This window comes from Hypanus sabinus, unplaced genomic scaffold (assembly GCF_030144855.1).
Source record: "Hypanus sabinus isolate sHypSab1 unplaced genomic scaffold, sHypSab1.hap1 scaffold_1158, whole genome shotgun sequence".
NCBI classification, from domain to species: Eukaryota; Metazoa; Chordata; class Chondrichthyes; order Myliobatiformes; family Dasyatidae; genus Hypanus; species Hypanus sabinus.
The window spans coordinates 4,088-76,176 of NW_026779216.1; the positions used below are offsets into that span (position 1 = coordinate 4,088).

General features: G+C 45.4%; 2 protein-coding genes across 2 annotated transcripts; one reads left to right on the top strand and one right to left on the bottom strand.

The window, feature by feature from the left end:
• Positions 1-6,609: 6,609 nt before the first annotated feature.
• LOC132386436 (NACHT, LRR and PYD domains-containing protein 3-like) lies at positions 6,610-25,594 on the bottom strand. Its single transcript, XM_059958713.1, has 9 exons — positions 25,495-25,594; positions 20,675-20,767; positions 19,640-19,806; positions 18,552-18,723; positions 18,411-18,461; positions 10,549-12,295; positions 8,161-8,247; positions 7,831-8,001; positions 6,610-7,671 (listed from the first exon to the last, which is right to left on the bottom strand). Exons 1-9 carry the CDS (start codon positions 25,592-25,594, stop codon positions 7,500-7,502), a joined length of 2,760 nt encoding a protein of 919 aa, XP_059814696.1. The 3' UTR covers positions 6,610-7,499.
• Positions 25,595-66,208: 40,614 nt separating this feature from the next.
• On the top strand, positions 66,209-68,866 carry LOC132386435 (uncharacterized). The gene is made up of 2 exons (XM_059958712.1): positions 66,209-66,303; positions 67,488-68,866. The coding sequence occupies exons 1-2, from the start codon at positions 66,234-66,236 to the stop codon at positions 68,417-68,419; spliced, it is 1,002 nt and encodes a 333-aa protein (XP_059814695.1). The 5' UTR covers positions 66,209-66,233; the 3' UTR covers positions 68,420-68,866.
• The last annotated feature ends 3,223 nt before the right edge of the window (positions 68,867-72,089 follow it).

The window sequence follows — 72,089 nt, forward strand, 5'->3', positions numbered from 1 at the left end:
TTGGGTGTAAGGGGGGGAGGGGGGTGGCATTCGTTCCCGGAACGTCGTTCCGTTTTTTCAAACTGAGCAGAAAAGTCCTGAGAGCCGCCTTATTCCCCCGACATGACGGCAGAATCCCAATCTCTCAACTGTGTTTCGACTTCAATTGCCAGCCGTCAGCCATGATTTGTCCTCACGTAGATAGTGTTAATAACGGTGACGTCATCAATGCCCTTCGGAGATCTCAGATTTGCGTCGATGTTGATCTGTCCGCCATAGGTAGCCGCGTCTCTGAATCTGCCTCTGAACGTGTTTTCAAAACTGTCCTGAAATGCTGAGGTTCCTCCGTCTGGTCATGTCTGTATCTCCTTCTGAATTCGTTTGACTAGTTTCATCAGCGGTTGATATGCAGGAATCTGCATAACCGATAACATGTCAGAGAGGCGGACTCAGTGCCACAGACCCGGCCACTGTGACTTTTCTGTTAGGTCACCGCCCCACAACAGTGTCCAAAGTGGTGAGGGGGTCCGGCCACAGGGATACTCTGCACTGGCTCGTTAACCCCTTTCCTCTTTCTGGTGCTCACCCAGTTTCCTGTGTCCTGCACCTTGGGTGTAACTAACACTTTATTTGTCCTAGCTGCCTCCCCTCAGCCTCCCGATTTATCCGGAGTTAATCCAGTTCCAGTTCCAGCTCCGTAACGCGGTTTGTTAGAAGCTGCAGCCGGATGCACCTCCGGCAGTCGTAGTCATCAGGGACACTGGAGGTCTCCCTGCCTCCCGGCATTGGTGAAGAGGAGCATTCAACCATCCTGCCTGGACTCTCTGTTGTCCTAACTGACCAGATGTAGCTTAGCTCGAGATTCTATTTACTTATTTATCATTCTATCTATCTATCTATCCATCTACTTGTTTGCTTATTCATTTATTTATTTATTTATTTATCAATCAATCTATTGATTTATTTATTTATTTTTCTATTCATTCATTCATTCATTCATTCATTCATTCATTCATTCATTCATTTATTTATTCCTTCCTTCCTTCCTTCCTTCCTTCCTTCCTTCCTTCCTTCCTTCCTTCCTTCCTTCCTTCCTTCCTTCCTTCCTTCATTCCTTCCTTCCTTTCTTTCCTTCTTTCTTTCTTTCTTTGACTGAAGTCTTTCTTCGCTGAAGCCCCAAAAATCTAAAGCCTGAGGATCACCACTCTCACTCGTTCCACTCAGACTATGGCCACTGCGACAATACACAGACACCGAATTATTTGTACATATTGCTATAGAGTTTTATAAAACTGTAACGTAACTTCCTGGCTTTTTAATTCAGTGCCTCGAGTAATAAAGGCAACCATGCCATTTGCCTCCTTAACCACCATATCAATCTCTGTAGGTATATTCAGGGAGTTGCGAACTTGTAAATCAATATCCTTCTGCTCATCAACACAGTTCAGGGTCTTGCATTTGACTGTGTATTGTCTCTCTATATTTGACCGACCGAGGTGCCGAGGAGAGCGTCCAGAGAAGCTTCACAGGGATGATTCCAGGAATGAAAGGGTTATCCTACCTTTGATGGCTTTGCGTCTGTGCTCACTGGAATTCAGAAGGACGAGGGGGATCTCATTGACTGAATTGACACCAACGTACTGCCGTCTACTGTGCCTATTGTTTTGTTTATTATTTATTGTAATGGCTGCACTGTTTTGTGCACTTTATGCTGTCCTGGGTAGATCTGCAATCTAGTGTTTTTTTGTTTTTTTTTTGCGTTGCTTTACGTAGTTCAGTGTAGTTTTTGTATTGTTTCATGTTGCACAATGGTCCTGAAAAGTGTTGTCTCGTTTTTCCTGTGTACTGTACCAGCAGTTATGGCCAAAATGACAATAAAACGTGACTTGACATGATACCAGTCGGATGCTGAAAGGACTACAGAGAGTCGATGTGGAAAGGATGGTTCCCATGGAGGGAGAGTCCAGCACAAAAGGGCACAGACTCAGGATAGACTGGAGCCCTTTCAAAACAGAGATACTGAAAAAACTTATCTAGCCAAAGGGTGGTGATTTTGTGGAATTTCTTGCCACGGGCAGCTGTGCAAGACAGGTCGTTGGGTCTATTTACGGCAGAGGTCGATTGCTTCTTCATCGGACATGGCATCAAAAGTTACGGGGAGAAGGCTGAGAACTGGGATGGAGGAGGGGAAAGAAATGATGAGCAACGTTGAATGGTGAAACTGGCTTGATGGTCGTGTGGATTAATTCTTCTCCTCTGTCTGATGGTCTTATTATCATCACCAATCTAATTTCACTGAGATTTCTCAAATCCTCTTGAATTTATTGCGAAGTGCACAAGTACGGGAAGGTAGAGGTACAGAGAAACACTGACTTGTGGCAGCATCACAGGCAAGTACATTCAGTTAACACACGGAACACAAATTATACAATTCTCTGTTAGTGACAATACTGAAATATGTTTTACATCTTAGGAGCAGAACAACAGGGGATGAGCGGTGACACATGTCAGTAACAATATGGGAACATACGTTTTACATAATTTACAATAGATGAATATACATCTGGGTCGTAATCAATATATAATATATATTTCTGTCATGATCAATATGTTAATATGCATTTTGCGTCAATAACATAATTGGAAATGTTGAATTTGGTCCCTCAGCCAAATACTTGACACAGATTGGGAAGCCACATCTGGGGATTCGGGGTTAGAACCAACATCCACTTGGATTCCCATCTCTTCCAGGGACACCCCCCCCCCATCTACATTCGCTGCCCTCTTGGGGAACATTCCCTTCTCCTCTTCGAATCGGAGGAGTACATAGGTGCGGGATTCACCGATGGAGCGTTACTCTCCGCTTCCATCACCCCGTCAGACTGCGCACTTCCCCGATCCTCCCTCTCCACATCAGAGCAAATGGGCGTGAGCTCTGCGGTCTCGGGGGCCGACTTCTTAAAGTCGTTTGTATTTCTTCTTCGCTTTTTTGCCCAGCGCAGGTCCACCCTGTCTCTCTCCTGAACTTCCCTGCACGTAGCCTCAGGATCACTCGCCTGAACCACAGGGGTAGGAGCAGAGACTGGAACAGACGTAGGAATAGGGACAGGGGTAGAGACAGGGTCAGGGGCAGGAGCAGGGTCCGGCACAGGTGTAGGAGCAGGAATGGAATCGGGGCAGAGCTAGCGGGTGCACTGTTTCCAGAAGTGGACTCCCTAGGTTTTCGGGTGCTAGGACAGTCCCTCCGAAAGTGACCCACCTCTCCGCACGCATGGCACCGTGGGCGCTCAGAGCTCCAATACCCCTGATAATCTACCCCCTCGTACCAGACAGTAAACCGGCCCTCAACTTCGTCGCCGGAAAGAGATTACGGTCCGGAGGGTGCATCTCCTGAATTTGTGCCTGATGGCAGTTATCTCTGACCGTACTTGCCCCAGGCAGGCCAGTGCGGGAAGCAGGTCCTCGTTGGGGATGAAAGGCTTTACGTGACCGAGGACGATGCGTTGTGTGGGAGCTGTAACTAGCTCCAACTGTAAAAAGATGTTTTCCACCGTGATCCCCCTACTGAGAGCCTGATGCACCAACTCATCATTCCTCAGGTAAAACACCGCCTTCCCGAACTCTTTCTCAGTGGCCAAAACACCATCTCTCCCCAATAAGTGGTCCATAGCCTCCGCGCACTTTTCCAGGGGAGTTCCAGTTCGCAAAACACATTGCACCCCGCGTTCCACTTTCACCGACCGAAACAGGGCGTTGTCCGAGGCTGGAGAGGCAGCCGCCTTTGCATAACTCCCCGAAGGCCTGCGGCTCCATGTAGACTGGTCCGGCTCGTTACTTGTGTGTCCGAATCGAGAATGATACGGTGGTGGTGCTGCTGATAAAGTCCTGGAGCGAGTTGAGTAACTGGCCGGAAAAGTTTGTACTCGACATTACCTTGCTGGCTCAGTGCCAGAAATTCCAACGCCAGGAAAGGCTCCGTTTGTCCTGCAGAACTTCCAGGCCATGAGAGGTCGAGACGTCAGAAACGATGTTTCGGCTCCTACAGCGAACGAGAATCCCGACGATAGAGATGGAATCCTGATGTCAGTGGGGGAACAACGGCGTTTATCTCCGGTTTTTGGAGCGACCCGGCTTCCTGGCGAGTTACCAGCGGCCACAGCTGGTTGTTACGCAGTTAGCAGCCGTCAACGAACCCCTTCCAAACTGACAGAAAAACTCCAAACGAAGCCTCCACACTAAAATAGCCGTTCACTCAAATATCCGAGAGACATATCTCACGAACATAATACAGCAGTTTTCCTCGATTTCTCCCAGCTGATTCAGAACAGCCCCAAGCTGTGCTTGATCCAAGGAGTGTGTGATGGGAAGGTGTGTTATGAATTCACTCTGTGTGCTTGGATGGTGCGGAGAGAGCTTCTCTGCGGGCGGGGTTCCCTCAGTGCCCGACGCCGGGAGCCTGTGATGACATGAAGGGCGGGGGGAGCCTCACTCTCTGTGTCTGACACAAGAATTATGTGAGGGAGATATGGTCAAAGTCTGTGTGTGTGTGTGTTATGGGACAGTGCCGAGTGACGTTTTCTCTGTATCTGACTCTGGGACCGTCTGATGGGACTGTGCGGAGGGAGCCTCACATTGATTATGACAGAGTGAGTGTGTGATGGGACGGTGTATAGAGAACTTCACCTTGTGTCTTTCCCCAGGAGTGTGTGATAGGATTGTGCGGAGGCAGATTCACAGTGGGAAGTGTGTGATGGCATGGTGAGGAGGGAGAATCAACTGTGTATAATCCCCAGAGTGCGTAATTGGACAGTGCAGGAGAAGCTTCAGTCACTGTCTGACACAGGAGGTGTGTGATAGGACAATGCCGAGAGAACTTAATTCTATGTCTGATCCCGTGAGGGTGTGATGGGAGATCTGATGGGAGCGTCATTCTAGGCCTGACACGGGGAATGCTTGACGGTTTGGTGTGGAGGGAGCTTCAATTTGTGTCTGACCCTGTTAGTGTGTGATTGAACGGCTTTTAGGGAACTGCACACAGAGTCAGACCTGGGAGTGTGTAGTGGGACGGTAGGAGGAAGCTTAAACCAGTGTAGGTTTAAAATGTGTAGATGTGTAGGGAGCTTCACCCCGTTTTGATTGCTTCTGTTCCATTCTCTTGTTCGCGACCTTTGTGACTGAAGATCAGATATTATACAGTATATGAGCTTCTAATCCCTTTAATCGGTTTTATCTGTTAGTGCAAGTACAGCGAGCAGGAAGGTCGTGTTCAGGATAGTGTGCGTATCTGGGGTGCGAAGAAGCGATGGTCAGCCTAGATGGGGATGAGGAGTGAAGGGGTCTTGGAGACCAGACACTACCGGACTGATATCCCTTCAACCTGAGCCAAGATGCTGTTGTCCAGTGTGAGGAGATCAGACCCATTATTGCAGTTCACCGGGTGCGGGAGGCAGCAGTAACCACTGTTTCTCCTCTAATGAGACTCAAGTCCGACAACAAGACCAGAAGATACTAGAAGATTTATTGATTTCATCATGACAAATGTAAATTCAACAATGTGTGAGCTGCTGACGTGCAGGAATAAATAAGCTGATTCCGATTCACTCACAGTCACGCACAATTAACTGATCGGCGACCGTCAGTCTGTGTCGTGGAAACCATGATTATAAAATCTCACTTCGGGACCGTGTCCGAGATCGCTGCAGATCCAGGGTCACTCTTGAGGTATTTGTCAATTTCACATCATTTCTCGGCCCGACTTCCGATGCACTGTCCTCAGCGAAGTGAGCAAAAGGATTCTCTCCCGGGATAATCCCACCCCGGAACACTGATGTCCCAGAATGAACCCCGGCCCAGGGTCTATTCCTGTCTGTATAATTCCAGGCACACCAGTTGGGGGAGCTCCCGAACCCGGTCATGACCTGGATGCAGCGGCGCTGGACAGGAGGCAGAATTGCGTCACTGCAGGACCGCTTCCGATGTCACAGAGCGCGAGGCTGGAACCAGTTCTGTTAGAACCGTTGGGAATTAAATCTGGAGCTTCATGCTCTGGCTCACCCGGGGAGTGGGTGGAAGGAGTTTCACTCTGCGTCCGAGGCGGGGTGTGTGTGATGGTACGCTGCGGAGGGAAGCTTCACCCCGTGCGTCATCCGGGGAATGTGAGGTAGGGTGCTGCAGTGGGAGATTCACTCAATGTCTGACCCTGTGAGCGTATAATGTGAAGCTGTGGACTGTGGAGGGAGATTCACTGAGTCTGATGTGTCGAGTGTATGTTTAAACGATGCGGAAGGAGCTTCACTCTGTGTCTGATACGGGGTGTATTTGATGGGATAAAGAATATGATTCTAATCTCGTTTGTCAGTTTTTTTCTGTGGGAGCAAGCTGGGGGCTAGGGGTCCATGATAGTGCGAGTATTCTGCGAGGAAGCGATGGCCAGCCTGGATGGGGATGGGGAGATAGGATATCCTGGGGACCAGACTGATATCCCTCAGACTGGAGCCGAGACGCTGCTGTACCGGTGTGAGGAGTTCAGACCCATTATTACAGTTCACCGGCTGCGGGGAGGGGGGGGGGCAGCAGTAACACCAGGTTACTCCTCTAATGACACTCAAGTCCGACACCAAGACAGGAAGTTACAGGTTTATTGATTTCATCATGACAAATGTAAATGAAACAATGTGTGAGCTGCTGACGTGCGGGAATAAATAAACTGCTCCCGACTCACTCACAGTCACACACAATTAACTGACCGGCGACAACAAGTGACAGTTTGAATAAACATCCGGTCTCTCACCGTCACTCTGCATCGGGGAACCGAAGATTATAAAATCGCACTTCAGGGCCGTGTCCCAGATCGCTGCAGATCCAGGGTCACTCTTGTGGTATTTGTCAATTTAACATCATTTCTCGGCACGACTGTCGAATGCACCGTCCTCAACGAAGTGAGCAAAAGGATTCTCTCCGGGGATAATCCCACCCCGGGACACTGATGTCCCATACTGAACCCCGGCCTCCGGACTCTTCCTATCTGTATAATTCCCCGTGGGTCTCACGTGGGGTGTATTGAACCCGCACATCCGGCACAAGATGCTCCGCTGGACAATAGACGGATATACGTTATTGCGGGACCGCTTCCGATGTCACAGAGCGCGGGACTGGAGCCAGTTCCGTTAGGACTGTTGGGAATTAAAAGGAAGGGCGAAAGTTAAAGGGAACGGCGCGAAATCGCCAAGATGTCCGCATCCCGCGGGCGGGGATGTTCACACATTCAGATGTTCACAGATCCACTCTCAGTCCGGGTCTGACTCCCTGCAGAGATCTCATTTCCTTCCTCCCAGTCTCACTGAACCGATTCCTCCACAGTCTGAAACAGATGGGAGAATAAAGATGAAATAAACAGATTACACAACAGTGTTAGTAACAGGGGACCGGGTTTAATGTTTCAACAACACTCACAGACAAATATCACCAGAAAACCTGCGGATCCGCTGATATTTTATCACATTGAACATTAACACAAACACTCACAGGATCCGCTCCAGACTCGGGAGGGTCAGTATGAGGCGGCGGACAGCGGGGACAGATCGGTCTGTCAGAGAGTTGCAATACAGGCTCAGCCACATCAGTGATGGATTTGTACCGAGAGCAGAGGCGAGATCTTCGGTTCCAGAATCTGTGAGACCGACACTGTACAGCCTGGAGATGAGAGAGAGAGTGAGGGTGAAGGACACAGAGATAGACAGGAGATGGTACAACTCCCCCGTGTTTATCAGTAACACAATTATTGATCACGTTAATGTTCAGTGTCAGACACCCAGAAACTGTAAACACAATCTCCCACAGTCTGGTACTTACTCCAGTTTCTGTATTTTACACTCCGGGCTCCTCAGAGCCGCAGACACCAGTTTCACACCTGAATCTCCCAGGTTATTACCACCGAGGTCCAGCTCTGTCAGTGATGCGTTTGTACTGAGAGCGGAGGCAAGATCCTCGGCACCAGAATCTGTGAGATGGACACCCCTCAGCCTGGAGATGAGAGAGAGAGTGAGGGTGAAGGACACAGAGATAGACAGAAGACGGTACAACTCCCCCGTGTTTATCAGTAACACAATTATTGATCACATTAATGTTCAGTGTCAGACACCCAGTGACTGTAAACACAATCTCCCACAGTCTGGTACTTACTCCAGTTTCTGTATTTTACATTCCGCATTCTTCAGAGATGCAGACACTAGTTTCACTCCTGAATCTCCCAGCTGATTCGCCCCGAGTCTAAACAGAAACAGACAGATTGATGAATAAAGTGATTCAAACCGTGGGTCTGAGGGAATTTCTCTCACTCGGTTATTTCAGGAAACATTAAACCCTTCAGTAAATCACTGATCGGAGTTCAGACTGATCAGTGTCAACGTCCCTCACTGTCCAGCTCCAGGCGATTCACCGAATGTCAGTAGTTTATTCTGTCGGTGTGATCGTGTACACTCCACGCATTTTGTCCCATTCCCTGATGGTTATAAAAGTGTTCCTGACGTGAGACGGTCGGAAGGGGCAAGGCCGAATGGTTGAATAAAGACCCACAGTGAGGAAGATTTGTGATTGGGAAAAGTCGATTAGATTAGTTTAGATTCAACATTGCTCTTATTGTGCTGAGTACAACACAAAGCCAACGAAATGCAATTAGCATCGTAATTAGAAGTGTAAATTGTTGCAACTGCGAATAAGAAGTAAGTGCTACAGCACACAAATATAAAAGAACTGAGACAGTACAATATGGGTGCAATATTACTTAGATCTGTGCTGTGAGGTTCAACAGGGTCACAGCCTCAGGGAAGAAGCTCTTCCTGTGCCTGCTGGTGCGGGAGCGGAGGCTCCTGTAGCACCGACCGGATCGGAGGAGAGTCAAAAGTGAGATGCATCTTTGATAATGCTTTCTCCCTGCCCAGGCAGCGAAAATGGTAGAAGTTCTCAATGGTCGGCAACTGGGTGCCGATAATCCTCTGGGCCGTTTATACCACCCGCTGGATACGGGACAATTGTCATACCAGACTGAGATGCAGTTGGCGAGTATGCTCTCAATTATACAGCGGTAAAAGTCCGTCAGTATCCTGCGACAGAGGTGAGCTTTTTTGATCAGGATGGAGGAGTTCAGGGACCAGGTAAGATCCTCGGAAATGTGGACACCAAAGGAATCTGAAGCTTGATACACGCTTCACTACAGTTCTGTTGATGTAGATGGGGATGTAAGTGTGGCTCCTAGCATGCCTGAAATCGACAATAATCTCCTTGGTATTCTGGGTGTTAAGGGCCAGGTTGTTGTCAGCGCACCACGTGGCCAGGTGCTGGACCTCATCCCTGTAGGCCGTCTCTGATCAGACCAACCACCGCTGTGTGGTCTAAGAACTTGTTTATGGAGTTAGAACAATGTACAAGAATGCAGTTATAGGGAGTACGGAAGAGGGCTCAGCATACAGCCTTGAGGACCGCCGGTGTTCAAGGTGAGAATGGAGGAGGAGAGAAAGTCTAATTTGACAGATTGGGATCTGTTAGTCAAAAAGTCCAAGGTCCGATTCCAGAGCCATGAACAAGCTGGCGAAGGTTGGCAATCAGCTTGGAGGGGATCACAGTATTGAAAGCCGAACTAACGTCAATGAAAAGCACTCTGACGTAAGAATTGGGGTTGTTCAGGTGTGTCAGGGAAGAGTGAGGTGCCGTGAAGATGGTGTCCTGTGTTGACTTGTTGGTGCGATAGGCAAATTGATGGGGTTCCAGGGTAATGGGCAGACAGGAGTTCAGAAGCTGGGAGACGGTGGAAGAGACCCCACCTGAGGTAAAGGGATAGGGAGAGAAAACCTGCAGGAGGAAGAGGAACGGGGAACAGAGATTCAACAGCAGGGAGGGGGATGGGGATGAGAGGTCCCACAGGATGAAGGGAAATGGGAATAAGCAGTCCCACAGCAGTATACCGATGGGAAAAGATAATCCAATAAGATGAGATGATCCAGAAATAGATTGTACGGGAGGGGTGTGTCTGAACTGAGTTCCACAATCGGGAGAGAAGATGCACCCATTGGTTCTGGGTATCTGGTAGTGAGCACAGTCACACAGGTGGACTGATGGTGATATCACATACGGGGAAGGTCAGGAGAGGACAATCTCACAATGGTATTTCTTTCCTTCTCACTAGGACAGTCTGCTGACGGTCTCTTGTCCCTCAACAGGAAGGGGGTGTGAAGCTCTGACCCACCTGCTGCAGTCAGTGTCGGTCTGGGAGTCAGTAACAGTGAGAAGGAACATTGTCAATGGACGTGTCACAGGCAGCGAGAAACACGGCCATTCCTGTGATTTACTACCATTAAACCAATGGCTGTTGTTCATGATCTGATGAAGTCTCCAACATCCCTTCACAAGGATCCACAGAACCCTCCCGTCCTTGGGGATACACTGACTGGCGCCCTTGGATTTGTCACAATTCTTCACAATCTGATTTACTGCAGATTGTTGTCAAATTCCTTTACATTGAATCAACACAATGAGACAGTTTCACAGTTCAGAGTGAGAGATAAGTCTAATTACCTCAACGTTTGGCACTTGTGCAGCCCGGGTCCCAGTCGCTGGATTCCTTCAAACTGAATGTGGCAGTTCCACAGGTTGAGGTGTTTCATTGTATCACAGAGTCCGATGACATGAGACAGGACCGCGCAGTCAATCGGGGTCAGTGTCATTCCACTGAATGACAGTTTTTCTACAGACCCCAGTGCGGCCTGAGCCAGTCCACGATTCTGAGACTCAAACAGGTAGTGCAATGTGTTCAGGAGGCTCCTTTTACCAGCTTCACTCCCTGTGTTTCCACTCTGACGTTTAACCTCCTCCTTCACCCAGTCAATCACCCGGCAGGTTGTTTCATTGGGAAATGGACCCAGAAACTCCTCCAGGCCCCGGGCTGTCATTGGGTTGGAGAGACCAGCAACAAAACGGAGAAATACCTCAAATCGCCCATCTGTTGTGTTGTGGGCTTCAGTGAGGAATTTCAGGATAGCCCCGGGATGTGGATTGAGGAATTGTGCGACTGCAGCTGCAAACTCTTGGACGGTGAGGTGTGGGAATGTGTACACCACGCTCCGGGCAGAATCCTCTCTCTCCAAAAGCTCCATCAGGAACCCGGACAGGAACTGGGAAGGCTGCAGATCGTACTTGATCAAATCTCCATCTGTAAACACAATATTCTTCTCAGACACTCCCATGAAGGCCATCTGACCAACCCTGAGTAACACATCACGGGGGTTCTCAATCTCACGGCCGTGGTTTTTCAGGATGTTGTAAATATAGTAGGAGTACAGTTGGGTGATGGTCTTGGGAACTCGCTGCAGGTCCCTGACTCTTTGTGTGAAGAAGGGACCCAGTGCCAGAGCAAGGATCCAGCAGTAGGAGGGGTTGTAGCTCATGGTGTAGAGGATCTCGTTCTCCTTCACGTGGTTGAAAACAGCTGCTGCCACCGTCTGATCGTCAAAATGTCTGATGAAATATTCCTTCCGTTCCTCACCAACAAATCCCAGGATTTCAGCCCAGACACTGATCTCAGCCTTTTCCAATAAGTGTAACGCAGTGGGACGGGTGGTCACCAGCACTGAACACCCTGGGAGCAGCTTGCCCTGGATTAAACTGTACACAATGTCAGACACTTCACACCACCACTCGGGATCTGGGCACTGGTGCTTGGGTTCTGTATCTCTCCGACTGTCAGCAAAATCGATTCCGTGTTTGAATTCATCCAAACCATCAAATATAAACAGCAATCCCTCTGGGTTCTTCCAGACCTCTCTCAGGATATTCCCAAAGTAAGGATACTGATCCAGAATCAGTTCCCTCAGGTTTATTCTCCCCTTAATGGAGTTCATATCCCGGAACTTAAAACTGAAGACAAACTGAAATTGTTGGTATATTTTGCCTGTGGCCCAGTCGTAAACAATTTTTTGTACCATTGTTGTTTTCCCAATCCCTGGGACTCCGGTCACTGTTGCCTTACATCCGGGAATCTTTTGGCCCCGTCTGCTACGTGAGTAATTTCTCTGAAACAGATGTCTGGTGCTGATTTTCTCCAGCTCTCCGCGGAGATGTTTTTCTCTCCACTCCTCGTGGTCTCTGCCTCTTGCCAGCAGCTCATGTTCCACTAGTCTCCGATCTCGAACAGTAGAAATGACCGTGAGCTCAGCGTATCGATCAACCAGCTGGAAAACCTTCACCTTCTCCCTCATCAGGATGGTGTTCACTCTCAGTGTTTCAGTTTGTGCCCGCAGAGTCTCCTTGTGTTTCTGTTGAACATCTTCCATGGGAACAGACAGCAGACAAACTGTTAGATGCCTCAACTCAGAACTCAGTATTTAAGCACACAAGAGTTAGCTCAGAGCCCTTGCATTGATTGGATTCATCAATGGATGCTCGTACAATAAAGTAAATTTAATTAACAGACCCCTAGCTGGTCAAAAACCAGATCATCACATCTCCACATTGTGAAGGTGAGTTTTTCCCTGGTAGTTTACTGACCTCCGACTGTCCCGTACCGGACAATCTCTCACTACTGTCACAGCTGTCATTTTTTCCTGTGGAAGAAACTTTTAATCCCCAGTGTTGATGTGGCGTATCGAGATGGAGAAGAGGGTAGAGGGCATTCTGTCAAAGGAACAGGTCGGGGAATCACAGCTCCCCCTCCCCTCCCACCATCACTGATTCAAAATACTGATCAGCACGTGCACGGTGGGTGTGTGGTTGGGGTGCGTGGGATCTCAAAGTGCGTTCAAATCCTGTCTTGGGTGCGTGGGGTTTTGCACTGTGTTTGGCCTCTGCCAGGGATGTATGATGATCACACAATGTGTAAGACCCTGTCAGGGATATGTGGGGTCTCACAGTGTTTCAGGACGCTGTGTGGGATGTGTGGGATCTCACAGTTTTTCAAGACCCGGCCAGAGTTGTGTAGGGTCTCACAGCGTGGCTGGAACCTAAACAGGGGATTGTGGGATCTGACAATGTGTAAAGACCCTGCCAGTGCTGTGTTGGTTCTCACAGTGTGTCAGAACAATGTCAGGGGAGTGCGGGGTCTCAGAATATGTCACGACACGGTCAGTTTTGTTTGGAGTCTCAATGTGTGTCAGCGCCCTGACAGAGGTGTGTGGGGTACCACCGTAGGTCTGGACCCCATTAGGTGTGTGTGGTCTCTCACAGTGTGTCGGGTCCCTTTCAGGGGTGTGTGGGGTCTGACAGTGTGTCGAGTCCCTAACAGGGGAGTGCGGGGTATCACAATGTGTCAGGACCATAACAGGATTGTGTGAGGTCTCACAGTCTGTTAGGAACGTGTCAGGGTTGTGTTTGTGGAATCACAGTGTGTCAGGAAACTCCAGTTGTATGTGGTGTCCCACAGTGTGTCAGGAACGGTGAGGTGTTTGTGGGGTATCACAGTGTGACAAGACCCTTTCCAGTGTGTGTGTGGCCTCACAGTGCGTCAGGACCGTGTCAGGGGTGTATGGGATCTCACAGTCTGTCAGGACCCTGCCTGGGGTGTCTGGGGTGTCACAGTGTGTCGGGACTATGTCAGGTGTGTGTGGGCTCTGACAGTATGTCAGGACATTTTGTGGGACATGTAGGTCTCACAGGTTGTCAGGACCCTGTCGGGTGTGTGGGGTCTCACAGTGTGTCAGGACGCTGTGTGGGATGTGTGGGGTCTCACAGTTTTTCAAGACCCTCTCAGGGGTCTGTGGGGTCTCACAATGGGTAAGGACCATAACAGGGTTGTGTGAGGTCTCACAGTGTGTCATGAACCTGTCATGGTTGTGCTTGTGTAATCACAGTGTGTTAGGAAACACAAGGGGTGTGTTGTGTCTCAGTGTGCTAGGAACTGTGGGGTGTTTGTAGGGTATCACACTGTGTCAGGACCCTGTTTGGTTTGTGGGGTTTCACAGTGTGTCCGGATCTATGAGGTGTTTGTGGAGTCGTACAGTGTGTGAAGACCCTGTCAGCGGTGTGTGGTCTCACAGTGTGTCATGACCCTGTCAGGGGTGTATGGGATCTCACTGTGTCAGGACCCTATCAGGGGTGTGTGGGGTCTCACAGTGTGTCAGAGCACGGTCAGGTTTGTTTGGGATCTCACAGTGTGTCGGGACCCCGTCAGGTGTGTGTGGGATCTCAGTGTGTGTCGGGTCCCTGTCAGGGATGTCTGGGGTCTCACAGTGTATCAGGAGACTGTCATTGGCGTATGGTATCTCATAGTTTGTCACTATCCTGCCAGAGTTGTGTGGGGTCTGACAGTGTGACGGGAACCTAACAGGGGTTTGTGGAGTCTCGGAATGTGCAAAGACCCTGTCAGGGATGTGTGGGGTCTCACAGTGTTTCGCGACCATGTCAGTGGTTTGTATGGTCTGACATTGTTTCGGGACCCTGTCAGGGTTGTGTTGGGTCTCACAATGTGTCAGGACCCCATCAGGTGTGCGTGGGCTCTCACAGTGTGTCAGAACTCTGTCAGGTTTGTGTGGGGTCTGGTAGTGTGTCGAAACCCTAACAGGGAGTGCCGGGTCTCACAATGTGTCAGGACCCCGTCAGGGGTGTGTGGGGTCTCGCAGTGTTTTGGGACCATAACAGGGGAGTGCGGGATCTCACAATGTGTAAGGACCCTGCCAGGGGTGTGTGAGGTCTCACAGTAAGTCAGGAAGCTGTTTGGTGTGTGGTGTCTCACAGTGTGTCCGGATCTATGAGGTGTTTCTGGGGTCGTACAGTGTGTGAAGACCCTGTCGGGGGTGTGTGGGATCTCACAGTGTTTCAAGAAATTGCCAGGGTTGTGTGAGGTCTCATTGCATGTCAGGACCCTGTCAGGGGTGTGTGGGTTCTCACACTGTTTCAGGAACCTGCCAGGGTTGTGTGAGGTCTCATTGTATGACAGGACCCTGTTAGGGGTGTGAGGGGTCTCACATTGTGTAAGGACCTTGTCACAGGTGGAGTCTAAAACATGAAGGGTATTTAAGAGCCTCTTCGATAGGGACATGGATGAAAGAAAAATTGAAGTCTATAGGGTTGTGTGGGTTTTGTACTTTTTTAAGGGGATATAGGTTAGCACAACATGGAGGGCTGAAGGGCCTGTACTGTGCCGTAGTGTTCTGTGTTTCGATGGTTCTATGTTCTATGGTGTGTCCGGTCTCAGTGTGTCAGGACACTGTCAGGGGACTGTGTGGTCTCACCGTGTGTCAGGACCCTGTCAGCGGTGTGTGGGATCTCACAGGGTGTCAGGACCCTGTCAGCGGTGTGTGGGATCTCACAGTGTGTCAGGACCCTGTCAGGGGTGTGTGGGGTCTCACAGGTTGTCAGGGTCCTTTCGGGTGTGTGGGGTCTCAGTGTGCCAGGAACTGTGAGGTGTTTGTAGGGCATCACAGTGTGTCAGGACCCTGTCACGGTTGTGTGGGGTCTCAGTGTGTCAGGACCCTGTCAGGGGTGTGTGGGGTCTCAGTGTGTTAGCACCCTGTCAGGGGTGTGTGGGGTCTCACAGTGTGTCAGGACCCTGTCAGCAATGTGTGGGGTCTCACAGTGCGTCAGGACCCTGTCAGGGATGTGTGGGGTCTCACAGTGTGTCAGGACACTGCCAGCAGTCTGTGGAGTATCAAAGTGCTTTAGGACCTGTGAGGTGTTTGTAGGGTATCACAGCGTGTCAGGATCCTGTCGGGTGTGTGGGGTCTCACAGTGTGTCAGGACGCTGTCTGGGATGTGTGAGGTCTCACAGTTTTTCAAGAGCCTCTCAGGGGTCTGTGGGGTCTCACAATGGGTAAGGACCATAACAGGGTTGTGTGAGGTCTCACAGCGTGTAATGAACCTGTCATGGTTGTGTTTGTGCAATCACAATGAGTTTGGAAACACAAGCCGTGTGTGGTGTCTCAGTGTGCCAGGAACTGTGAGGTGTTTGTAGGGCACCACAGTGTGTCAGGACACTGTCAGGGGAGTGTGGGCTCTCACAGTGTGTCTGGTCCCTGTCAGGGGTGTGTGGGGTCTCACAGCGTGTCGGGACCATGTCAGGGCTGTGTGGGTCTCAGAGTGTGTCAGGGCCCTGTGAGGTGTATGTGGGATCTGGCAGTGTATCGGAAGCAGAACTGCGGAGTGCGCGGTCTCGCAATGTATAAGGACCATAACAGGATATTCTGAGGTATCACAGTGTGGTAGGAATGTGTCAGGGTTGTGTTTGTGGAATCACAGTGTGTCAGGAAACTCCGGGGGTAGGTGGTGTCTCGCAGTGTGTCAGGAACGTTGAGATGTTTGTGGGGTATGAGAGTGTGACAAGACCCTGTCTGGTGTGTGTGCGGCCTCAAAGTGTTTCACGACCGTGTCAGGGTTGTGTGGGGTCTCACAGTGTGTCAGGATCCTGTCAGGGGTGTGTGGGGTCTCACAGTGTTTCAGGAACCTGCCAGGGTTGTGTAAGGTCTCATTGTATGACAGGACCCTGTTAGGGGTGTGTGGGGTCTCCCAGTGTGTCAGGACCCTGTCAGGGGTGTGTGCGGTCACACAGTGGGTCAGGACCCTGTCAGGGGTGTGTGGGGTACGATCTTGTCAGGGGTGTGTGGGGTCTCACAGTGTGTCAGGACCCTGTTAGGGTTGTGTGGGGTCTCACATTGTGTCAGGACCCTGTCAGTGGTGTGTGGGGTCTCACATTGTGTCAGGACCCTGTCAGTGGTGTGAGGGGTCTCACATTGTGTAAGGACCTTGGCACAGGTGGAGGCTAAAACATTAAGGGTATTTAAGAGTCTCTTCGATAGGGACATGGATGAAAGAAAAACGAAGGGCTATAGGGTTGTGTGGGTTTTGTATTTTTTTAAGGGTGTATAGGTCAGCAAGGCTGAAGGGCCTGTATTGTGCTGTAGTGTTCTGTGTTTCGATGGTTCTATGTTCTATGGTGTGTCCGGTCTCAGTGTGCCAGGACCCTGTCTGCGGTGTGTGTGATCTCACAGTGTGTAAGGACTCTGCCAGGGGTGTGTGGGATCTCACGGTGTGTCAGGACCCTGTCAAGGGTGTGTGAGGTCTCACAGTGTGTCAGGAACCCGCCAGGGTATGAGGGCTCTCACAATGTGTCAGGACCTGGCAGTGAGTGTGTGGCACTCGGCACTCGGGTGAAACGGGGAGCTTAGGAAAACATTGCTTGTTGGAATGTTTACTTTAGAGAACGTGACAGTGGGAGAAATCATTTTCTTCAATAATCGGAGAGAGATCTGTTCTGTATTCAGAAATAGATGTGGGAATTTTCCTGCTGTGATTGTTCCCTCAGCAAACAGCATGAAGAACAGTGAAGAATAAGTTTGCAGGGGAATTGTCGAGAATTCCCAAATCGTTAGCGCAGGGGAACAGAATGGTTTTATTGTCTGAATGTAGACAGGAAAAGCATTAACACAGATGACAGAAACGAGAGCAGTTTGAAAACATCCTCCGGTGCCGTTTGAATATTAACATCTTTGGAATTTGTTCTTGGAAATGAGATAGGCCGAGTGAGGGTTGTGGTCTAGATTCTTTATATTTCTTTTCAAGGGCTTTGAAAAATCAGTTAAAACATGGGCTACTGTAAGATTAATAATTTTGACGATATCTGTTTTCAATACGCTGCCTCCTCTGGTAAATGTGCTGTTGAGTAATCCAACTCGCAATATTATTTATTGAATTTTCAGTCCTCTCCACCTTCCTTGCCGCAATCCCACAACCCTCGGTTTTTCTGTCCTAATTCCCATTTCTCACCCCTCCACAATGTCCATCACACATCACATCAATTTCAGCTTCTGTGGACTGTGCTGAGGATTTTGACCCCATCACACCCTTAGTAAAACAATCTCCTGATGGAATTCCCAGTATTACTGAGTGGGATATTAAACTGAATAACTGCAGCAGTGTTTGCAGGAAGGGGGCGCAGAGGTGAATATAGTTGTTTTCATATGGTGCTTTGGGGTTGAACAGGCGAGTTGGCGTGCTACCTGCTTTTCTCATTAAATTGTCGTTGTTATTCTGTGACGAGAACTTCAATGGACTCCCGGTTCTAAAACTGATTTCCTTTAGGATCTGAGGGAATTAAGATGAGGGCTGTATCGGGGATTGGGTGGCTGTAGGGAAATGATTTCAATTTTCAGAATAAGACATTTCCTATAATTTCGGTCCTCAGATTGCCCTCTTCTCCATTCTGACTTGGGTGGAGGGATCTGTATTTGCGGGACACAGAGAGGAGTGATCCCTTTCAGCAAAGCCCCCATCTCTCTGCTTTGTTCCACATGCTGTCCCGTGAAATCTCTCCCTCCAACCAAACATTTGTCCCTGTGTCTCACTCTGCGCTGTGTCACGGTGGAACATTTACCTGATTAAATCCCCGTGGCTCAACAACGACATGGCCCTACACAACATCAACCTTCAGTGGAAACAGCGGTTTCTTCACTTACCTTTCAGCTCACTGGGAATCTCCGGTACGGGTCGATGGACCGGTACACAACCTGTTCAGATTTAAAATAATTTCACACGTTTCAATTCCTCAAATGTCATGTCTGAATCCAAAATTAAATTATTCTCTGATACTCTCTCACCATGTTCCTGTATTTCTTTCAGTATTTTGTCAAACTTTGGGACGCCAATCCGCATTTTCACAAAGGTTTCCCACATCACCCTCCGGGCGCGGGAGCCTTTCTCCATCACCAGGCTCAGGAGGAGTTTAGAACTGTCCGCCCGCTCTCCCTTATCAGCGAGATCAGAGATTTTCTGTGAAGAGTAACAGTGAACGTATTGGGGACTGACAGATTCACACAGAGAATGAGAAGTAAATGATGTGCTCTGTAACGGGATCACACTGAGCAGTCACCCGGATGGGTGCTGATCCTGTCTGGACATGGACTGTACATTCTGAGTGCAGAGTACACGGAGGGACATTCACCGTGAACCTGGTCCACCAGTCAACGAGATCCTGGCTGGTCTGTGACCTCTTCATTGACGTGGCTCCAAATCCATAAGTAATTCCTCACCAGATCTGACCGTGTAAAGCAGAAATCAGAAAATAATGATCACAGATGAAGAAAGAAATCAGGAGGGTTTTTGCATCAGCGTGAACAGTCTCGGAGAAGTTACAGAAAAGATGATTCATCTCCTCAGTCCGCCAGTGTCCAACATGACAGCGGATTACCGGCTGACACCTGATGCCTTTCCTTTGCCTTTTCCAGTGGAGGTTTATTCAGTGATTACACATTACAACATGGCCGTATTCCCCGATCGACACTCTTTGCAGTTACAGATTGTAACACAATCATCTCCACCCAGAACAGAACACACTGGAGCTCCTGTGGCACCCACAGATGATGTCCCGGTTCTCACTGTCAACCTTCCATCACGCCGCACGGTCTTCCCTAACCGAAACCTCCTGTCATATTTCCATTTAAAACTGTAAACCCAGACAACTGTTACTTGCTCAACTCACTCTGAACATAGAGCAGCCACCCACCGGTCCGCGGGGTCTTTTCACCCCTTTCTATCACTGGTTCAGATTCACATGTTTCTGATTGCAGGTACGGTATTTATTTCCCAGTCATTCTTTTATCTAATTTAATATCCGATGAGTCAGAAATCGGACACCCATCAGTCCTGTGATGTATGAAAATTCAAACCCATTCTCCCTCCCACTCACCCGATGTTCCTCTCCGCTGAACTGATTCTCGGCCGTTAACGCCAGGCTCACTCCCTGCACCCCTCCTTCCATCGCCTGCTCCAGCCTGTCCTGGTAGAAGTCCGTCAGCTGCAGCAGCTGGAAATCGTCCCAGCTTGCCAGGAGCTCGGTGATCGCTGAGCTCGGACCTGTGAAGGAAAATGAGGAGCATTAAATAAATGGCCGGCCCCATGTTGGGCAGTAACTTTCTCTCTGGAAACTAAAGATGGTGTGGCAGGTCACCAAACACAGTGTGAAATAAGTACGGTAGGTGTAGAGAGGTCCGGAGACGGGAGTCAAATAGAGAGCGTTCAGAGATCCGGTGGTGGAGAGGGGGACGGGTGGTGAGCCGAAGGTGGGATAGAAAGAGGTTAGGGAGAGGGAGAGGGGGAGAAAGGTAGTGGAGGGGGAAGGGAGTGGTCCGAAAGACGGACAGGATAGGGGAAGGGAAGGAGGGGTGTGACGGAGAGGGGGGGAAGGGAGGAGGGAAGAGACGGAGAGGAGAGGGGGAACGGAAGGGTGGGAAGAGACGGAGAGGAGAAGGGGAAGGGAGGGGAGGGGAGAGATTGAGAGGAGAGGGAGAGGGTGGGGAGAAAGAGAGAGGGGGAAGGGATAGGTGGGGAGAGATGGAGAGGAGAGGGAGAGGGTGGGGAGAAAAAGAGAGGAGAGGGGGAAGGGAGGGGTGGGGAGTGACGGGGAGGAGAGGGGGAAGGAAGGGGTCGGGGAGAGAGGGAGAGGAGGTGGTAGGGATGTGAGGGGAGTGAGGGAGAGGAGCGGGCGAAAGGAGGGTTGGAGAGAAATGTATAGGAGAGGGGGAAAGGCAGGTTGGGGAGAGATGTATATGAGAGGGGGAAGGGAGCGGTGGGGAGAGATGGAGAGGGGATTTTACTCCATCCACGTGTGTCTGTTCCCTTAGGGATGTTAACTCCTCATCTCTCTGCTGATTTCACAAATATTTTGTGAAGTGCAGACACTGCATTAAACCCAGATACAGAGTCAAGGCAATTGCCGACATACCAGTGACCTTTCCTGATGTTGACTTCATTGGAACTCCTCCATTACCCGCCCGTTCAGCCATGTTGAGGACAGTTGTGGTGAGATTTTGCTGCGCTGTATCAAACAGAATTAACAGTAGAGCATCAGGCATTAATTGAAATATAAAGGAGAACACTGTTTCATTGTTAAGCAGAACGACACACCTCCAAACATCTTGGGCCTATCCACTGAAGACTTGATATGACCTAATGGACCTGCGCCCATCCACCCACAATCACAGAATACCCATTTCCCCTCTGTCCCTAGATTGTTCACCTTTCTGGGATTCCCTGGAGTATCTACTCGCTGTATTGCAGGCAACTCCCTTTAAAGAACCAATCTTGTGTCCTCGACTGTGAGTGATTTGTCAATGGAATGGTGAGGCAGATTGATCGGACAACACCCTCTGCTTTGGTCCTCCTACCACTGGTGGCGCTCTAGTGAGTAATGGATAGCTGTTACAGCAGTGTTCGGTGAAGCATTTCTGCTGACCAATGGGACGTCTCTTCCTCTCGTCACTGGTTTATACAGATTTCTCAGTCACACCTGATTCTCACCGTCTCCCTTCAGTTTAACATCCCCTGGCATTGACACCTATGGCAATATATGTGGATTGAGTCTACATAGAAATACCCTACATCCTGAACAATGCAGTCTTGTTCAATGAACAATGTATCCTGAACAATGCAGTCTATAATCTTTTCTAGCATCTTGTCCAGAAACCACATTTTCTCTGGCAGGATTTTAAGATCATTGTTAGCACCTAATCTCCGGTCAAGATTTATTTTTGCATTAATCTGGCTATTATCAGATAGTTACATGGCACTTTGTTAAACCCAATGCAGACCCAGCATACATCAAAAACAACAAGTTGGCAAAAACAGATTGACAATAACTAAAGCAAAATGCTGGAATTATTGAACAAGGCAGATGGTACGTTGATACTTTGAGTCAAAGACCGTGTAATCAAAGCTGAGCCTATCTGTATCAGCCATGTATCTGCTCACTGTCTGAGTTGTAAACTGTGTAGCGTATTTATTATTTTCTTATGCTGTGGGGTGGGGTAGGATGGGGTAAAAGTGAAGGGAATCAGTTGCATATCTGTGCTTTGTTCACAGCTGGGGACTGACGGATGTCATACCTTTTATTATTATCCACTCAAACACTCTGAACTTACACTCGGGTGGACTTCAGTTCCATCACTACAAGATTGTATGTTAACTGATTTATGGACAATAGACAATAGGTGCAGAAGTAGACCATTCGGCCCCTCGAGTCTGCACCGCCATTCTGAGATCATGGCTGATCATTTACTATCAATACCCACTCCCTGCTTTGTCCCCATATCCCTTGATTCCCCTATCCATCAGATATCTATATAGCTCCTTCTTGAAAGCACCCAGACAATTGGCCTCCACCGTCTTCTGAGGCAGTGCATTCCACACCTCCACAACTCTCTGGGAGAAGAAGCTCTTCCTCAACTCTGTTTTAAATAACTGACCTCTTATTCTCAATCCATGCCCTCTGTTACTGGACTCTCTCAACATCTGGAACATATTTCCTGCCTCAATCCTATCAAATCCTTTAATTATCTTAAACGTTTCAATCAGATCCCCTCTCAATCTCCTCAATTCCAGCATGTACAAGCCCAATCTCTCCAATCTCTCTGCGATTTCTAATAAAAGATCAAATACACCAACCTTTACAATCACCAACTTTTACAATCGCTATTGGAGTTGAGGACACGTCATACAACCATAACAAATCCTTGGGGGTCACGAACAATGACAAATTTGTTTGGCTACGCTCTCAACAAATGTTTCTCAATCTGATGATTATTTTAAATATAAGGCCGTAAGATCTAGGAGCAGAGGTAGGTCATTCAGCCCATCCAGTCTGCTATGCTGTTCAATCATAGACTGATCTAATTCTTCTAGTCATCCCCACTTCCTTGCTTTCACCCCATTTCCTTTGATATGCTGGTTAATCAATAACCTATATATCTCTGCATTAAATGCACCTAATGACATAACCTCCACAGCTGTTCGTGGCAACAAATTCAATAGATTTACCACCCTTTGATTAAAGTAAGTTCTTCGCATCTCTGTTCTAAATGGATGTCCTTCAATCCTGAAGTTGTGCCCTCTTGTCCTAGAATCCCTTGCCATACCTAATCTTCTCAGACCTTTTGACATTTGGATTTTTCTATGACATTCTCTCCCTCATTCTTCTGAACTCCAGGGAATATAGCCCAAGAGCAGCCAGGCGTTCAATATACGGCAACCCTTTAATTACTGGAATCATTCTGGAGAATCTTCTTTGAACCCTCTCCAATGTAGGTGTATCAGTTCTAAATTAAGGAGTCCAAAACTGCACACAATATTCCAAGTGTGTCTCACGAGTATCTTATGGAGCCCCAACAACACATCCCTGGTCTCATATTCTATACCTCTAAAAATGAATGCTAACATTGTATTTGCCTGCTTCACCACGGACTCACCCTGGAGGTTAACCTTATGGGGTATCCTGCACAAGGACTCCATGTCACTTTGCATCTCTGCATTTTGAATTCTCCCCCCCCCCCATCTAAATAACAGTCTGCCCATTGCTTCCACCAAAGTGTATGAGCATACACTTTCCAACATTGTATTTCATTTGCCACGTATTTGCCTATTCCCCTAATCTATCTAAGTCTATCTACAGACTCTCTTATTCCTCAACACTACCAGCTCCTCCACCTACATTTGTTTCATCGGCAAATTTAGCCATTAATCCATTAATCCCATAGTCCAAATCATTGACATACATCTTGAAAAGCAGCGGTCCCCACATTGACCTCTGTGGAATTCCACTGGGAACCGGCAGCCAGCCAGAATAGGATCACTTCTTTCCCACTCTCTGTTTTCTGCCGATCAGCCTGCACACTCAAATTCCAATGTGAACTCGATCATATTCTGATTATTGTTCCCTAAGTGTTCCTTAACCTTAAGCTCCCTTATCACTTCTGGATCATTGCACAACAGCCAATCCAGCACAGACAATTCCCCACTGTGCTCAACAACAAGCTGTTCTTAAAAAAAAAATCCCTTTGACATTCTACCATTTCTCTCTCTTGAGGTCCAATACTAACCTGGTTTTCCTAACTCACTTTCATGTTAAAATCCCCAATGATTATCTTGATATTACTCTTCTGACAGGCCTTTTCTATCTCCTGCTGTAAATTGTAATCCACATCGCGGCTGCTGTTTGGAGGCCTGTATACAACTGCCATTCGGGTCCTTATACACTTTCCATTTAACTCAACCCATATCGACTCTACACCTTCCAATGGTAAGTCATCCCTTTCTAATGATTTAATATTAGTTCTTATAGACAGGGCCATATCACTCCCATATCTGCCTACCAGTCTATCTTTCTGATACACAGTATATCCTTGGACATTCAGTTCCCAATGGCAGCCATTCTTTAACCAAGATTCAGAGATGGACACTACGTCATAGTTGCCAATCTGCAGCTGAATTTCAAGATCATCCATTTTATTCCTTATGCTGCGTGCATTCAAGTACAACACTCTCAGTCCAACATTTGTTGCTTCAGTTTTAATTGCACCATTACTCTATTGCCTGTAACTCATGCCACTGACTGTAAGCCTCAGCTCCTGCCTGTCATTTCTATCATCTCTAATGCAGATTATCTTCGATTTATTTCTGTTCTCCCCTTCCTCAGCCCGATCACTCCGGTTCCCACCCTCTGTCAAATAGTTTAAACCCTGCCGAACAGCACTATTAACCCTGGCTACTCAGATAATTTGACTTCAGGTGTAATGCGTCCTTTTTGTACAGGTGGTCCCTTCCCCAAAAGAGCCCACAATGACCCAGGAACCCTAAACCCTGCCCCCTACACCAGTTTCTCAGCCACGCATTAATATGCCGGATCATGACATTGTCATGGTCCGGTCCATGAAATCGGCATTCCGGTTCACCATCCTGTCCAAGTTCCTTATTCCAGGTTTTCCGGTTTCCCCCAGCATTGGGTTCTTGTGTGAGCTGACTTTGTAAACAGCTTCAGGATTCAGCCTCTGGCGGCTGGATTATTCCTGCCCAAACCCCCTGCCCCTATCCCTTCCCTTCACTTTCCTCTTAGTGCCTCGCCTTGCCTCGCTGTTCCATGCCTGGAGCCTAATTAATTAGTGAATTATTAACACTATTAATAGTAAACAGTAATAGGAGATTTTAGAACTCTATTAGGACACGATGCTGTGCCCATTTCTATTTTTAAACTTTCAATGTATGATCGAGTAGGGACAAGTTTTCAAGACGTTCCTGGACTCCTAAAATAACTTCGAAAACCACCAGATCTCACTGTTTTTAAAAGCAAACCTCACTGAAATTTGAACACCGCTTGCAAATAGAATGATCTCAGTGAACAAATATATAATCGTCCCTCACACCGCAACATCTGGAGGTGATATCCTTCTGTTTACAGTAAAACCTGTAGAATAAGGCTACTTGGCCCATCCGGTCTGATCCAACCTTATTCTCCTACATTCTTCCTTAAACCCTCAATCTCCTTACAGTCAAGAACATAAAAGTCTCAGCTGTATCACAATAACATCCTCCAGCAACCCATGTAGCAACAATTTCCACAGATTAACCATTAGCTGAAGACATTCCTCTCATCTGAGTTTTAAAGAGAAGTTTCTTTATTCTGAAGGTGATACCTCGGATTTCAGACACTCTGACCAATGGAAATATCCTCTCCATGCCCATTCTATTCAGGCTGTTCAATATTCAGAGGTTTACGTAGGATCGCTCCCAGTCCCGTCACTCTGAACTCCACTGAGCACATGCTCAGAACCATCAAACGCTCCTCATAGTTGAAGCCTGTCATTCCTGTCATCATTCTTATGAACATTGTTAGCAACACCAGTACTGAACACATTTTCAGCAATAACAGGCAAATCGGTACCAGGATAATTTACGGGAAACAAAAACGGTTATTATTTTATTGTTCTCGAAACATTCCAAAAAGAGCACCTACGTACAATTATCAGGAGATTTAAATCATTCCAGAGTGAATGTAATTAAAAAAGTAATCTGCAATTATTTGAAATGGTCAGCAGGTAAGGAACAGCTGTGGGGAGAGCAACAAAGTAACAATTCAGGTTCCAAACTTTCGTTGGAATGGCTTCAAACATTTACTGCTTGTAGTGTGGACCTCCACTTTCTCAAATCTATTTGTAACAAACTAGTGCAAGATCTTAGCGGGCCATCCCAGCTCCTAAAATGTTGACTATTTACTGTTCTTTATAAATTCTGCCTCGCCTGTTGAGTTCCTCAAGCATTTTGTGTGTGTTATCTTGAGTTTCTGTTTCATCTCCTCTTCCTGACAGACAGGTGACAGTGGGGAGAAATTTCCACATACGGTTTGAACACTGGACCGTGTCTATTTCTACTGTTATAAAAACAAAACAGCCCATTTAATCTCAGCATTTGGAACTGGAGCTTATCCTATCCTCAGAATAGCAGTCTTTGCTTCCAAAGGAACTTCAGAAACAAATATCTGAGCCCGGAAGGAAAACATCCATTCAACACCTAAGAAAACTTGGTGGCCCAACCCTCGGCTCCGTTTTACCTGGGTCAAAAACTGTGGTATCAGGATCCAGATCTGCGGTAAAACAGGAACGGGAGACAGGATCACGTGACCCATGAAGATTCACCCACCTGAACCGGTAATTTTGCTTCTCACCCCACAAGCACTACCTACCCACCGCTGCATTTTCCAAATTATTTCATATTTACACCAGCTACATTTTAATAAAAACATATTCCCTCTGTATCTTCCCCGGTCCCTTCACTCCATCACCGGGTCACAGAGTTACCGGTTCAATTCACATCCCGGTCCGACACACAATTCAGACCCAAACAGGAAATATGCAGATTTCATTTAAATCACTTCTCTGTGTACAAACACTAATTTCAATTCACATTCCTCCGGACTCACTGGACAGGAACATTGAAACATCATCAACTGAAAATCTGCAAGTGGTGGCCATTCAGCCCCTCAAACCATCAACAAGATGGCGGCTGCACTTCTATCTCAGCCACATGTTTCTGCCCGATCCTCGTTTCTTCTATCTCTTCGGTCTCCAAACATCTGCCGATCTCTGTTTTACCTGAGGATGATCACCGAGTCTTCACCATCCTCTGTGGTGGGGAATTACAGACATTCACCACCCACGGAATGGAGACATTTCCCCTCAACTCAGTCCCGGACAGTCCGCCCCTTTTTTCAGAGACTGGGATCCCTGGTTCAACCGGTAATGACTTTGTGCATTTCAATGTGTTCACCTCTCTGTCCTCGATTCTCTAAATGAAAGGGTTATCACATTTGATCTTTATTCATATGATGACCCCAGCACTCCAGCGATCAGTCTGGTGAATCACCATTGCACTCTCCATAACAAATACTCTCTAACCTCTTTGTTAATCCTCTGTGGAATTAATTTCCATCTTTTGCAGCCCCGTTTTGCCCCAACTACTCACCTCCCACCCCTGTCACTATTTCCACCTTCCCACATCCCCACTCACCTGGATCCACTTCTCACTCCCCAGCTCTTGCCCATCCCCACCCCTCACCCCTTTTCTCTGACTGTTTCCCATCCACTCTCAATCCAGAGGAAGGGTCTCAGCCCGAAATGTTGCCGGTCCATTTCCCTCCACAGATGCTGCCTGAACCTTTGAGTTCCTCCGGCAGTTTGTTCTTTGGTTATGGGGAGCAGGATTTTACACAATATTCCAAGTACAATCTCAACAAAGCCCAAATAATTGTTAAAGTCATTTCACTCTGATATCCAATAACGTTTACGATAAATTCAATGTAGTTTTGACTTCCTCCCCCAGCCACTGCACCTCAGTCCCTCGCCATTTAAACACACCCAGTGTTTCTGTTTCTCCTACAGGAGTGGGTGATCTCACATTTCCCACATTGGACCAGCCGACCTGTTGTCCCCACTCACTCCTTTTGCCTCAGTTACGCTGAAATCTCTCGACAACAGACACGGAAAATAGAACCATACAGCACAGGAATCACAGGAATAGGCCCTTCGGCCCACATTATTGTACTCAACCAATTATTTTTTTTACCGAAACGTTAACCAATCAAATCCCTTCTGCCTACAAAATGTCCACAATTCTTCTACTTTCCTCACATCCGTGTGCCTATCGAAACGTCCCTGAGAAGTCCCCAATGTATATTCCTTTACCACCCCCCCCCCCGGATAGCACATTCCAGCGACCCACCGCTCTCCCTGTAAGAAACACTTGCCCCTGACATCTCCTTTCAAACTACCCCCTTTCACCTTGAATGTATGGGCTCTGGTGTTAGACATTGCTACCATTGTAAAAAGATATTGTCTGTCTACTCTATATGTGCTTCACATAATCTTATAAACGTCCATCCATTCTCTCCCCAGCCTGTGCCGGTCAGATGAAAACAACAAAAGTTTGTCCAGCCTCTCGTTATAGCTCATGCCCTCTAATCCAGGCAGGGTCCTGGTAAACCTCATCTGCGCCCTCTCCAAAGCCCCAACATCCTTCCGAGAATGGGGTCGACCAGAACTGTATGAAACTCTCCAGATGTAGTCTAATCGAGTTTTATGAATTTTAAATGCAATATCTTGACTTATAAAGGCAAACATGACATTTGCCTTCTTCACCACCCTGTCAATCTGTTTACCTACTTTCAGGGAGCGATGAACTTGGACTCCAAGATCCCTGTGCTCATCGACATTTAAAGGGTCTTACATTTAACAGTGTCCTGTCTCTTTACATTCCACCCACAGAAATTCCAAGATGATCATCACTAATCAAATCTCCCTGAGTTTTCTAAGGTCCTGTTGAATTTATTGTCAAGTGTACAATAGAAACATAGAAAATAGGTGCAGGAATAGGCCCTTCGGCCCTTTAGCCCGCACCGCTATTCAGTATGACCATGGCTGATCATCCAACTCAAAACTCTGTACCTGCTTTCTCGACATACCCCCTGATCCCTTTAGCCACAAGGGACATATCTACCTCCCTCTTAAACAAAGCCATTGAACCGGCCTCAACCGTTTCCTATGGCAGAGAATTCCACAGATTCACCACTCTAAATTCCAGCGAGAATAAGCCGAGTCGATCCAGTCTTTTTTCATATGTAAGTCCTGCCATCCCAGGAATCAATCTGGTGAACCATCTTTGTACTCCCTCTATGGCAAGAATATCTCCTCAGTTTAGGGGACCAAAACTGCACACAATACCCCAGGTGTAGTCTCACCATGGCTATGTACAACTGCAGTAGAACCTCCCTGCTCCTGTACTCGAATACTCTTGCTATGAATGCCAACACACCATTGGCCTTTTTCACCGCCTGCTGTACCTGCATGCCCATTTTCAGTGACTGGTGTACAATAACAGCCAGGTCTCGTTGTACCTCCCATTTTCCTAATCGGCCACCATTCAGATAATCATCTGTTTCCCTGTTCTTGCCACCAAAGTGGATAACCTCACATTTATCCACATTAAATTGCATCTGCCATGAATCTGCCCACTTACCAAACCTATCCAAGTCACCATGCATCCTCTTAGCATCCTCCTCATAGCTAACACCGCCGACCAGCTTCGTGTCATCCGCAAATTTGGAGATGCTGCATTTAATTCCCTCGTCTAGATCATTAACATGTATAATAAACAACTGGGGTCCCAGCACTGAGCCTTGCGGTACCCCAGTAGTCACTGCCTGCCATTCTGAAAAGGTCCCGTTTACTCCCACTCTTTGCTTCCTGTCTGCCAACCAATTCTCTATCCACATCAATACCATACCCCCAATACCGTGTGCTTTAAGTTTTCACACTAATCTGCTGTGTGGGACCTTGTCAAAAGCCTTTTGAAAATCTAAATATACCACACCCACTGGTTCTCCCCATCCACTCTATTAGTTATATCCTTAAAAAATTCTATAAGATTCGTCAGATGTTTTCCTTTCATCAATCCATGCTGACTTTGTCCGATGATTTCACCGCTTTCCAAATGTGCTGTCATCACATCTTTGACAACCGACTCTAGCATTTTCCCCACCACCGATGTCAGACGAACCGCTCTATAATTCCTTGGTTTCGCTCTCCCTCCTTATTTAAAAGGTGGGGTTATATTAGCCACCCTCCAATCTTCAGGAACTAATCCAGAATCTAAAGAGTTTTGAAAAGTTATCAGTAATACATCCTCTATTTCTTGGGCTGCTTCCTTAAGCAGTCTGGGATGCAGACCATCTGGCCCTGGGGATTTATTTGCCTTTAATCCAATCAATTTACTTATCACCACTTCCCTACTAACATGTTTTTCCCTCAGTTCCTCCATCTCACTAGACCCTCGGTCCCTTACTATTTCCGGCCGATTATTTATGTCCTCCTTAGTGAAGACAGAACCAAAGTACTTATTCATTTGGTCTGCCATGTCCTTTTTCCCCATGATCAATTCACCTGTTTCTGTCTGTAAGAGACCTACATTTGTCTTAACCAATCTTTTTCTTTTCATATATCCATAAAAGCTTTTACAGTCAATTTTTATGTTCCCTGCTAGATTTCTCCGATAATCTTTTCTCCCTTTCCTAATTAAGCCCTTTGTCCTCCTCTGCTGGACTCTGAATTTTTCCCAGTCCTCAGGTGTGCCGCTTTTTCTGGCTAATTTGTATGTTTCTTCTTTGAAATTGATACTATCCCTAATTTCCCCTGTCTGCCACGGGTGCACTACCATCCCTGGTTTATCCTTTTGCCAAACTGAGATGAACAATTGTTGTAGTTCATCCATGCGATCTTTAAATGCTTGCCATTGCATATCCACCGTCAAGTATCATTTGCCAGACTATCTTAGCTAATTCACGTTTAATACCTTCAAAATAACCCTTCTTTAAGTACAGAACCTTTGTTTCTAACTTAACTATGTTACTCTCCATCTTAATTAAGAATTCCACCATATTATGTTCACTCTTACCGAAGGGGCCTCGCACGACAAGATCGTTGCTCAATACCCAGTCTAGAATGGCCTGATCTGTAGTTGGTTCCCCGACATGTTGGATCAGAAAACCATCCCGCATACATTCCAAGAAATCCTCTTCCTCAGCACCCTTACAAATTTGTTTCACGCAATCTATATGTGGATTGAAGTCTCCCATTATAACTGCTGTTCCTTTATTGCACGCATTTCTAATTTCCTGTTTAATGCCATCCCCAGCCTCACTACTACTGTTTGGTGGCCTGTACACAACTCCCAACAGCATTTTCTGCCCCTTAGAATTATCAAGCTCTACCCATATCGATTCCACATCCTCCAGGCTAATGTCCTTCCTTTCTATTGCGTTAATCTCCTCACTAACCAGCAATGCTACCCCAACTACTTTTCTTTCCTGTCTATCCCTCCTGAATATTGAATATCCCTAGATGTTGAATTCCCATCATTGGTTACCTTGGAACCACGTCTCTGTCATCCCAACTATATCATATTTATTATAATTATCTGCACATTCAATTCATCCACCTTGTTATGAATGCTCCTCGCAGTGACACACAAAGCCTTCAGCCTTGTTTTTACAACACTCTTAGCCCTTATACAATTATGTTGAAAAGTGGCCCTTTTTGATTTTTGCCCTGGATTTTCCTGCCTGCCACTTTTACTTTTCACCTTACTACTTTTTGCTCTACCCTCACTTTACACCCCTCTGTCTCTCTGCATTTGTTCCCATCCCCCTGTCACATTAGTTTAAATCCTCCTGAACAACAGGAGCAAATGCTCCCCAAAGAACATAGGTTATAGTCCAGTATAGGTGCAGACCGTCCTGTTTATACCAGTCCCACCTCTCTCAGAACTGGTTCTAATGCCCCGGAATTTGAATACCTCCCCCTTGCACCATTTTTGAAGCCCCATTTTCAGGAATACAGGAAGTTGCAGGTATAGAGAAACACTGACTTCTAGCAGCATCACAGGCAAGCACATCCAGATGGTACACGAACATAAATTATACAAAATCTCTGTCAGTAGCACACAAAATATCTTTTTTATGTCGTCAGCAATATATAGATTTTTGTGACGTGGCCAATTTATAAATATACAATCTGTGTCGATAACCAACTTACAAATGTTGAATTTGGTCCGTCAGTCAAATTGTTGACACAGATTGGGAACAACTGGACTGTAAGCAGCTGTCCCTACAACACCGACTGGGAGGTCCTGCAGGCCCAAGGTCAGACTGGTTATTCCTTCTCTTCAAACACACATACAACAGGAACAGGAGCAGGTCACTCAGCCGCTCCAGCCCGTCCTGTCATTCAATAAGACCCATAGGCCTGTCCATCCTTGAACCCACAACACCACTCACATCCTTACTTTGCCTGGACCATTGGCCCCACGGACAGGTCAGCAGTCTGCCAATGTTTGCCCCCCCAGTATGGTGAATCCGTCTGCTCACCACCACCATGGGATCGGACATTTCTACAGATGAGTCCCTCCTATCCCCACCGAGACAAACATCCTCTGCAACACAACTAACACCATCTTTATCCTTTCACTAAAATCCCCCCCCCCCACTTCTTTAGGCTTGTTCTCTCCCACGCCGGGGAGCCGGCATCAAACCGATCAACAAGCGGTGTCCTCCTGCCTCTCAGCCATACATCAGACACCGGCTGCAGAAGATAGTTCACAAACGCCCCCAACTTCCCTCGGAAGGAAATGGAGATAAATAAAAAAGGGGGACATTTACTTTGAGGTTTGTTCCACTTTGACGGAGAGTTTGGAATGGGAGTGGGAGACCGGTCTGTGGTGGTAATACCTTCTCGACTGGCCCGCCTCCGCTATTGGGTGTAACCAGTAATTGACATCTCTTTAAATCAATGAGAATAACGTAGTTTGTATATGCTGTGTTGACAGCGCCGGTGGGTGTGGGATGACGTGATTGGTACCTCAGCCGTTAACACATCTCAATGCCAACCGGGCAACGTTGCTGAGTAAACTCGGCCTTTTATCCTTGGAACGACGGAGGATAAGAGGCGAACTGATAGAGCTGTATAAGATAATGAGAGGCAATGATCGTGTTGATAGTCAGAGGCTTTTCCCCAGCACTCAAATGGCTACAATGAGAGGGCATAATTTTACGGTGCTTGGAAGTCGGTACAGAGAAGATGTCAGGGGTAAGTTTTTTACGCATAGAATGGTGAGTGACTGGAATGGGCTACCGGTGACGGTGGTGGAGCCGGATACGATAGGGTTGTTTCAGAGACTCCTGGATAGGTACATGGAGCTCAGAAAAATAGCGGGCTATTTGCAAAGCAAGGTAGCTCTAAGGTAAGGACACGTTCAGCACAGTTTTGTGGGCCGAAGGGCCTATATTGTGCTCTAGGCTTTCTAAGTTTCTATTAGTGTGACGTAAAGTACCGCACACGTCTCGACAGATCCTGGTGTGGGAGAGCACTTGTATTTTAAAACACACGAATGGCCGTTTATTCTGGTTTCAGAGCGACAGCAAAATCAATCCCGGGATTCGCCCGGCTGTGCCATTGTTGGAGTGGGTAACACCCTATTTGTCTGTAGTTAGGTCACAAAGTGCAGACTGATTTGGGATAACTATCGAGGCTGATCTGGTTTCGAGTAGAATAATCAATGCAGAGATTCGCTGTTCAGTATCTTGAAACAAAAACATCTGTTTTACAAATGTAAACCAGAATTGCCAGCGGGGTCCACACACAGTGTTTTAGTCAATAGAAAACCACTCGTCCCTGCAGTCATTGTCTCCTGGTAAACTCAACACCCTGACAATGTGGACCATGGGTATCCTTCCTCTAAAAGCCAGGGGATCACTCAGAGAGCTGGTCGCTGAGAGGAATTATGTTTGTTAATTGTTAAAATTCACCCAGAGTCAGATGGATGGAGTTGATGGGGAGATCGGGAGTGTCGCACAGAAAGGGCCGGACTGCTGAGCCCTCTGCATTGTCCATCCGTCTGCCGACAAATGATGGCTCCGCGGGGATCTCCGGCCAGTCGTGGCCATCCGAGGTCCCCTAACCTCTAATGTTGCCGTGGGTTCTGTGTTGGGGTCGTGGAAAGACACACGTTGTCTGCAGCAGGATTAACGTGGAATCGGGAGCTTGCCTCTCGGTCCAACACCGTGATGTCCAGCTCACAGAGTTACTCATAAATTACATCCCCTGACGTAGCTGGGGCACATACTTAAAACACAAAGTTGGATTTAAATCGTTCATCTATTTAATGCTTGTTTTCAGCTCACCATATAAATAAAACAATATCTCTCTTCGAATGCAGTCATTATACCAGGTTACAGTATTTAAATTGTCAGAGCTTTTCCAGTCAATATACCAATATCGTACGCATAACTGGACCACACATCCCTCAAAGCTGATGCTGCAGATAATGGAATAACGGCTGATCTGATCTGAAGTTTCATTCCGTTTTCCCCCATGTCCATCCCTGTAACCTACTGTTCATCAAGAATCTCGGCCTTCAACAGAATCACATGCTTTGCTTCCACTGGCCAATGAGGAGAAGAGTTCAGAACACCCTCAATCAATCAACACGTGAACAATAGATGTATCCGTCTGAAATTAGAAATTCTGAAAAGGGAACAGGTGTTTGCTGTACAGATCCCGCACCTTCGCTTTGAAGCAGGTGGCCATTGTTCTACAGCTGTTCTTAATCTTTACTAACCCTGTGGAAAATGTCAATCGTGCAAACAGGTAACATAGAAAACCTGCAGCACAATACAGGTCCTTCGGTAAACAACGTTGTGCCGAATATATCCCTATCTTAGAAATTACCAGGGTTACACATAGACCTCTATTTTTCTAAAAACATCTTAAAACAGCCCAGCGTATCCGCCTCCGCCACCGTTGCCGGCAGCCCATTTCACGCACTCACCACTTTCTGCGTAAGAAGAACTTACTCCTGACATCTGCTCTGTACCTACTCTCCAGCACCATAAACTTGTGCCCTCTCGGGGCAGCCATTCAGCCCTGGGGAAAAAGCCTCTGACTATCCACATGATCAATGCCTCTCATCAACTTATGCACCTCTATCAGGTCAACTCTTATCCTCCGTCGCACCAAGGAGGAAAGACCGAGTTCACTCAAACTGTTTTCATAAGGCATGCTCCCCAAACCAGGCAACATCCTTGAATATCTCCTCTTCACCTTTCCTATGGTTTCCATATCCTTCCTGTTGTAAGACGACCGGAACTGAGCACAGGGTCCTATATAGCTGCAACATTACCTCTTGGCTCCTAAATTCGTTTCCACGATTGATGAAGGCCAATACACCGTATGCCTTCTTAAGCACAGAGTCAACCTGCGCAGCTGCTTTGAGCGTTTTTTGGACTCGGACCAGAGATCCCCCTGATTCTCTACGCTGCGAGGAATCTTGCCATTAATACTATAGTCAGCTATCATATTTGACCTACCAAAATGAACTACTTCACGCTTATCTGGGTTGAACTCCAACTGCCACTTCTCAGCCCAGTTTTGCATCCTATCAAAGTCCCGCTGTAACCTCTGACAGACCACCACGCTATTCACAACACCGCCAACATTTGTGTCATCAGCAAACTTACTAACCCATTCCTCCACTTCCTCTTCCAGGTCAATTATAAAAATCACGAAGAGTAAGAGTCCCAGAACAGATCCCTGAGGCACACCATTGGTCATGCAGAATATGACCCGGCTACAAACAGTCTTTGCCTTCTGTGATCAAGCCAGTTCTGGATCCCCAAGGCAATGTCCCCTTGTATCCCATGCCTCCTTACTTTCTCAATAAGCCTTGTACGGCGTAACTTATCAAATGCCCTGCTGAAATCCATATACGCTACATCTACTGTTCTTCCTTCATCAATGTGTTTAGTCACATCCTCAAATAATTCTAACAGTAAGAACACAAAAAGCACAGCCGCGAGAAGTGACTGAAAAACAAAATATCTCCTGGATCTCTGATTCAATGCAGAGACAACTGGTTGTTTGGAAATAAAGATCCGAAATAAATATCAGAAGCTGAATTACTCTCAGCTCAATTCCCAAGGTTTTCTGAGAGTGTGGATACTGTGTGTCGTTTCTGGCAAATAGCCTCGCCCACTGCCCCACACGGATCTCACATAGCCATGGCAACACACAGAGTGCTGGGAGAACTCAGCAGGTTAGGCAGCACTTAAGGATGGGTGTAAACAGTCGACGTTGCGGACTGAGTCCCTTCATCAGGACTGAAATAGAAAGGGGAGGAGGGCAGATGATTGACTGATCTGGAAGGTGCGGGTTGTTGTTCTGTGAGACTCGGTGCTCAGGGTCTGCGTGCGAGCTGTCAGAACATTCCTCAGAACAGGGAGCGGCCGCTCCGCTGAAATGAAATCCAAACCGGTTCGACAAAACACTGTCATTCAAGTTTGAAGAAAGTTTAATATCGTATTTAACCCTTTCTGCTACAGGGAAGAGCAGTAGAACCAAAGGCACAATGTGAAGAACATTACTGGGATCTCGAACGTCGACTGTACTCTTCTCCATAGACGCTGCCCGGCCTGCAGAGTTCCTCCAGCATTTTGTGTCTGTTGCTCGGATTTCCAGCATTTTCCGTTTTCTCTTGTTTCAGAGAGATCGGCGACAGGGTCACTGCCCCGCGGGATATTTCACATGTTACTACCAGTGGGAAAGATTATTTTCTGCTCGCACTCAGTAGCAACCACTCTCGTTTCTCTTAATCCATTTGGACAATAATTGACTCGTTAATATGAACATGTCAGGACTCCCTTCTCAATTCTCTCCCAATCCTGACCCAAAGCTGAGCCTCGCTGTAAACGCTGAATAATTGTACAGAATCATAGACAATACTTACCTCGGATATTGTAACCGGACGGTATTCAGTGTGGTCCCGGGAAATCACTGTCTGACATCCCTGGTGAGCGACAATGCTCCTGCACCTGCTTTCTGTCCGGATTTCCGTGTAGTTCTCTTCTTTTTCTTTCATCGCAACCAGTGGGGCGGAGTTTCTATGTTTAACTCAGCGAGCCCCGGACTGCGGATTTGATCCAGCCCGGGTTCTGGGAGAATCTGAGCTCCGCCCCGTTTGTAAACTGGACTGCCTGGAGTAGGTAGAGTTTCAGTTCAAACGTCCCTTACCTGTTCAGGTACAGGGAGCTGTCTTTCTTCTGAAATTAAACCAAACACGTTCGGCTATATGTATTCATACTCAACTGGAATAAATCTGGTCAAAAATAGTCAGGAAGGAAAAGTTAATCTCCAGATATTTTGATCAAACAAGAACACACGAGGGGATGTTGGGCCTCCTAACGAGTATCAGAAATATAAGACCATAAGACATAGTAGAATTAGGCCCTTCAGTCCATCAAGTCTGCTCCGCCATTTACTCATGTCTGATCCTTTTTTTACCCCTCCTCAATCCCACTCCCTGGCCTGCTCCTCATAACTTTTGATAGGTGGACTGGTCCCCAGAGCTTTATGGGGTTTAGTCCATTTCACTGAAGGAGGTAAGAGATGAGATTGCTGGGTCCTTGCCCAGTATCTTTCTGTCCTCTCCAGCCACCGGCGAAGTCCCGGAGAACAGGCAAGCCGATAATTTTGCAACGCTCTTTATGAAAGGGGTAAGGAGAAGTCCTGGGAACTGTAGACCGATGGGTCTCACGTCAGGTGGAGTGAAGTTGCTGAAGGACATTATTCGGGTTAGGATTTTTGAGCATTGGGAAACCATGGCCTAAGTACGGAGAGCCATTTTGGCTATGTGTTTATTAGTTCGAGTCTTACCAAATTAAGCGTTTTGACAAGACAATGAGAAAGATTGATGAGGGTGAGACACTGAATGTTGTCTACATGGATATTAATAAGCCATTTGACAGTCCCTCGTGGGAGGCTAATCCAGAAGAGGAGTGTGCACGGGATCCGCATCAAGTTCGCTGTTTGAATTCAGAACTGGTTTGTGCATGGACGACAGGTGGTAGCGGCTGAAGAGACTGATTCGAGCTGGTGGTCTGTAATTAGTGGAGATCCGCATTTGAGATCTTTTTTTCTTTTTCTGCTGTATATAGGCGATCTGCATCGATTAGTACATTTGTGGATCATACTAAGGCGGGTGGAATTGTCGATCGTGTAGAAGACTGGCAATAAATACAATGTGATGCAGAACAGACGCAGATGTGGCTGAGCAATTGCAGATGGAGTTTATCCCAGATAAATATGAGGTGTTGCACGTCGGTAGGGCAAAATGCAAGGAAATAGTACACTGTCAGAATCAAGATCCTTAACAGTGTTGCTGTGCAGAGAGATCTGTGATCCAAATTCATAACTCAATGAAAGTGGCTACACTGGTCGATCAGGTGGTTAAGAAGGCTTATGGAATGCTTGCCTATATCAGTCGAGGCCTTGAGCTGAAAAGGTCGGACATTATATTGCAAATTTATAAAACTCTAGTGAGTCCGCATCTGGAGAACTGGTACATTTCTGGTCGCTCCACTGTAGAAAGGATGTCGAGGCTTGGAGAGGGTGCAGAAGAGGCTTCCAAGGATGCTGCCCTGTACAGAGGGCATGAGTTATCATGAGAAGCTGGATAAATGGGCTGTTCACTGGAGCAACAAAGTCAAGCAGAGATCTCATAGAGGGTTAAAATATTACGAGAGGCTTAAATACCAGAGTGCATGCATTGAAGGCAGGAGAAGGCAGCTTCAAAGGGGATGTGAGGGGTAAGCTTCTTTATTCAGAGTCGTGTTCAGAGAATGTTCTGCCTGGTTTGGAGGGAGAGGCAGAGATATTAGAGGTTTTTAAGAGACGTTTGGATAGGCACATTGATGTAAGGAAGTGGGGATATGGACATGGTGTTGGTGGGAGGGATTAGTGTCGGTGTGCTTTGATTTGCCTCTGAGGTGCTTCGGCACTACATTGTGGGTCACATGGTCTGTTCCTGTGCTGTACTGTTCTGTGTTCTCTCCAGTCTGTCCTGACTGAGCAATGACGTGACATTTTCCCTGACTAGTAACGCCGCAACCCCCCTTTAATCCCGCCCAGATTCTTGCATCTAAAACAACGGAACCCCGAAATTCTGAGCCGCCAGGCCTGCCGTCCTGTAAACAGGTCTAATAGCTACAGTAGCTGATCTGCCTGTCCTTCAGTGATTATTACACTGAATTATTAGTCTTATCACCATCGGGACATTATCATATCATACGTAAACTTTTGATTCCTCACTCTCTCCCCACTCCGTAATCTCTCCCCTATACCCCTATTACACCTCTCTCTCTCTTATCCCACTCACACACTCTCTACCTCTCTCACTCACTCTCTCACCATCCTTTAAACCCTTTCCCTCACAATCTCCTCCGCTAACTCACCCTCACTCCCCTCTCTGTCTTCCGCTCTCCCTCTCCTCACCTCTTCTTCTCTCCTCTCTGTCCATCTCTTTCCCTAGCTCTCTCTCGCTCCTCCTTCTCTCTTCCTCTACCTGCCCCAAACAGTGAAACACATCTTCACCTTTCCCCTCTCCAACTTCCACACCCACATCCTGCCCTTCCCCTGCCCTGCTCACCCCCTGACCATCCACATCAGCGTGTCCCTTCTCCTCTCTTTCAGCTGTGCACCAAACCCATTTACAAGTTTTCTGGTAACTCCAACTGGGACTGAACCAGATTCCAGATACTTGATAATGTTCTTTATATTGCGGAATCTCGAGGTTGGGAATGCCAAGGGTTGATTTATTTAAAGGCATCATGAAAAATAGTTTTTAAAACAGCAGCAGATTATGTGAGTCTCAGGTGAACATAAAATACTGTAAACTCGCAGAAAACGGGGCAGCAACTGTAACTGGTAACGTGGCGCGTTCACGACTGTAGGCAATTTACTATAAATCACGTTGCAGTTTTTAATCGTATTATTCTGCAGCATAAATTGTTAAATACAATATTGAAGTGACTTTTTTCACACCCGCATGAGGGTGAATTGTCAAACTGGTCCGATTTGATTTCAACAGAAAGGCCGCTCCCTGTTCTGAAGAATGCGCCCGGGCAGGAAGCTGCTTTCACACAGACCCTGAACTCAGAGTCAAACAGAACAACAACCCGCATCTTCCAAATCAATGATCTGTCCTCTTCCTCATTCCTTTCCAATTCCACTGAGGGGTCATGGTGCGAAACATCGATTAATGATTCAGTTCCACAGATGCTGCCAGACCTGCTGAGATCCTGCAGCAACTTCAGTGTTACCATGGTTACGAAAAATCGGCGAGTGGAAGCGTGTGGGCCAGTGGGCGAGGCAGTGAGAAACTACTTAAAAATACATCCATGCTGTTGGATATTTATTTGGGGGGCGAGATTAGTTGTGAATAATTCAACTTCTGATATTTATTTTGGACCACCATTGAATCAGCCCCTGGTCTGGATTACGGATCGGATATCAAGAAGTAATATAGTCACAGATAATTACTGCACAGAAATAGACCCTTCGGCAGAGGAATTTAAACTGCCTAATCTCGTTGGCCTGCGCTGGGGCAATAGTCCATCATACCCCTACCATCCGAAATATTAACCTCATCGACCTGCGCCGGGTCCATAGTCCACCATACCCCTACCATCCAAATGATTAATCCCATCGACACGCGCCGGGGCCATAGTCCACCATACCCCTACCATCCAAATGATTAATCCCATCGACCCGCGCCGGGGCCATAGCCCACCATACCCCTACCATCCAAATGATTAATCTCATCGACCCGCGCCGGGTCCATATCAGACCACACCCCTACCATAAACGATCAGTTAACAGTGAGACCGTGTCCGCATGCACTACATTTTCTGGCCGCTCATTCCATGACTCTTTGAGTGAAGAAGTTTCCGCTCAATTTCCTCTTAAACTTTTCATCTTTCACCCTTCCCCCATGCCCTCTGGTTGCTGTCCCACTCACCCTGAGTGAAAAAATCTTGCATGCACTTACCCTACCCATATGCCTCATAATCTTGTATACCTCGATCAAATCTCCTCTCAATCTTCCAACCTTATAAACCTGTCCTTATAACTCAAGTCATCCAGACCCGGCAACACCCTTCTACAATTTTTCAGTATCCTACAACCCTATTCACATCTTTACTGCAGGTCGGTGACCAATCCTTCACACTGTACTCCAAAGTTTTACACAAGTTCAACATGACATCCCATCTCCTGTACTCAATGCATAGATTTATGAAGACGAATGTTTGATAATATTTTCTTTACGACCCTATCTAACTGTCACGTTACTTTCAATGAATTATGGATCTGTCACCCCAGATCCCTTCGTTCTTCCACACTCCTCAGTACCCTACCGTTCACTGCTAAAGTCGTACCCTGGCTGTTCCTACCGAAGTGTAACACCTCGCACTTGTCCGCCTTAAATTACCTTCGACGTTTTTTAGCCCACTTTTGCAACTGGTCCATTTCCCGCTGAGAGTCATGATAACCTTCCTCGCTATCCACTACACCCCTAATCCTGGCGTTCTCTACAAATTTGCTGATCCAGTTAACGGCATTATCATGTAGATTGTTGTTGTCGATGACAAAGAACAACCGAGCAAGCGCTGATCTCTGCAGCATTTCACTAGTCACAGGGCTCCAGCCAGAGAGATAACAATCTACTTTCTGGTTTCACCCACCAGGACAATGTCTTATCCAGTGTATTGAATGCCGAGTGTCTGAACCTTCTTGACTATCCTCCCATGCCAGACCTTGGAATTCCCTTCTAATGTCCATGAAGACTATATCCACTGACTTGTCTTCATCAACTTTCGTGGTAACATCCTCAAAAATATCTATAAGATTGCTGAGACAAGACCAACTACGTACGACGCCATGCTGACTATCCATAATCAGTCAATGTCTATCAAATAATTCATATATCCTATCACTTAGAATAGCTTCCATTATCTTTCACACTACTGATATCAGACTTACCTGCCTATTACATTCTCACAGAGTGTTAGACCCTTTCTGAAACAGAGGAATAGCATTGGCAAGGAATAGCTCTGAACCACCCCACCCGTTGTTTAGGGTGATTTAATTATCTATTCCAGGCCCCTTGTAATTTCTGTCCTTGTCTCCCACATCCCGAGGAGGGGCCTTGTCAGTCCCGGGGGATTTATCCTCCCCAATTTGCTTGAAGACAACAAACACCTCCTGTCTAATCCACAGAGGATCAAGCACGTCAGTACTTATACAGACTCTCTATCCATCTCCCAAGTAAATTCAGATGCAGAAAATCCATCTCTTCCATCTCGTCATCTCCCCCATCTCCTTTGGCTCCATTTATGGATTAGAGTTCTGATTTTTCAGAGGAACTGTATTGTCCCTTGCAATCTTTTTATTACAGTGAGCGAGGCAGTGAGAATCTACTTCAAAACACATCCATGCTGTTGGATTTTATTTGGGGGGAGGATTATCTGTGAATAATTCAACTTCTGATGTTTATTTTGGACCATCATTTAATCAGCCCGTTGTCTGTATTATGGATCGGAGATCGAGGAGTAATGGAGACATAGTTAATTACAGCACAGGAACAGGTCCTTCGGTGAGGAATTTAAACTGCCTAATCTCATTGGCCTGCGCTGAGGCAATAGTCCTTCATACCCCTACCATCCGAAATATTTACCTTATCGACCCGCTCAGGGGCCATAAACCACCATACCCCTACCATCCAAATGATTAATCTCATTGACACGCGCCGGGGCCATAGTCCACCATACCCCTACCATCCAAATGATTAATCCCATCGACACGCGCCGGGGCCATAGTCCACCATACCCCTACCATCCAAATGATTAATCCCATCGACCCGCGCCGGGGCCATAGCCCACCATACCCCTACCATCCAAATGATTAATCTCATTGACACGCGCCGGGGCCATAGTCCACCATACCCCTACCATCCAAATGATTAATCCCATCGACACGCGCCGGGGCCATAGTCCACCATACCCCTACCATCCAAATGATTAATCCCATCGACCCGCGCCGGGGCCATAGCCCACCATACCCCTACCATCCAAATGATTAATCTCATTGACCCGCGCCGGGGCCATAACCCACCATACCCCTACCATCCAAATGATTAATCTCATCGACCCGCGCCGGGTCCATAGTCCACCATACCCCTACCATCCAAATGATTAATCTCATCGACCCGCGCCGGGTCCATAGTCCACCATACCCCTACCATCCAAATGATTAATCACATCGACCTGCGCCGGGGACATAGTCCACCATACCCCTACCATCCAAATGATTAATCTCATTGACCCGCGCCGGGGCCATAGTCCACCATACCCCTACCATCCAAATGATTAATCTCATTGACCTGCGCCGGGTCCATAGTCCACCATACCCCTACCATCCAAATGATTAATCTCATTGACCTGCGCTGGGGCCGTAGTCCACCATACCCCTACCATCCAAATGATTAATCTCATTGACCCGCGCCGGGTCCATAGTCCACCATACCCCTACCATCCAAATGATTAATCACATTGACCCGCGCCGGGGCCATAGTCCACCATACCCCTACCATCCAAATGATTAATCACATCGACCTGCGCCGAGGCCATAACCCACCATACCCCAGCCATCCAAACGATCAGTTAAACAGTGACATACTGCTTTCATGCACTACTCTTGCTGGCCGCTCATTCCACGACCCTCTGAGTGAAGAAGTTTCCACTCATGCTCCTCTTAAACTTTTCATCTTTCACTCTTCACCCATGACCTTTGGTTGTAGTCCCACTCACCATCAGTGGAAAAATATTGCTTACACTTACCCTATCTGTCTCAAAATCTACAATTTTTCAGTATCCTACAACCTTATTGACATCTTTACTGCAGGTCGGTGACCAATCCTTCACACTGTACTCCAAAGTCTTATACAAGTTCAACATAACATCCCATCTCCTGTACTCAATACATAGATTTATGAAGACGAATGTTTGATAATGTTTTCTTTACGACCCTATCTAACTGTCACGTTACCTTCAATGAATTACGGACCTGTCACCCCAGATCCCTTCGTTCTTCCACTCTCCTCAGTACCCTATCGTTCACTGTTTCAGTCCTACCCTGGCTGTTCCTACCGAAGTGTAACACCTCGCACTTGTCAGCGTTAAATTGCCTTTGACGTTTTTAAGCCCATTTTTGCAGCTAGTCCAATTCCCTCTGCAAGTCATGATAACCTTCCTCGCTGTCAACCATACCCCTAATCTTAGCGTTCTCTGCAAATTCTCTGATCCAGTTGACCACATTATCATGTAGATTGTTGTTTTAGATGACAAAGAACAACGCAGCCAGCACTGATCTCTGCAGCATTTCACTAGTCACAGGCCTCCAGTCAGAGAGGTATCTATCTACTGATACTTTCTGGTTTCACCCACTATGACAATGTCTTATCCAGTTTATTGAAAGCCGAGTGTCTGAACCTTCCTAACTATCCTCCTATGCCAGACCTTGGCAATTCCCTTCTGAAGACCACGAAGACTATATCCACTGCCTTGTCTTCATCAACTTTCGTGGTAACACCAGCAAAAATATCTATAAGGTTGCTGAGACAAGACCAACCACGTTCGACTCCATGTTGATTATCCATAATCAGTCAATGTCTGTCAGATAATTTATATATTGTATCCCTTAGAATAGCTCCCAATATCTTTCCCACTGTTGATATCAGACTCACCTGCCTAAAACATTCTCACAGACTTGTTGACCCTTTCTGAAACAGAGTATCCTCTCTAATCCACAGAGGATCCAGGACCTCAGTACGTATACAGACTCTGTATCCATCTCCTCAGTAAGTTCAGGTGCAGAATATCCAACTCCTCCATCTTGTCATCTCCACGTCTCCTTTGGCTCTATATATGGTTTGCTGTTCTGATCTTTCAGAGGACCAATGTTATTCCTTGCAATCCTTTTGTTCTAATCTGTATAACCCGTTAGTACCGGCCTTCACCCAAAGCATTAATTTAGCACACTTGATTTATTTCAAAGTGTTACCTTGCACTTCGTATATTCAATGATTACCGACTTGCCTTTACCTACAATGGAACTCCTTATGGAACTCCTTTTATCTCGTAACCTGAGCCTCAACATTTCTCAACAAAACAAGGATCACTAAACCAGTTATCCTTGCCTTTTATTCTGACAGGCACATACTAACTTCATACTCTCAAAATTTCACCTTGGAAGGTCTCCCGATTATTAGAAAGCCTTTGCCAGAAAACAGCCTGTCCCATTCCATAGTGGCCAGTTCATTTCTGATACTATCAAAATTGTCCTTTCCAAATTTTAATCTCAACCCATGCAGATAACCCTTTTCATATTTCCTTTGAGTCTAGTGGTATTGTGATCGTGAGATGCAAAGATTAACCCTCCACACCCCTCTGACCTTTCCGCCCACCTCACTCATTCTTCTCTCCTGTGCTTCCCGGTCTCTCGTCCATCTTACTCACTATACTTTTCTCCCACCCCTCCCACTCGCCTGCTCGTGCACACCCCTTCCTCTCTCTCAGTCAACCCTCCTCGCACCCCTCTGCATCATCGTCTCTCCCATTCTGCTGAACCCTCACCACTCTCCCCTTTTCCCCACCTTTCTCTCCTATCCTATTCCCCCTTCCTTACATGTAACTCACCCTCTCTCAAACTCTCTTCTCTCCCAGCCGCGTTTGCTACCCCTCTCATTTACCCTCTCCCGTTGCCTCACACCCTTTATCTCAAACTCTCCCTCTATCTCCGCCCTCTATCTATCCCTTCCGTTCTCTCCCCTTTTCCTCCAGCGGCTCCAGTCCCCTTTCTCTGTCGTCCCCCTCTCTCTCGCCCTCTCCATGTCTCCTATCTCTTTAACTCTCTCCCACTCTTCCTGCTCCTGACGCAATTTCATCTTCCTCCTCTCCAACTTTCACACACTTATCCTGCCCCTCCTCCGCCTGTTCACCCTTTCAACCTGCACTCTCCATCGGGCTGTCCCTCCCCCTCACCCTCGCGGTTACAGGAAACATTTAATTACTGGCAGCCGTAACTGGGAACATAGCCAAGTTAATGTTGTGGTTAAGAATGCCACGGACTGATTCTTTGAAGGAATCCTGAAAATACTTGTACAGTAATTGCAGCTGATGCGAGTCCTCGGGGAATATAAAATGTTGGAAACTCGCAGCCCTGTAACGGGTATTGTTGCGGGTTCGAGACCCCAGGTAAATTTCTTAAATACACATTAATGGTTCTATCAGTCTTCCCCGCAGCAGAAATGGTCAAATACATTATAAAAGTGAATGATTTCACACCTGAATGACAGTGAATTGTCGAACCGGTCGGATTTGATTCCAGCAGAAAGGCCGTTCCCTGTTCCGAGGAATGTGGGGTCCAGCCGATGCTTTCAGAGAGACCCTGAGCTCCGCGTTTCACAGAACAACCACCCGCATCCATGGACTGACCTCTTTACCCTTCCTTTCCAGTTCCACTGAAGGGTCTTGGCCCGAAAGCTCGACTTATTTCTCCATTCCAAAGAAGTTACCGGTCCTGCTGGGTTCCTCCAGCATTTTGTGTGTTACCATGGTTACGAAAGATCAGCGCGCGGGGCAGAGAGAAGGGGCAGCTTGAAAAGTCTTCAGAACATATCCTCCTTGTTAGAATATTCTTGGGGAATTAAGCTGTGAAAATTCTGATAATTATTTCTGATCTCTGGTTAGTTAACCCGTTGTCTCTGTTATGAATCAGAGATCACGGTGACATAGAAACTTACAGCACAAAAACAGGCCTTTCGGCTGAGCCATTTAAACTGCCTAATCCCTTCGTGCTGTACCGGGGCCAAAGCCCTTCACACCCCTCCCATCCAAACTGTCTCTTAATGGTTGAAATCGAACTCGTTTGTAACATGTGTAGCCAGCAGCACGTTCCGCACTCTCTGGCCCTTCTGAGTGAAGATGATTCCCCTCATGATCCCCTGAAACTTTTCATCTTCAACCCTTAACCAATGACCTCTGGTTGTAGCTCCACCCAACCTCAGTGGAAATCGACTGATTGTGTTTACCCTCTCAATCCCCCTCATGATTTTCTCTACCTCTGTTATACCTCCTCTCGATACTCTTCGTTCAAAGGTATAAAGTTCGAACCTACTTGATCTTTCCTTACAAACTCATTTTTCTAAAATTTGTTTTTTTATTATATTTAAAAATATTTTAAAATAATGCAGGTGACTCGAGTTTGGAGTAAAAATAAAGTGTTGGACACTCGCTGCGAACGGGGTAGAGTGACTGGTAAAGTTGCGAGTTGAAGACCCCAGACAGTTTTCTTTGAATCACGTTAAAGATCCTATCACTCTTCCCTGCAGCAGAAATGGTTAAATACAATATTAAAGTGACTTTGTTCACACCTCAGTGAGAGTGAATCGTCGAACTGGTAGGATCTAATTTCAGCAGAAAGGCCGCTCCTTATCCTGAGGAACGTGGGCGGACAGGCCGCTGCTGTCACACAGACCTGAGCCCCGAGTCTATCAGAACAACAACCCGAACCTGCCGAATCAATCAGTAATCCGGCCTCCTCCCAGACTGGCGAGAGGGAGCGTTTGGTGTCGTGGGCGGGGCAGTTTTAACTACCTGAAAAAATATCCACGAATATCGGCGAATATACTTGGTGAATTTAGGAGTGAATAATGCAACTTCTGATATTTACTTCCGATCTTTGTGTAATCAACCCGTGGACTGTTGTGAATCAGCCACCAAGGAGCCACAGAGTCACAGAGTTAACGTTTCAGGGAGAAGTACTGCACAGGAACAGGCCTATTTAAACTGCCTTCTCCCACCAACCTGCACAGGGGCGGTATCTACCATAGCCCTACCTTCTAAACTATCTCTTAAACGTTGAAATCCAGTTCGCATGCGCCACTGGTGCTGGTAGCTCGTTCCACGCTCTCAAACCTGCTGAGTGAAGAGGTTTTACCTCATGTCCCTCTTAATTTCTGCACCTTTCACCCGTCACCGGTTCTGGGAAGCACCGGTTGTGGTCCTACCAACATTGGTGGAGAAGCCTGCTTGCATTTACCTTATCTATATCTTTCATAACGTTGTTTACCACTATGAAATCTCCTCTCAATCTTCTATGTTCTAAAGGACCAGTTTTAATCTATTCAGTCTTTCCTTATAATTCACGTTTTCCAGACCCGGCCAAGTCCTTGTAAACTTCCTCTGCCCTCTTTCCACCTGACTCACGTTTTCCCTGTGGGGAGCTGACCAAAGCTGCGCTCAACCTTTCAGATTAGACACCGACAGAGTCCTGTACAACCTCAGCTTACCATCCCGTCCCGTGTACTCGGTACTTTGGCCTGTGTACCGGCAGCTTGCTTCTGATCTGTGACGTCATTTTGCCAGCTGGCCCACGTTCCGCTGCAAGCCGCTGTCGTATTCCCGCCGCCGAACGCACTTCTACGTCTGGCGTCATCCGAAAATGTCCTGATGCGTTTAACCACATAATCATTCAGATCGCTAATATCGATGAAAACAGCAGAGGACGGTCTCTAGTTTATCCCCGTAATCAAGGCAGCAAACAATCCTCTGTAATTTTCATAGTCCATGGACTTGATGCCGTTTTGCCTTACCTCTGTAGACTCTCTCCCCGTCTCCCAAGTAAATACAGATGCACATTAAATACATCTCTCTGGCCGCACACACGGTTTACCATTCTGATCTCCCAGAGGACCAAGTCAGTCTCTTGCAATCCCGTAGCTCTTAACATATCAACAGCACCCCGAGGAATCTTCTTCAGATTGTCTGCTACGGCATCATCGTGCCTTCTTTTGACTCTTCAGCTTTCTGTCGTAAGTGTAATCTTGCATTTTTTACGGTGATTAGGCATCTCGTTGCACGAAGGGTTCTCCATCTCCGAGCCTCTGACACCCTGTCCCTTGTCAGCACACCGGAGTCTCCTCCGCCCTCTGCTGGTGACTAAAACGTGTCCGGCGGTTAATCCATTCGTCAGGAGAACCAACAGGATTAGGATTACAGGGGTGAGGATGCAATTAAATAAGTTCATTGGAATCGCGAAAGATAGGGACAAATAATATATAGAATGCAAAGAAAGAAATGGAGTAAACATCATTGTACAATACTGTGAGAAAAGAAAATACCAGTAAATGTTTCTTAACCAGCTGACCACTGTCACTGTCCACAGAAGCATTGCCGTGATTTTCCTGATGCAATATTTGGTTTTAGTATTTTTTTGCAACAAATGTCCACAGATTGATCAAAAGTGAAGGAGACGATGTACCAGACCGAAAAAAAGTGGAACAGCCTGGACGTTAAACACCGGTGAACACTCAGACCAGAAGAAAATTCCGATTGGCATGTAACTATTCGGAATCCTACTCAATATCTGGTCCAGGACAACGATCAGTGGATCCGCCGCTACCAATGCAACCAGTTAGCGAGTGACAACTCCGGAGAGAATTCAAAATTCAGAGCTGCAAATGGGACTTGGGGTTGTGCAGGATAACCTAAAGTTTAATCTGCAAGGTTGGGTCGGTGGTGAAGTAGACGAATGCAACGTTGGCTTTCGTTTCTAGTGGTATTGAATCTAAGAATTCTGTTATTTCTGATAAGAGAACGAAGTTGTTCCATAGTCCAATCAGATTAAATCTTCGCCACAGAATCTCCCTCCTTATGGACTTGCACCTATTTGTTTACATACACATTACCTGCTCTGTTAATGTTACACTTTATTATCGTTATTTACTTATCCTGTTTTAACCAATAGCGGACAAGATTCGGCTGTTAATAACCGACTCCGCATTGGATAAATCCTGATAACGTCCACGCTTGAAGTTCAGCATATACAAGGCACGAGGTTGAGGCCGAGGGAACTACAGCTGGAAAAGACAAATAAAGGTGAAACAGCTGTGAAAACACCTCTTTCCTTAACCATCTGCAGGGCCTTGAAATACCCGTGCCTGTGAGACACTCCGTCACATGCAAATCCCGAGATATCCTGCCCTTGGAGTTCCCTTCAGGCCAACTTGAGGCAAAAAAAATCCTAAAGGAACTGCAACCTATATTCTGGATTGGTATTCTCATATCCACAACACGAACATCGAATTTGCAACCCGTTCATACTGAGATTGCAAGGTGCTTCTGGAATCCTTAATGCAGTCACAACGATACCCGTGACAACAGCTTGTGTCCGGTTTTCATCTGCAAATCAGTTAGCAGTCAATAACTCTGATTAAAATCACTGATGATTAGGCAATTTCGTAAGTGGTGAGGGAAAAGTGGTCTGTGGTACGTCAAATACAAACACCGCCGAACATAAATTCCATTAAATATCAGAATCACAATCCGGTTTATTATCACCGGCATGAGTCGTGCAATTTGTTAACTTAGCAGCAGCAGTTCAATGCAATAGATAATATAGAAGAAAAAGTGAAATAAAATTCAATAAATAAGTAAATCACTTACAGTATACTGGTATTGAATAGATAAAAAGTACAAAAACAGAAATAATATGTATTTTAAAAATGAGATAGTTTCATGGGCTTAATTTCCATCTCGGAATCCGACGGCAGGGTAGAAGACGTGTGATGTGTGGTTAGGGACCGAGGGAAAGAGCTCACATAGTCGAGAGCTCCCTTGTGGCCATCCCCCTCAGTAATCGTTATCTCGTTTTGGATGCAGTTGAGGGGAATGACCTGACAAAGGACGGCGATCCGGTCTCTGGCACTGAGTCTGGTTCCGTGAAGCAGAAGGGAAAGAGGAAAATGAGGAATGCGGCATTCATAGCGGATCTGCAGTCAGCGGAACAGACAGGAGGTTCTGTCAGCCTGATTAGAGAGACCCGCATGGTGTGTTGCCTCCCAGGTGCCAGGGTACGGGATGTCTCGGATCGGGTGCAGAGTATTCTGAAGGGAGAGAGTGAACAGCCAGAATTCTTGGTACACGCTGGTACTAATGACATACTCTAGGTAGAAACAGGGAGGAGGTCCTGACGAAAGAATTCAAGGAATTGGGTAGGAAGTTGAAAAGCGGGACCTTCAGGGTAGTAACCTCGAGACTGCTGCCTGTTCCTCGTGCTGACGAGCGCAAGAATAGCACGATCGGGCATATTAATGAGTATCTGCGACTGGTGTAGGGGGCAGGTCTTCGAGTTCCTGGATCATTAGGACATCTTCCAGGGAAAGTACAACCTGGACGAAAAGTACGAATTACACCTGCACCCAAAGTGGTCCAATAGCCTAGCGGGCACACTTAGTAGACACGTAAGGGAGGGTTTACACTAATTGGCAAGTAGTTGGTAACCGGAGTGATATGCATTTGGAAGGGGAAAACAGAAATAAATCACAGATAGGGTGCAGCAGATATGATAGAAAGGAAAGACAGCAGATGAGGCATAATCATAGCCAGTGGGTTGAGTTACAGGGCAATGGAGTCGTGGTGCAGTTGAAACAGAAAGCAACAAATAATAGACTGAAAGTGTTGCCGTTGAATACACGCGGAATAAGAAATAAAACGGATGATATTTAAATTCAACTACATATTGGCAAGTACGTCGTTGTGGCCATCTCTGAAACTTGTGAAAAAGATAGCTGCCATTGGGAGATGAAAGTCCCAGGATATACGATATCGGCAAGATAGTTTAGTAGGCAGAATGTTTGGTGTGGCTCTGTGTATACGAAAGGAATGACACATGATCAGAAGGTTTAGAATCTTAATGGGTTAAGTTAAGAAATGGCAATGATAAAAGTACCCTAATGGCAGTTCCATACAGGCCTCCAAACAGCAGCCGGGATGCGGAATACAACTTACAGCAGGAGATAGAAAAGGCGAGTCAGAAGGGCAATGTCATGATAATCGTTGGGGATTTTAACATGAAAGTGATTTGGAAAAACCAGGCCATCACTGGACCTCAGGAGAGAGAAACTAAAGAATGTCTAAGAGATGGCTCTTTAGAACAGCTTGTTGTTGGACCCAAAACAGGGTCGGCTGTGCTGGATTTGGTGTTGTGCAATGATGGGGAGGTGATAAAAGAGGTTAAGGAACCATTAGGGCACAGTGATCACAGTAAGATCGAGTTCACTTTGAAATTTGAGAAGCAGAAACTAAATGCCAATGTGTCGGTACTTCAGAGGAATAAATGAAATTTCAGTGGCATGAGAGGGGAACTGGCCGAGATGGACTGGAAAGGGACACTAGCAGGAAGGACAGCAGTGGAGATTCCGCGAAAAATGAGGAAAGTGTAAGTCAGATATATTCGAAATAAGAAGACATTTTCGAATGGAAGAAGGACACTACCGTGGCTGACGTAAATTCAGAGATAAAACAAAAGCAAAAGAGAGGGCATACAAGGAAGCCAAATCCAGTGGAAGATAGTCAATTGGGAACCTTTAAAACTTGTAGAAGGAAACCAAAAATGTCGTTAGGAAGGAAAAGATGAATTATGAAAGGAAGCTGGTGACTAATATCAATGAAGAGACGAAAACGTTTTTAACTATATAAAGAGGAAAAGTGAATTGAGGGCAGATAGAGGACTAATAGAACATGACGCTGGAGGTATTGTGACGAGAGACGGAGAGACGGAGAGATGGCAAAGGAACTGAATGCGAATTTTGTCTCAGTCTTCACAATGGAAGACGTATGCAGTACACCGGACATTGAATAGTATCAGGGAAGTGAAGTATGTGCAGTGGAAATTACGACAGAGAAGGTGCTCAGGGAGCATAATGTTCTGACGCTGGACAAATCTCCTGGACCTGATAGAATTCACCGTCTGGTTCTGAAGGAAATAACTGGAGAGATTGTGGACGCATTAACAATCATCTTTCAAAAATCGGATTTCTGGCAAATTGCAAATGTTACTCCGCTATTTACGAAGGGTGGGAAACTATAGACCTGTTAGCCTGACGTCAGTGTTTGGGAAGTAGTTAGAATCGATTGTTAGGGATCAGTTTACAGAATACCTGTGGGCACATGACAAGACAGGCCAAAGCCAGCATGGATTCCTGAATGGAAAATCCTACTGGACTAATCTATTACACTTTTTTGAGGAAATTACAAGCAGGGTAGACAAAGGGCATGCAGTAGATATGGTGTTCTTGGATTTTCAGAAAACCTTTTGACAAGGTGCCACACATGAGGCTGCTTAGCATGTTAAGAGCTCATGGAATTGCAGGGAAGTTACTAGCATGGGTGCAGCATTAGCTGGTTGGCAGAAAACAGAGTGTGGAAATAAAGGGATTCTATTCTGGCTGGCAGACCGTTACCAGTGGAGTTCCATAGGGGTCGGTGTTGGGACCGTTACTTTTTACTATGTATGTCAATGATTTAGACCATGGGATTAATGGATTTGTGGCTAAATTTGCGGATGATACAAAGATAGGTGGAGGTGCGTGCAGAGTTGAGGAAACGGAGAGACTGCATAGAGACTTAAATAGTTTAGGGGAATGGGCAAAGAATTGACAAATGAAATACAATTTTGGAAAATGCGTGGTCAAGCACTTTGCTGGAAGATATACATGGGCAGACTATTATTTAGATTGGGAAATAATTCAAAATGTAGAGATGCAAAGGGACATGGACGTCCTTGTGCAAGCTACTCTAAATGTTAACCTCCAGGTTGAGTCGGTTGTGAAGAAGGCGAATGCAATATATGAGGGAAGTCTGGCATATAAAGTCTCTCCCGCTTTATTCCCTGGATTTCAGGAGAATGAGGGGGATCTCATAGAAACATTCCATATCTTAATAAGGTCTGAACAGATTAGACGTGGCGAAGTTATTTCCCATGGTAGGGGAGTCTAGGAGAAGTGGGAACAACTTCCATTTAGAATGGCGTCCATTTAGAACAGAGATGCGGAAAAATCACTTTAGTCAGCGGGCGGTAAATCTGTGGAGTCCCAGTCATTGGGTGTATTTAGGGCAGAGATGATAGGTTCTTGATTAGGCAGAGCATCAGTGGGTATGGGGAGAAGGCAGGGGAGTGACGATGGCAGGAAGAATTGGATCAGCCGATGATTGAAAGGTGGAGCAGACTCGATGTTGAATGGCCTACTACTGCCCCTATAATCTTGTGCTCTTACGACTTTCTACCTCACTGTTAACAGCGCTACCAATTCAGTGCATCTGCAAAACAATTGTCATTGTTGGGACAAATGTAATGAATGCAGAAACTCTGTCAATTTAAGCAGTTACACCAATTTGAGGGTGATTGAATTATTTGCTTCATATCGGTACAAACATTGCCTGTTCCTGGTTTACCACGTGATGGTCTGCAATCAATGTTATGCTGACACAAAATATTGGAGGAATTCACCAGGTCAGGCAGCATGCATCAAAATGAATAAACAGTTGACTTTTCGGGCTGCGACCCAGTTTCGGGATGGAGTAAAAAGGGGGAAGATGCCAAAATAAGAACGTTGGGAGTAGCTGGAAAGAAAACAAGCTAGAAGCTAATAGGTGAAGCCAGATAAGTTGGATAGGGAGCGAAATGTGGCTTGGGCTGATAATGGGAAAAAACAAAGAGCTGGAGAAGAAGGAATCTGATAGGACAGAGTGGATCACGGGAGAAAGGGAAGTAGCGGGGTCCGGAGAGAGGTGACTGGCAGGTGAGGAGAAGAGCAGCAGGCCAGAGTAGTGAAATGAAGAGGGACGGGGGAGAGGGTAAACACAGGAAGTTTCAGATATCTGTGTTCATGTCATAAGATTGGAGGTTCCACAGAGAGAATATATTTGCAGGTTACTCCTCCAACCTGAGGGTGGGCTCGTGTGGCATGGGCCGACATTTCGGACTGGGGATGGGGATTAGAATTGAAATGGTTGGCCACTGGGAAATTGGGCTTTTTGTTGTTGGAGCTGAGGTCCTCGACGAAGAGTTAATTAATTTGAAGAAGGCGTCGCGGTATGAAAAGTCGACCCTTTATTCTTCTCCGTAGATGCTGCCTTATCTGTTGAGTTCTTCCAGCTTTTTGTACATGTTGTGATTATTGTGATTAACAGTTCGCGTGCGTTCCCCACCTCGAAAACCTGGATGCGATATCAGCTTATTGCTGTTCACTATATTACAGGAACGCACAGACAACATATTCTTTTGTATATTTCCTTTGAAAGATCTATAACGGAGACAATTTCCAGAGTGGAACAGAGCAACCCAGTGTCAGTATCGAATTGGTCTGCGATGACAAAGTCTATGGAGTCTGGGAATGGACAAGATCAACAAGGAGAATCATGAAACAGAGAGGCGAGCTTGAGAGTGTCTCACAACAACATTCACTGACTTCTCCAATCGTCATTTCTTCATCTGTGTGATTTTGCAATTTCCTGTGAAGCTCTCCATACCTCATCACATTTGGGATTTTATTTGAATGAAATCATGCTTATTTTTACCCCAGCTGTTGGAAAACACGTCAGCCTAGTATATTTAGCGTTCTGGAGCGGGTATAAATGAATGGCCGTGGAGATTCATTAGCTCAGAGTATCTGAAGCGTGATCGCGGGCAGCTGGAATACAGGCTGAGTCTCACACAACATGCTTGAAATTATTTACCGCGTGAGGAAGATATATTACTTGATTGTTGCCGTTATTGGTGTCCCTGGTAAGAACAGACGCGAACGAACATTTGCTGTTCAATGCGCGCGGGAAAAAAAACAACAAAAGAAAAGATTGAAACAGATGCAGAGTGTAAGATCGGGGCGATGGATATATATCGTGGGTCCATGGCAAGCTGTTTTGATTTATCAATAGAAACACGCATTCGAAGTAAACTCCGATAATTCAGCGCGCTCGGCACCTTTAAGGACTACTTGATTTTTTTCAGCATTAATAGTTCAAGATGCTTTAATTTAAAATTTAAGGGATTTGTTTGAAAAAAAATACTGCGAGTTTGAAGGGAACGCGGTAAGCGAAACCCAGGTGAGATTCACTTGTGTGTTCGATCTCGGAACATCGTGAGTTTCGAAAATTGAAATAGTGTCGGTGTGCGTTTCAATTTACAAGGGTTTGTCTCCACGCCATATTATCAGTGAAGTGGGGGTTAGCCAACCCAGAGGAGTCCGTTAGATGCCTGACGGTGTGATACATGGGATACTCCGCTCTGGAACAATGGACATCGATCCATTTGGAATAATGCTTCTGTAATTTGGAGCAGGTCAGGAAGAATATGCAAAACAAAAAAAGAAAATGGGAACTTCCAGATCCGATCCTATCAGATAGTGTGAAGGAACTGCGGCCAATGGTAGCTGCGGAATTTAACAACAGCGAGCCAGGCTGGGCCCGTGCGGACGGGTGACAAACGGGAAGTCGAGGAGGAGATGAATGCCTGCGAACAGAGGAAGTAAATATGCTTCAAACTTTGAACATTGTAAATGGATAAAGTCAGGCAGCGGGGCTGGGTGATATGCCAAGCCAGACAAAAGATAGATGATGGGATCGCGGGAATCACAATGGCCGTGAAAGTTGCCAAGGTATTCAAACTTTACATATCGGCCGAAAAGAGCCCTTTGCGATTAGTTGGCAATGCCTCCTTCCCAAATCCTGCTTCTCTTTCGGTACCGAGTGCCGTGACCTTTCTCCCTGCTTGAGGCGTCTGCAAAATCTGATTTACAACATTTAAACCCCGGTAATGAGCAGCCGCAAAGTTTGATTTTTCTCTCTTTTCAGCTTATCTCGGCACAAAGACCCAGAGAGAGTAATTCATTCAATCTTTCTGCTTTCCTTCTCCCCCACCTCCCCCCGCCCCCAGTGAATTTAGTGGCGATAGTGATTCTGTCCCGGGGAAAGTGCGGCCTATCCACCTGCACCACTCGCTACCTGGTGGCCATGGCAACGGCGGATCTACTGACCATTGTGTTTGCGGTGATATTGTGGCGGGTCAGTTATTATTACTTCCCCGGGACTTTCCTGGACATCACCCCCGTGTGCAGTACGATCTCTGTCCTGGGAGAGGCAGCCATCGACTGTTCTGTCTGGTTCACCGTCACTTTTACAATTGATCGGTTTGTCGCCATCTGTTGTCAGAAGCGGAAAGCGAAGTATTGCACCGGGAAAACTGCGTCTGTGGTTCTGACAACAACCGGTGTTGTGTTGTGTTTGAATAATGTGCCCTACTTCTTCATATTGCAACCTGTGAAAGTGATTGACAATGTACCCTGGGACTGCATTCCAAAGCCGAGCTACTTTACGGATGCCGGGTGGTTGGGATATGACTGTTTTACTACTGCTCTATCGCCATTACTCCCGTTCGTGTTAATACTCCTGCTCAACGCTCTGACAGTCAGACACATTGTCGTGACCAGTCGCGTCCGTAAGGGGCTGAGGGGTCAGAGCAAGACGGAGATCCGCAGTGACCCGGAGATGGAGAGCAGGAGGAGGTCTGTGATCTTACTTCTCACCATCTCCGGAAGCTTCATCATCCTGTGGTCGGTGAAAGTTGCCGAATTCCTTTTTGGATTGGATAACAATAATTACAATGAGTCGGATTACATTTTCAAACACACCGGATACATGCTGATGTTATTAAGTTGCTGCACAAACACGTTTATTTACGGGGTAACTCAGTCCAAGTTCAGAGAGCAGTTCATCAGCGCAGCGAAATACCCGCTCATGTCAATTATTCAACTAATCAATAAACAAAATATCTAAGCTCTTCTCAGAGCGGGTTATGGTGATTTCATCTTAACACTGCAGAACAAACATCGGAGAACATGGCAGCGGGGAGAATAAAACTGGTTCAGTGCCGAGAGAGGCACAACACGGGAAAATACACATTCACACCTTCAACCAGCGACGTCCACCTCCTGCCAATTACTGAACTCACCTTACCTTTTATGTTTATTCCCCACCATATTCCGGCTCCTGTCACCGCCACAACCCTTTCGGTAATGATGGAGCGGGAGAGGATCCGGGGGCATTCAAGTCCTAGTCGGCAAAATTGCATCTCATTTGTTACGTAAGCCTTTTGCATCAGAATGAAATGAGAAAGCGAGTCAACAGTCTGCACGAACTCACAGTAAACCTCGCACTTGTCCTTTATTTTAGATAAACCTGTCAGGGAAAAATGATTAACGCTACAGAGCTCCTGGATTTGGTCCATAATTGTGCGAATTTCCATGCAGTAACCAAACGTCTATTTTGCCTCCCTTTCTCTCAGTTAAAACGGGTAAAACGTGAGGTCTGGACATAGACAAAAATCTCATTTCTCAATTGCGACGGATTTTCGGCCTGTTCTAGCGGTGTTTATTATTGTCCTGCAGCTCTAATTGTCTAATGTTTCAGTGTACTGACTTTGGGATTATACCTGTTGTATATATTACAATTGGGACAATATCGCAGTCTTTCATTTTCCTTTTCAAGTCGGCATATTTCATATGTTATTCACACTGATGTTTGTGTGTTGTATGTGTCGGAATGACTATTCCAATCAAGTAAATTATCTTTGCATGCTTATCCTGTGATATTATATCCGGACGGTGTATCATGTACTTACTGCTTGCCAAACAATGGATCGATCATAATATAATCGTCAGATTCCGCCTTAAAACGGCATTACGCGCATACTTATACTAATCTATAGGATCTTGCCAAAATCTGCATCTTCAAGCGAGATTCTGGTGAATGATGCTTCCCACTGTGTAAGGAAACAGATTGAAGTAAATCGTTCTTGTATCATGTAATGCGTTGGATAGTTTGAAACAACATACTGTATTCTGTTTTACAACCCGAGAGAGGCACAACACAGGAAAATACACTTTGTCTTGAATTTGTCAGATTTTTTAACGAGCATTTCTGTTACCTTTTTTTCAGCTACCTGGTCCTGTATTGCCACAAGGAACAACTCAGTTTCTGGGAAGAGATCTCCAACTTTTAGCCTGGCGTCAGAAGCTTCTAGTTGACACCTGGTCTGCTCAGGTGGTGGGGATCTCATCCCAGGACAATTATGCTCATCCAGGTTAACTCTTTCTTCTACAGCAGTGCTTCCCAACCTATTCTAGACTTTTCGTGCCGCGAAACAAGTGGAAATATCGAACACCCTGGTTGCTAATTTATGCATCCCCAACAACGACTGTTAGGTTAGTAAGATTGCCGAGTGTCAGACGCGTTGTGATGACGAATGTTCAAGGCTGCAGTGCTTGGCTTCTTACCGCGTCCCAGTGCCACGTCCTTCTTTGGTTAGAGGCAGCTTACCGCCCCACCAAGAATACTGAACGCCCCCCCCCCCACCCCCGGCGAGTGTTGTTGTTTCTAAAGCCATCTGAGGACACGTTACTGCCCCCAGAGGGCATCACTGATCCATTGCGATATTTTCTTCATCTTTCTGGGTTAGGGTTTCATTTCAGTTCAAAATAGCACATGCTCGCAGTGTGTTGAATCCGGTTTTCGTTGATGGAAATACATCAACGTCAAAAGTAAATTTTTAAAAAAGTAAAATAAAGTATAAAGTAAATCCTTAGAAGAGTTTCTGTGTGGGACACAGGGAATGGAACTCCCTCAACACTGAGTGTGTGCAGCTCCCTCAAAATCCTGCACCCTCCTCTCTCCACAGTGCGCTCACATGATCTGTCACTCCCTTTCTCCCCACCCTTCACCCTCCTCACTCCTCAAAACACTGCTTCTCTTTCCTCCATCTTCTCACTCTCCCTTTCCTCCTCTCCCCTCTTATCCTAATACACCCTCTCCCACTTCCACGCCTCCCTCTCTTACTCTGCTCAACCCAACTTTCTCTCACTCTCACCTCTCTTCTCCCCTTTCTGTCTACAAACCACACCCCCACCCCGACACTGAATCTCAGCCCGTGTTCACTCCAGGATAGCATCCCGTCCGTTTCAATGTGCGACGGTGACATCGACAAGATAAGTAGCCTTGGTGTTGTTTGCACATCGGAACTTGCTGGCATTTAGAGTTGGAGGAAGCAGAGGAGGGAAAGAGACAGAAACATAGAGGAAGAGGGAGAAGGAGAGAAGGGAAGTGGGAGACAGAGGGGGTGGGAGAGAGAGACAGAGAGAGACAGGCTTTTAATGGTATTGAGAGAGACAAACTGAGTTAGAGAGAGCAACAAGAGGCTGCTGGAGTGTTAGCGAGACAGACTGAGGAGGGATAGGAGGGAAGTGGCGGAGGCAAGAAACAGAGGGGAGAGACGGGGGGCGACAATCAGTGAGGGATGGCGGAAAGGGGGATGGATGTGGGTGAGAAATAAAAGGGGAGCGAGTGAGGGGGCAGAAAGAGGCGTGGGAGAGAATAACGGAGGAGAGAGATTGGATCGAATGGGGAAGGAAGAGAGATGGGGAGTTAAACTGGGATAGAAACCAAGGATCGAGACGGGGGAGATATACGAGGGAAAGTGACAGGCTCTTTGATATCTCTGTTGATCAGTGTTACGTATTCAGGCAACAATAAATATATGAGTTCGGCAAGGGTTTCTTATAACAAACAACACGTTTATTAAACACAGAAAACAAACCCCCCAAAAGTAAACAAACACTACCGTAACCGGAAACAGCTGCTGAGCGGCTGTTCAAACAGTTCGTAAAGTGATATTCCAAAACAGTTCTTTAAATTGATATTCCAAAACAGTTCTTAAAGTGATATTGCCAAAAGTTCGATATGCTCACAGTCCACTTCAAAGGAGAGACTTTACAGGACGATTTAAGTTCTCTTTCACGTCGCTTTCTTCGATCCCCGACGTCGAAATTCCCACGAAGAATTTACGAAACAGAACGGCTTAAAGGCACTGACCTTTCCTTCTCCACTACCTTCAATCCTTTCTAGGTAAACCTAGGGATTAACACGAAGATAGTCAACGAAATCCTTCCAAATAAGGATCAAACAAAGGTCGCCCCCGTTTCACCGTAGAAAGCGATTCTCCTCGATCTTTAACTTCCAACCTTGAATCTTCACTCTCCTTTAATTCTCAAACTAACAGAATCATAAAGAACCTGCTGGCAATGACCTTTTAAACTTTAGGCATTAAATAAAAACTTCATCCTTCAACTAAACTGCGTCATCACTTCAAACATGCAGTGGCATGAAGTCAACTTGGCAAATCCAGCCACGAACTGCCCCTCCTCACAGGGTGGGGTCTACCTTTTATAACCTGTAAAAAAAACCCGTCACATGATCTCTACTGGCGGGAAAATGACGTCATTCCACCATCACAAGACCATCACCTCAAGTCCAGTACAGCTTCAACCCCAGTCACATGACAAGGGCACCACTGTCATGTGTCAAGAGTACGTAACACCTCCCTCCAAAAAAAACATTTTTGGTCTGACAAGAACAAAAATTTTTAACAATTGCTTACAAGAAAAACAAAGGTATAAATTTTATAACATATACAATACACAACACCATCATATAACAGCTTATAAGTCACAATACAGTAGGAGTGTTACAATTGAAAAAAAAACACTCCATAAAAAAAAATTACAGTGTACATTCAACATCGAGATAGACAATCAGCAACCACATTATCTTTACCTTTAATATGAGTTATCACAATATTGTACTCTTGTAACATCAAACTCCAATTTAATAACCTTCTGTTTTTGCTTTTCATCTTACTCAGAAAAACTAACGGATTATGATCAGTGTAAACAATAAGTGGTTTCTGAGTTGCACTAACATATACCTCAAAATATTCCAAAGCTAAAACAAGAGTTAACAATTCTTTCTCTATTGTCGAATAATTTCTTTGATGCTTATTAAATTTCTTAGAAAAGTAAGCTACTGGATGATCAACCTCATCACCCTCATTCCTTTGCAATAATACTGCTCCTGCAGCCTCATCACTAGCATCCACAGCCAATGAAAAAGGTTTTCCAAAGTCAGGTGCCTTAAGCACAGGTTGTTGACATATCATTGTTTTCAATTTTTCAAATGCTTCTTGACAAGGCACCGTCCATACAAACTTCTCATTCTCCCGCAGAAGGTTAGTTAATGGAAGGGCAACATTAGCAAAATTCTTACAAAATTTCCGATAATATCCTACCATTCCCAAAAACCTTCTGAGAGGTTTTTTCCCCGTTGGAGTGGGAATCTCTAAAATTGCCTGAACTTTTGCCTGAACAGGAGCTACCTTACCTTGACCCACAACATAACCAAGGTAAGTCACAGTGGCATGTCCAAATTCACTCTTAGCTAAATTAATAGTTAAGTTAGCTTTTGAAAGCCTTTCAAACAATTTCTCCATCGCAATAATGTGTGCTTCCCAAGTATCATTTCCTGTCACTAAATCATCAATATAAGCATCAGTATCTTTCAATCCCTGAATCACAAAGTTAATCATCCTCTGGAAAGTACCTGGGGCATTCTTCATCCCAAATGGAAGAACATTATATTCATATAATCCAGATGGAGTTACAAATGCAGAAATCTCTCTACCTCTGTCCGTTAATGGAACACACCAATACCCTTTCAATAAATCAATCTTTGTAAGGAACTTTGCCTTTCCAACTTTATCTACACAATCATCTACTCTAGGAATTGGATATGCATCTGTTTTCGTTACAGCATTCACCTTCCTATAATCCGTACAAAACCTAATACTACCATCTGGCTTTGGCACCATAACACATGGTGAACTCCAATTCGAGTTAGAATGTCTAATGATATTATTCTCTAACATATATTCAATTTCTTTCTCAGCAAGTTCACATTTTTCCATGTTCATCCTATATGGATGTTGTTTAATAGGTTTGGCATCCCCAACATCTACATCATGTGAAGCTATAGAAGTCCTTCTCGGAACATCTGGAAACAACTCCCTATATTTAAAAATCAACTCCTTCATCTGTTGTCTCTGCTCTAACTGTAAATGTGCTAATTTTTCATCAATATTTTCCAGAATGGTTGAATTTGGTAACCTAACAGAAACAATGTTGGATTTAGAATGAAAGTCAGATGAATCATCCATCATGTTCCTAGTTAAATCAAACTCATTCTCACTAACCACAACAGTCACAGCATCAGATTGTTTCTCAAAATATGGTTTCAACATATTTATATGGCAAAGTTGTGTTGACCTTCTACGATCTGGAGTTTTTACCACGTAATCCACATCATTAATTTTAGACACAATTTCATAAGGACCATGAAATCTAGCTTGTAAAGGATTTGTCTGCACTGGGAAAAGAACCAACACCTTATCTCCAGGCTTAAACATCCTCATCCTAGCGTCTTTATCAATTTCACTATCTAGTAAAACCTGCTCTTTTAATTTTATAATCTCAGAGTCTCTATTCTGCTCTGCTATCATCTCCTTCCTAGACAAAGATAAATCTTTATAGTCAGACTTACTCCCAGAATCTTGTTCAAACAACGAAGATAAGAAAGTCTCTGACACATCCTCAAAACTCGAATCCTGAGTTGAACAGTCCTGAATAACAACCTCATTCTGCGCATCAATCTTTTTAGCCATAGCTCTAGTCACAACACAGGAAGAATCTGTGTTAGAATTCAACTCTGGTTCCTCTGACTCCATTGTCAAATGCACTTCAGGAAAAACTTGTCCACCTGCCAAGTCATTACCTAACAATAAAGAAATACCATTCACAGGTAAGCTATGCTGTAATCCTACTTTAACAAATCCTGTAACTAACCCTGACTTTAAATTTACTTTATGTAAATGTACAGGCATAAAATCACTTCCAACACCTCTTATGTAATTTACCTCACCAGTATCAGACTCTTCATTAAACTTCAACACACTGTCTAACATCAATGATTGAGAAGCACCAGTATCCCTAAGGATTTTTATTGGCACCAGAGTAGATCCTTCCTTCAAGGATACAAACCCTTCAGTTATAAAATGATCATATCCCTTTCTAACTTGGTCAGACTCTAACAAAGCCTCATTTGTTTTTATCAAACCCTGTAACTTTACAGGTGCTTCAGTATGTTGCACACAAGCATCTGGAACTGCTTCCTTCTCTTTCTTTTTCAATTTGAAACAGTTAGCTATTACATGGCCAGGCTTCTTACAATAGTTACAAGTAAGACCAAACTGTCTTTCCTTCACTGGCTTTCCTTTCTCATCAACTTTCTCATTAACCCCCGATTTAATTTCAAATTTATCTGGAGTCTCCATGTTATTTTTCCTCTTAAAAATTCTGCCTTGAGGAAATTTGTTCTTATGGATCAAAACATACTCATCAGCTAATCTAGCACAGTCCTGCAATTTATCAGCATCCTTCTCATTTAAGTAGGTCCTTACTTCAACAGGAATGCTTCTTTTAAATTCCTCCATTAAAATCAGCTCTCTCAATGTATCATAGTCCCCATTTACATTTTTAGAAGAAACCCATCTCTCAAAACACATAGCTTTATCATAGGCAAATTCCACATAAGTTTTTTCCACAGACTTTTTCAAACTTCTGAATCTTTCCCTATATGCTTCTGGGACTAACTCATATGCGTTTAAAATATTACTCTTTACAATATCATAATCAAGAGCTTCTGCAGCTGTTAAAGCTGTGTAAACTTGTTGTGCTTTGCCTTTAATTACACTCTGTAACAACACTGACCATTTATCTTTCGGCCACTCTGACATCAGAGAAATAGTTTCAAAATGTTGAAAATACCTTTCCACTTCTGTTTCACTAAATGGAGGGACCAATTTAATTTCTTGACTAGCAACAAACGTTTTTTTAGAACCAGAAGACTGATTTCCAAACTTTAATTCCTCCATTGCATATGCAAATTCTCTCTTCTTTTGTTCTGCCTCCAATTTACACCTCTCCAAATCAGCTTTACTTTGTTCCAATTTCATTTGTTCGATTTGCAACTGCATCTCCAGTTTACATATTTGAAACGACTCTAAAATCGATTCATCAAAAACACCCGAATCCACATAGTGTGACGCGATTTTCCTCTGTATTACAGCCTTAGAAGTAGTCTGCAAAATACCTTTAAGTTGCAATCTACTAGCTAGCTCAAACACCTCAGTTTTTTTCGCCTTCGCCAACACCTCTGCAGCTAGCGAAGCCAGAAACTCATCAATATTCATTGCTGCCGAATACCACAACAAGCCAAACAAAAGAACCGAGTAATCCTCGTTTCCAAAACACCGATTTAAAAGTTAGCAAGCATGTAAACTCAAAAGATTCAATCCCGGACGAGCCCCCATATTTAATGTTACGTATTCAGGCAACAATAAATATATGAGTTCGGCAAGGGTTTCTTATAACAAACAACACGTTTATTAAACACAGAAAACAAACCCCCCAAAAGTAAACAAACACTACCGTAACCGGAAACAGCTGCTGAAAGTGATATTCCAAAACAGTTCTTAAAGTGATATTGCCCAAAGTTCGATAGGCTCACAGTCCATTTAAAAGGAGAGACTTTACAGGACGATTTAAGTTCTCTTTCACGTCGCTTGCTTCGATCCCCGACGTCGAAATTCCCACGAAGAATTTACGAAACAGAACGGCTTAAAGGCACTGACCTTTCCTTCCTCACTATCCTCAATCCTTTCTGGTAAACCCAGGGATTAACACGAAGATAGTCAACGAAATCCTTCCAAATAAGGATCAAACAAAGGTCGCCCCCGTTTCACCGTAGAAAGCGATTCTCCTCGATCTTTAACTTCCAACCTTGAATCTTCACTCTCCTCTAATTGCGAAATAACAGAATTATAAAGAACCTGTTGGCATTAACCTTTTAAACTTTAGGCATTAAATAAAAACCATCCTTCAACTAAACTGCGTCATCACTTCAAACACGCAGTGGCATGAAGTCAACTTGGCAAATCCAGCCACGAACTGCCCCTCCTCACAGGGTGGGGTCTACCTTTTATAACCTGTAAAAAAAAACCATCACATGATCTCTACTGGCGGGAAAATGACGTCATTCCACCATCACAAGACCATCACCTCAAGTCCAGTACAGCTTCAACCCCAGTCACATGACAAGGGCACCACTGTCATGTGTCACGAGTATGTAACACAATGACGTCACATTCAGGAAGGAATCACAGGAAGGAATGTTGGACAAAGACTAACGGGTTGACATCAGACTGGATCCATGATGAGAAAGGCTATTGAGTGATTATTCTGTGAAAAGAAAAGGCAAGCGCAGCATCAGTAATGTTACAGTCAGTGGGAATCAGAAGAACGCTGTGTAACAAATGCAGTTACGGACCGGAGCGGGACCCCTTCACTGAGTTACTGTGGGACAACGACATCTCTCCTGGAGAGATGCTCTCCGCGGGCGAGGGGAGCGCTGACGTCACTCCCTCGGGGGTGGGGGTGTTCTGTTGTGGAATGTGAATGAAGGAGCTTCATGATCCAGCTGCTCAGACTATCAGCTGGTGAACAGGTGGCACCGGAGCGGAACATCAACCCTTGTTTTTTCAAAAGCTGTAAGTAACGTCATTCATTGCACAACCCGCTTACCCGTGACGGAGAATTCGTGTTTCCCATAAATTAGCAGGGTATCGTGCTCCGAGTCACACGCTGATGTGAACTGCACAACGGGAGAAAATTCAAAGCGATCGAACATGAGTCGACCGGCGATCCTACAGGTGAAAGACGTTTGTTACCCTGTTCTAGCGGTGTTTGGTTTACCCGGTAAGTCGTATTAATACAGTGTGTAACAGCTATTGGCCTTCGGCAGGACATTGATATTCTTTATGAAGTATGATCCGAAGATGCGCCGCAATGTGTCCATTATACAAGATGCTCAATAGGCGCTGTATCGTTCCCTGTCCACACGGCCGGTGAGGAGACTTTCCTCTGGACACAGGAGGCCGTCTCCTCATGTCCGGTGCAAAGGGAACCGAGGGATGCCATCGCTGAAATAGCAGTAGTGTTTCGCTCAGGAGGGAATGCATTTTCCATCGTGCCTGTTGGAGAATAAAAGTGTACTTCAACACTAAAAGCGGCCATTCGGCCCGCCATGGCGACCTGAACCTCTGTGGTCCTATCTACCGGCGCCTGACTAATATTCCCCTACCTCCCTCCCACCTTGGCCCTTTACAAGCTTATCTTACGTGGTACAATAGATCCCGCAACGTCCGCACCGCAGGGAGCTGTTTCCACACGCAGCAACCTCTGAGTAAATAACCTCTCTCAGATTACCCCCGAAGCATTTCAACTTACACGCGAATCCTATGATCGTTCAAAATAGTTTCACACAATATGAGAGGAAATGGCTGAAATTCATTGACACCAATTATACCCCTAATGTATACAAAGATTTCTCATTCCCGTCAGTATCCTTGAAAATATTTTGAACTCTGTCACGAATTTTGATATAATTCCCGTAGGAAGGTGAGTAGAAATTTAACCGATGCTACGAATTCGGCTTCAATTACATATTGTACAACTTCAAATGAATAACTCCACCCCAGTGCTCAGAGTCCTGATTTGTCACGGCCGATGTGCAAAATGATCTCTGTGTTTACCCAGTGTTTTACTTTAAATGAATGATGAATCTGTATTTACAGCTCCTTTTCTTTTATGCGGAGCACCTCACAACCTACCATTCACCATGCAATGGTAACCTGGTTTACCCTCCTGCAGGGCGGCACATTACCCAGGCTCCCAGTAAATTATACGGGCTGTTTCTCAGCCCGTTTCCAGCCGGTGAAGATCACACTGTGAAGTGCCTTTCCGTCCTGCCTCTGCTCACTCTCAGACCACCGGACCAAACAGAAATACAACCGAACATATTTCAGAAATAAGTTGTCAGATTCACCAGTCTTCCTCCTTCAGGGATGTCTTTATCTGTTGTGTCTTTTTTTCTGTTGCAGCTAATTTGTTAACAATTATTATTCTGTCCCGGGGAAAATGCGGTCTTTCCAAATGCATCTCTGCCTACATGACGATGATGGCTGTGTCAGATCTATCGGTCATTCTCATCAATGTCCTTGTCTATGAGATTTTAATATTCCGCCTGTCAAGTTCATTTCTGCAGTATACGGAAGTCCTTAAAGCAACGATCTACGTGCTGGCGGTCACTCTGGAACTATCACGATGGTACACGGTGGCCTTCACCTGTGATCGATATGTTGCCATATGTTGTCAGAAGTTTAAACCAAAATACTGCAGAGTGAAGACAGCCAGAATCCTAGCACCAGTAATACTGGCGGTGCTTTGTTTGGAGAATATACCCCTCTTGTTTGCATTTCAGCCTCAACGGATAATTGGAAATATTTCGTGGGGTGTTCTCCCGAAATTGGACATCTTCAACTCGCCAACGTTCGTCGCGCTCAGCAGATTCAAATCCTTTCAAAACCTGGTGTGTGTTTTTGGTTTAATAATTCTATGTAATGGGATGACGGCCAGGCATATCTTGCTGGCCAGCAAATCCCGGAGGGGCTTCCGAACCCATAAGAGTAAGATTGAACGTGACCCGGAAATGGAAAACAGGAAAAAGGGCATCATATTACTGTTCTGTGTATCGGGCAGCTTCATGCTATTTTGGCTGCCATCGGCAGTCACCGATTTTATCGCCAGCCTAACCATGTATTTTGATCGCGACTATTACTCTGCCCGATATATCGCTGCTCAAACCGGGGTTCTGCTCACGAACATGAGTTCCTGTACAAGCACGTGTATTTATGCAACCACCCAAACTAACTTCAGGGCAGAGTTGAAAACGTTGATACTGTCTCCTTGGACGTTTATCCGGGAATTGATCAAGACAAATGTAAGATCATCTAAGGCTTTCTCCCCGAAGTAGAAAACAGTTCCAGCTCGCACACGTCTTACAACAGGCAACATTTTGTAAAGGTTCCGCGCTTTCAGTTTGATAGGAAAATAAAACATATCATTTAAAACATCCCGATGCTGATAACTGAAAGTTTATCATTCGTATATGATAAGAATTATCTCGAGGTAGGAATAAAATGTATGAATGTGTGGAATGGGCCGGATGGAACACAGTATTGAATTAGGACAAGCGTCATTTCAATGTTAAAGAAACCAGACTATTTGCACCCAACACTGGATCTCTGTAAATCAGCAGAGATCTACGGTCAATAACACCCTTATTCCATATTTCCCGATCTGTCAAGCCGTATCATCTGAATCAGTGAAAAAGAGGGGCAAAAACTTTTCGAATACGGCACAACAGCCTCCAAAAACTTCAGCAGATATTGAGAATAGAAAATATTCTTTCTCCGTAATTAGTACAAGAATACAAATTTTGGAAAGGCGTTACATAGCCTTTCAAAGATCCTGTGTTAGTTTAGCTTACGTTGTGTGGTTCCATTTATTTCGTGATCGGCAGTGCCACTCAGCTGTACCAGAACCTCCTCAATTGACCAGACACCCCTCCGCAATAGAAGACGATCTTCTATTCCCGATCCTGCAGACATTATATTCGATGTTACCCCGCGAGATGCCTGGTTACGGAAATCAGTCCTTACAGGAGTCAGAGATCTACGTCTAAATATTTGAGTACCTTCTATGAAAACTAATAAATAAGCACACGGTTTATTCCTTTTCAAATTGATTTTCTTAAATCATGTACAAATGATCCACATTCGCTTTCTAATTAAATCTGAATATGGTTCATATTTTAGGGAGGCGATACTCTCACCAACGCTCCACAGCACGCCCAGCAAACCGATCCCCAAAATGCCGGAATTCCGTGAAAACTGATTTATTCAGGTTATTAACAAGCAACACGAGAAGCTGATTCTCGAGGAGTCTCAAGATGGCGCTTATGGAGTGAAACAGTTTTAGGCTTCGCTCCAATCCTTTTACTTTTTTCTACCAATAAGCGCCCCCTAATTGACCTATACCTAATACCTATTCTAAAGGGGTTCATACTTATAAAATCTTTTTCATCCGTTTGAATCATTTTCAACCCGTTGAAATGTCTAAACAAAAGGAATCGAAACAGACGAGAGAACCGTTAACTCTGGAAGCAATAGCGAAACTTATGGACGAGAGACTTGAAAAACTGGAGAATAAATTAACCTCAAAGCTTTCTACGTTCGACGAAATTTTAAAGACAGTCGATGCAAAGCTTCAATCAATTACACTGGATTCACAACAACAGCAAGCAAGAATTTTAGTTCTTGTAGATGCCGCTCGCCAGAAAGATCGCAAAATTGAAACTCTGCAATAACAGCAAGCTTCCACGTCCCAACTGCTGGATCGTTATAAATCTAAAATCACTGATCTTGAAAACCGCTCTCGAAGACAAAAGACATAATTGGGCCTCCGGAAAATTTTGAGAACGGTGATCTCACTGTATTTTTCTCTAAATTTTTATTAGACGTCTTCGGCTCAGAAGTACTAGATACCTCTCCAATAATCGACCGTGCACATCGCATTTCCCGTTTTCAACCAGCTTCAGGTACGAAACCAAGTCTAGTGATACTCCGGATCCATTATCCTCATACCAAAGAACGTTTGATTCGGGCTTCCCGGAAAAAGTGTATGATCAGTTTTAATGATTTCAAATTTCGTATTCCGGAAGACTAAAGTCCCGAAGTTTTAAGGGCAAGAATGGCTTTTAAATCGGTTATGTCGGAAATTCATCAGGACGGCTACAAGCAAACGCTGTTATTTCCAGTACAATTCAGAGTTACTCTCAAAGATGGGACCTATCGGCTGTTCAAATCTCCAGCGGATGCTTAAACATTCCTTAAAGAATAGTACTTTTTATTTTACTACGGGTTGACTAATGTAATCATTAGTCTATAGATTTGGATCTTTTATAATTTGATGATTTTTTGCGTGATTGTTAACAGTGTATTTCTTACCAACTGTAAACGTCCGTTTTTTTGGTTCATCCTGAGTTCGTTCCTTTAATATTATTGTTCTGTTAGTTCTGAAAGTAACTCATCAGGTTTTTCTTTTAAGTTTATATACATTTTTTATACTTTTAACGTTTAAATATTAAGGGTTTTTTTATAATAAAAACTTTTCTAAGATGTCGTTTCTTTTCCCCAAAGACCTTAGTGCTGGGATACGTCACATAAGTTTACATTTTTTTGACTTTTTAAAAATTTTTTTTATATATATATAGAATAATAATCTTATAGTTTAATATTTGTTATACTAACCCTTTCTTAAAATATGGGTGGTTTGTGTCTTTTTTTTCTTTTGTGTTTGAGTTGCCGTCTTGAGACATGGGGATGAATTTAGTATTAGATTGCCTGCTTGCCTCTTTTTGGCTTTTTTTTCCTGGGGTTTTGAGGGTGGAGGGAGGGGCATCTTTCTTTTTGCTTGCTTCACGCTTAGTTATATGTCATTGGCTGACTCGAAACTACAAAAATGGTTGCAATGTCAGAACTTCCGGTTGTTCCTTGAACTTACTTCCCTCTTCCGGATTCATGAGATCATCTTTTTTTTTAACCTTATGTGTTAATTGTAATAAATATTGGCAATATGGATAAGATTATTAATTTTGATTCTTGGAATACTAATGGTTTAAATCATCCGTCAAACGGAAAAAATATTCAAAGCATTCCACCGACTGAATGCTAATATTGTCTTTGTCCAGGAGACACATGTGAGGAAATGGATCGTGAACGTTTTTTTCAGGTTTTGGAAGGAAAAACTGTATCACTCGAATTCCCAAGCCAAAGTAAGAGGCGTTTCCATTTTTATAGATTCTTCAACCTCCTTTATAAACTATGAAACAATTTCGGACCCACAAGGTAGATTTTTGCTTATTACTAGTTTACTTTTTAATCAAAAAGTTGCTTTAGTTGACGTTTATGCTCCAAACACTGACTGCCCTGAATTTTTAAGTGTCTGTTTACATCCTTTCCTAATTTGAATCAGTACATGTTGATGATAGGTAGGGATTTTAACTGCTGCTTAAACCCTTCGTTAGATAGATATAAGCCCACACAAGCTCTCCCGAATAAATCGGCCTTTCTTATTAATTCCTTTATGATTGATTCTGCAATTTCCGAAATTTGGCATTTTTTACACCCCAATGACAAAGAATTTTCATACTTTTCTCATGTTTATCATAATTATTCAAGAATGGACTACTTCTTTATTTATCTTCGTTTACGTACCGAAGTTATTGATCGTAAATATGATTATGTTACCATTTCTGACCATGCCCATTTGAAGCTATCTGTTAAGAGAATGGATTCATCTTCTAACGCTAAATCTTGGATGTTCAACTCCTTTATTGCAGGACTCAGAATTTCTTAATTTTATTAAACAACAAAGTGATTTGTGTTTCTCAACAGATTCTACTGCAGAGATCCCTAGTGGATCTTTATGGGACATTTTTAAAGCATTTATTCGTGGACAGATCATTTCATACTCTGCTGGAGTTAGGAAACGAACTAATTTTGAAATATCAACATTAGTTGATAAAATTAAAGCAATTGATAAGATTTATTCAGTGACCCCCAGCAACGAACTTTATAAAG

What these genes read in the sequence shown, in the direction of transcription:
- LOC132386435 (XM_059958712.1), top strand. Translation starts at nt 66,234, where the DNA reads ATGAGTCGACCGGCGATCCTACAGGTGAAAGACGTTTGTTACCCTGTT. An exon ending in AGCGGTGTTTGGTTTACCCG is followed by an intron (nt 66,304 to 67,487) that starts GTAAGTCGTATT and finishes TTTCTGTTGCAG; the next exon opens with CTAATTTGTTAACAATTATT.
- LOC132386436 (XM_059958713.1), bottom strand. Translation starts at nt 25,594, where the DNA reads ATGATGACAGGAATGACAGGCTTCAACTATGAGGAGCGTTTGATGGTT. An exon ending in GAAAGAAATACAGGAACATG is followed by an intron (nt 18,462 to 18,551) that starts GTGAGAGAGTAT and finishes AAATCTGAACAG; the next exon opens with GTTGTGTACCGGTCCATCGA. An exon ending in CACAAGTGCCAAACGTTGAG is followed by an intron (nt 8,248 to 10,548) that starts GTAATTAGACTT and finishes GTTTCTGTTTAG; the next exon opens with ACTCGGGGCGAATCAGCTGG.